Source organism: Physcomitrium patens, chromosome 8 (genome assembly GCF_059467195.1).
Source record: "Physcomitrium patens ecotype Gransden chromosome 8, ASM5946719v1, whole genome shotgun sequence".
In the NCBI taxonomy this organism is placed as follows: domain Eukaryota; kingdom Viridiplantae; phylum Streptophyta; class Bryopsida; order Funariales; family Funariaceae; genus Physcomitrium; species Physcomitrium patens.
The window spans coordinates 8,656,756-8,727,983 of record NC_143417.1 but is presented as its reverse complement, the minus strand read 5'-3'; the positions used below and the strand labels follow the sequence as shown (position 1 = coordinate 8,727,983).

The window sequence follows — 71,228 nt, the reverse complement described above, 5'->3', positions numbered from 1 at the left end:
ATATAAGATTGTACGCCAAGATGAAAAAGTGTATATTCTGTACTATTGAAGTTGACTTCTTAGGATACATCATTTCAAACAATAGTCTAATGATGGATTCTAAAAAAGTTCAAACAATCATGGACTAAAAGATTCCAAAAATAATAAGAAATATATAATACTTTTTAAAATTTGCCAATTACTATTAGATCTTTGTGAAGAACTTTTCTCAAGTTGCAGCACCACTTATATGCTTAACTTGTAAAGACAAGCTCGAGTAGAATAAAGAAGCAAAAACATCATTTGAAGTTTTGAAGAAAGTTTTTACTTTTACACCAATCCTACATCACATTGACTTCTCTAAAGCATTTTTTATGGAGATAGATGCATCTAACTTTGCCTTGGGTACAGTCTTATCACAAATAGGAGCAAATAACAAACTCCATCTAATAGCTTTTCATTCAAGAAAATTTTTAGTAGCCAAGATTAATTATATAAAATCAACGACAAGGAACTTCTTGCAATTGTGGATTCTTTTCAAGAATGATTTCATTATTTAGAAGGCACTTCAAGTCCAATCACCGTATATATGGATCATAAGAATCTCAAATATTTCATATCAGCTCATATTTTGAATCATCGTTATGCTTGTTGGAGTATGTTTTTGTCAAGATTTGAGATTTTTGGTGGCCTCAAATGTGGAAGGTTGTTAAAGAATTTTTATAGACATGTGATGTTTATTCAAGATCAAAAACTCCTCATCATCAATCTTATGGACTCCTCCAACTATTATCTATATTACAACAACCATGGTCTTCTGTCTCTATGGATTTTATCACGAATCTTCTAATTTCAAGTTCATATGATTCCATATTCATGATTGTAGATCATTTCACTAAGATGGCACATTTTATACCATGTACAAAATCTATCATAGTTGAAGGAACATCTAAATTCTTCCTTGACAATATCTATTGCTATCATGGATTACCAAGGGATATTATATCAGACAAAGGAATATAATTTTTATCAAGATTTTAGAGAATTCTTTTCATGATATTGAAGATGGATATAAAACCATCTTTAGCTTTCCACCCTCAAACTAGTAGACAAACAAAATGGATAAATCAAGTTTTAGAGCAATATTTGAGGTGTACCATCAACTATCAACAAGATGATTGGACAATTCTTTTGCCATTGGTAGAGTTTTCTTACAATAATTTGGTACATTCTTCTACTCAACAAATACCTTTCTTTCCCAATTACGATTATCATCTATGATTTAAAACTTTTGATTTTTCAAAAGTTGATAATTCTACTGCAGAAGATGTGGCAAATTAATTGTCAGAGCTACATGCAACAATGAAGGCACAATTAAAAGAAGCTCAAGAATGACAAAAAGCCAATGCAAATGTCTATTGCAAGGAACAACCTCAATTCCACATAGATCATAAGATATGGTTACTTTGTCATAATATTAAAACTATTTGTCCTTATGATGATATTACTAATATTTTGTTTGAAGGAAGTTATGAAGGCCTCAATAATGATCAAATATCAAGGTGGTCTTCTCGCCTTAGTATGAGACATTATCAATGGTTGAAGGAACCTATCAACTACCTTTGAAGGGAATAAAGATCAGAGTATGTGACAAATATAGTTTGGCACATCTTGAACTTCATCTACATGTAATCACCGCTCCTCATGGAACTCGTCTGTAGAAGGGGGAGTAATGTCACAGACATACATATTTATCCTAATAATTATCTAGATAATAAGAATAGGTAGAAGTAAGTCAAAGTAGATAAATATGATAATATCTTGTAGAAAGCTTCCTAAAAGCTTCTTAGATGTTGCTTTGCCTATATACATGTCTATAGGTGATTGGTGGATTGAAAACTTGGCCAACAAAGAAGCCATGTGTCGACATGTTGACCACTTGTAATACAAGTTGGACATATGGCGCATACCTAGGAAACTTGTTTTACAAATTAGACATATGTCTTGCAAGTTGGACGCATATTAGAGGTCATATAGCATGTCGCTACATATTTCTTAGTTAAGTAATATATATAGAGGTAAGAGTGAGGCCTTATTTACTCTTGTCAATTCTTTTCTTGGTTTTTAGTCTAGTTTCAAGAGACTTATGTTTTCTAATATTTGGCAATAGCCATTTCAGTTCTTCCTTGAATATACACACTTTCTTCTATTTTGTTACTTTTTTTTTGATACAAATTCCATGACTTTATACATCTTTTTCTAGTTTGTGTTCTTGATACATGGTTAAGGTTAGTTCTTTCTATGTTTATTTTGTTTTGTTTTGTTTTGTTTATTTTTTTTTCTTTTTATCCTTCACCTTCCAAATTTTGACTTAACTTTAATTTAATATTTAACTTCCAACTTTTAATTTTAATTTAATTTTAATTTATTCTTTACTTTTACTTTTATTTCTATTTTTATTTTTTACTTCACTCTTACTTCCATTTTTACTTTTATTTTGCTTCCACTTCTACTTTTATTTTATTTTATTTTTTCAATCTTCTATGTATATAATAACTTTTATACATTAAATAAATCAATAAATTATTGTTGTTATTATTTATATATATATAAATAAATATATAAATAAATTAATAAATTAAATTAAATTAAAATTGAGTTTATAAATTATAAATTATAAATAAAATAATAATAATAATAATAATAATAATAATATTTAACATTAATAATTATTATTTGAGAAGAAATAAGTTGAATTGAATTACAAAGACCTACATTTCTATTAATCAAGGTAATGTATAATTGTGAATTTTCCATTCTATCTTTCGAACTTGTTGTCTAGCACTAGTTTTTTAGAGTGGTAGAATTTGAGCTTATAGATCCATTCCATATGCTTATTAGTTTGAATGTAAAAAAAAAATAGTTTTTCTATGATTAATTTTAAATCATGTAATAAAATCTTCTATTACTTCATTCAAAAAATATTTTCTCCTATTACTAGTGAAGATTTTTAGATATCCAACATTAGTCATAATCTACTTGTACATGAATTTAGCAGCTTGCTTGGCATCATTGGTTTTAACTACCTTTTATCTAAGTCCACTTGGTCAAGTATTTGATTACTATTACAATTTATTTTAGCATACTAATAGAATTGGGATAAACCTCTCTAATATAACCAATTCTTTATTATTGAAAGAGGACTAAAGGTAGGAATACATAAAGAAATAAGCTCATCTTTACGTCATTCTTTGCATATCATTAACATGTATAACAAATTTTAGCATATTTATATGTGTCTTAAAATAATATAGATCAATAATAGCCAAATTTAAGGATTTTTTTTTTAGTAAAGGTTCTCAAAAAGTGATCCCCACATGCATTATTGTGATATGCTGATAGAATAATAAGAATTTCTTTGCCTATCATACATTTCCTTAACATCTCGTCAACTCCTTATCTATATAATTTTCTTCCAATTATGACAAAGTGTTTATTATTGATTTTTATTTTTCTATATTTTATTTTTAAAAAATAAAAAAGAAGATAATTATCATATTAAATAAGATTGGTTGAAACAACAAACAAGCTTTCATCTTTTAAGGTGTCATCAATTGGAATTTCACTAATTTATTTTGACAATCTAGATAAATGATGTGCTTGCTTGTATATTTTTCCAAGCTTCTATTCTACCATGTAATTAAATTCTTCTAGTAGAGGCATCTACCTTGGATGGTATCTACACATTGGATGATATAAGAGAGACTTAAGAGTAGATTTTAGTAAAATTCTTCATGAGCTTGTTAGCATTCCAAGAGTAAAAATCTCATGTAATTCCAACGTGAATCATGGAGATACTATTCCTACACTTATAAAAAAAAGTTCAAAATCTATGTTAAGAAATTATGCAATTAAAATTAAAAGAAGCAAATAGAACTTCAATTTACGGCTGTCACTTTGAGAGTGTTTATGCAGAAGATTGATACATTTGAAGCATTGGAAGAGTTGTCCCTCCAATGTTGATCCTCTTCAAGATTTTAAGTTTAGACACCACGATTTCCAACCTCACCTTGTATTTGTTCTTGATTTTGATCTCCTCCACATAACAACGTCGATAAATGGAATCTCGTCAAATGGTGTTGGAGCAGAAAACACATACACCGTCAATGTCGACAGACACCATTCGAACTGCCTAAATCTCCGTTTAGACCTTCTATGATAATTCAAGTCCTCTGAGTAACAATTTGCGGAACTCAACTTAATCCCGCACACATTAAGAACCACAAGAAATGCTCTACCATACAATCTTTTCTACAACATTCAATCAAATTTTATTTCAACTAAGACCATCGTGAGCACCCTTATGAGGGCAAGGTCTAGCCACACAACAATCTGCTAGTTTGTCTAGTCGCCAGAAAAACCGCCGCCGTAGTCCGCTCAATCTGCAACACCGCAACTGAACAAGATATTCCTTTGCTCTATTCCGAACCGCTCTTCATCACAGCCTCTTCTGAACAACGGGGCGTCCTCAAGCGACTATTGTGGTGGCACTACTTGCACAAAACTCAGCACAAAATTGTAACACGAGAAGAACAAGTAGCGTAGAACCAACAAAGTGCATAGATTGTCAACAACCGCTAGAGAAGGAACACGAGCAATAGACCATGAGTTAGAACAATTAAATAATATTGAGCTTGCTCAGGTCAGTCACTCGAGGGAGTTAAGATATAAATCGTCGCCAATAGTAATCTGCAACTGGTAAGATCCGTAGCAACTAGTACTGGAGTCTTTAGCCACGCTTACAATGTCGCCGCACGCTAACCACCGAGATCGATAATACTCACATTATCTACATAAGGAGAGGCTATCTAGCTGCCACTGTGACAACAACATGTCAATGGCAGTAGCGCACTACCGAATCATACAAAACAAAACCAATCCAACCAATTGTTCCAACACCCAAGTTGTCGTTGCAGCGCGATACACTCCAACATGTTGCCTCTACAATACCATCACAATCAGTGCGCCTATTGTGTCGATTGATGACGACCACAACGATACGCCTTGAATCACCATCGCCTTCGAGCCGCAGATGGAAAATTAAAAAAAAAATGGTAACGCTCGACGTAGCACCAAACCACCAGAACGACATAGTCGCATCGCACGAACCTGAGTAGAAGATGAAATGTAGCCAAACGTCAAACTAGACCCCAGCACCACTGTGGCTCTGGCTGCACACCGCTTCGCAATGGTGGATTTCCAGCAAAAACCAACCACCGCCAAGAAACAAGGGGAGCGCTTGGCAAGCCTGCTTCCGCTATTAAAAGCTCTACCCAATACAAAAACAACAGAAGAGGAGTTTGCTGGGCTTTTGCCATAATCCACAATCTAACCGTAGAAACAGAGAAACAAGACTAGCCACCTATCGTGAAGCCCTGTATGATCAGAAATAAAACCAACAAAACAGGAAGTATCAGGTCGCAACACCGCAGTGACGAGAGAAAAATGATTAAAAAAAAGACAAAACAAGAGAGAGGGGAGGATTTGGGGCGGCTCGGACCTCTATCAACAGGAAGGCTGTCGGAATTCGACGGCAACCTCTCTTCTTCTGGCATCTTTTCCCTTTTATTTTATTTTATTTTTTTATTTTCTTTCTTTTCTTTCTGTTTTTTTATTGTTGTTTTTATTCCTCTACTTTTCTTTCTAAAATTTTTTGTTTTTTATTTTTTTCTTTAAGTTGATCCCTTCAAATATACCTTTTGCTCCTAATCAATTTAATTTACAATGGAATAATTCTATTATAAAAGACATAGTAAATCTATATTGGCTCTATTAAGGAGCAATTTACTTATTTTAAAATTCTTCCTTCAAAAACCCTAATAGGGACCTAGCCTTGTATTAAAAATCCTATTGTTACTATTTATTTCCAAATTTCTATATTAACTCATTAAATTAGTAATTTTAAGCACCCTATGTGTAATTTTTGTACTAACAACAGAAGTAAGTCAATTGTGTGATTCACACATCGTGACCATATGGGACAACTTTTATAGGAGAAGAATCTAGAATTGACTATGTGAAATCTACTACCTATGAAGTGATATGGCTACAAAAGTTGTCAATTTTTTCAAGATTAGAATAAGTGAGACATTGCCACTTAATATTCCAATTAACTTGGATTATTTCAAAGCACTACTTTAAGAAGATAGAAGAATTTAAAATCTATCTTATGATTAAGATTTTAAAAACAAGAAGGTACTAAAAAATTAAAAGAATTTAATATTCTAGAATCTTTATAATATAAGAAGTGCATGACATCAAGTCTTACAAGGCTTACATATCCTTATACTATTTATTATTAGTCTTTCCTGCATTAATACTAACTCATGAGATAGCATGTTGTTTTCAATCAAGATTGGATTTTAATCAAGAACACTTCGTTAATAATTTCTCACTTGATCAACAATTCTACAACCTTTGGCTGCTTAAACAAGACTTAACCACCACTTCTTAACAATCATTTTTTTTTTTTTTTTTTTTTTTTTAAATTTTCTAAGAGTCTAATCAAGTACTCTTTTTATTTACTTAAAATCTTTGAGATTTTTGGTGAAGAACTTAATTGAAAAAAGACAAGATGAATGAATATATTTATTGCTAGTCTTAAATTTCAAAGTTTTAGTTTCTTAAATTCTACCTAGTTTTAATAATTCATCATTTAAAGAATTGAATAAAAGTAAATTTAAAGATGAATCATTTAACCTTGTATATGATAAAAATCACACTCTATATTCTTTACATCTATTTCTCAAAGTTTTATTAGGAAAATATTCTCTATTAAGAATTTGTAACCAAACTAAATTGTTTAAGAAGACTTCTTTGATCAAATAAGGTCTCAACCATACAACATCAATTTACCTCATAAATCTCATCTCCTAGCATCTTGTAAAATTACCAATATGTTAGACTTAAAGGTTCTAACCTTGTATCGTTTGTCAAAGGTAATTTTTCTTCTTCTTTGAATTACCACTATATGTTGATCACTTCATCTTCTTGCCTTATCAAGACTTTTTAACTAAATAATCTTTAATTGAGGGTAATAAGGAATAGTCTTCCTATGATCAATTTTAAATTGTGCGGTGAAGTCTTCTATCACCTTATTTTTTTAAAAAAATTCCTATCACTAACAAAGATTTTTGGACATTGAAATCTAGTAATAATGTGCTCATAAAGGAATTTGACGGCTTACCTGGCATTATTGGCTTTAATTACTTTTACAATATAATCAATTCTTTATTTTTCAAAGTGACCTCTACATACACTATTGTGACATGCCGATAGAATGGTAGGAATTTCTTTCCCTATCACACACTTCTTTATAAACTTATTAATTTCTTGTCTATATAATTTTTTTTCAATAATGGCAAAGTGTCTACTATTGATTTTTACCTTCTTATGTTCTATTTTAAAAAGATAAGAAAGAAGGGCCTAAATTTTCAAAAACTTAATAATTTATTCATACCAAATAAGAGTAGTCAAAACAACAAACAAGCTTTCATCTATAAAAGTGTTATTAATTGGAGCTTTTCCAATTTTCTCTGACAACTTAGATAAATGATTTGCTTGCTTGTGTATCTTTTTAAGCTTGTATTCTACCATGTATTCAAATTCCTCAAGTAGAAGAATCCATCTTATAAGTCTACCACTCAAATCTGCTTTGTTAATAAAGTATTTGATTGTCATGTGGTTTACAAAAAATACTACTAGATTTAGGAGAAGGTATTGCCTAAACTTCTTCATAAAAAAAACCATGGAAAATCATTTTCATATTTTGGTAGTGTAATTTTTTTTTGTGGGATTCAATTGTCTACTAGCAAAGGCTATGAAATAGTTCTTGCCTTTCTCTCCACTTGCTTGATAAAAGGTGCTTTCTACTACTACCAACAAAGCGTCACACAGTACATGAAAGAATAATGACCAATTCAATGGACTTAAGTTTAAAAAGGTACTAAGTTTTCTTTTAAGGATATTAAATACCTCTTGGTATTTTTTTCTACACTCAAACTTCATCTCTTTTTATATTAGTTAAATTATAGGCATAGAAAGTGAAGCATAGCTTTATATGACTTTTCAATACCATCCAATGTATCTTAAGGTTCTTTCTACTTCTTTTATTATTGAATGAAGATTTTATTCTATAATTAGCTTGACTTTCTCAAGTTCAAATTTTCTATCCTTTTTTGATACTATATATCTTAGTAGAACTATCTTTTTAACTCCTACAAATATTTTGTTAAGATTCAAAGGTATCCTAACTTTTCTATACCTTTAAAGATTAATTTTTATACAATCATGATATATTGTCTTAAATCATCAATGAACATGATCATTGATTTGACTAGTAGATTTGAGAAGGCATACAACATTGCTCTTTGAAATGTTGCAAGAAGATTGCAAAGTTTAAAAGGCATCACTATATAGATAAAGATGCCTCAAAATATAGTAATTTTTTTTATATTGGTCCTCTTGGATTATGGATATTTGATTATATTCCGAATATCCATCTATAAACATATAAAATTCATGACTTACCTCTTCTTTTAAAATGGTGTTAATAAATAGCAAAGAAAAATGATTCTTTTGAATTCACTTATTAAGTTTTATATAGTCTATTTACAATTGGAGTTTTTATTTTTTATTTTTTATTTTAATTTTTTATTAATACCATAAAATAAAATGCAATCCATGATCTCCATAAGTTGAATAAATTTGACTTGAAGGAGTTTTTCTAATTTTGCCTTGATAACTTATTGAAGATTGGAATTCACTTTTAATTATTTTTTGTTTGATAAGAATTGAATTAAGAAAGAGAGGGATTCTATGTTAGGTTACTTTCAAAGGTATATTCTTAAGATTTTTATAAGTCCATATAAATACATCTCTAAATAATAACTTATAATTTTTTAATTCATCCTTTGTCATTTGAATTCCTACTTTGATGAGTTTTGAATTATAATTTTTCAAAGACAAATCTATTAATTTGTAGTCAAGTTTATATACATGAGGTTATTTTGTGGGGCTTCTATATGAATTGTTTGAAATTTTTAGATAGATGGCTACATCATTTCCATTCATAAGACTATTAGAAGTTTGTTTAAATTTTAGGAGAGAATTTACATCAATCTTTTCAATTATGTCTTCTAATTCTTGACTTTGAGTACTATCAAACTTCACCCTATAAACATCTTCATAATTGATGTTGTCTATTAAGGTTTCAAGATCTACTTCAAATTCATCTTGTTGCCAAATAACAAAATCATTTGTGAAATTAATCTTCATAAGCTCGTTTGCACTTGAATGAGAATGATTCTTTAATCATTTAGTGATCTCCTTGTTATCTTTCCAATCATACAATCTAAGGCCCATACATCCTAATGGAATTGGTTGGAAAATTCTTGAGTGAATTACTACCTTAGTTCTCAAATCTACAAATATATATTATTTATTTATTTATTTATTTTAAATTCCTTCTTAGGTTGTAGGCTTGAACTCTCATCTTTTAAAGATTGGACCAAGATTTTGGCCAATGATAGCTCTTAAGGTTGAATAAATATTTTTGTGAGGTTTTTTGATGGACTGTAAATGATATGAGGCTTGTTACTACCATACTCAATTTTTGCATTAGTTGCCATTAATCAAAGTCTACCTAAGAGTAAGGGATAGGAACTTTTTCTTGGATACATATAAATAATATGGAATAAAAGGTAATACTCTTTACCATCCATCATCACTTTACAACTATTAATCAACTTCAAATGAATGTCTTAGCTTTAATTAATCATATTAATTACATAAGAAGAAGGTCTATTAATATTAATTTTTTTATTTTTCTATAGTTTTCACTAGCATAATATTTAATCTACTATCTTCATTCATCATAATGTAAGACATGATTTTATCTACTAATGCCAAAGGTATAAGATATTTTTCATTAAGAAAAATCATTAAGAAGGCCCATTTTAAAGTTTCTTATTATTATTAGAAAGACCTCTAATAATTGAGAAATTTTTATATTAGCCTTGATTTGTTTCAAGTCTTTCCACAAATCATAAGAATAATCTTGATTCTCTTTTTTTAAGGAAATTAAAATACCACATTTTGATTTTAAGACAATAGGATCTTTCTATTCTTTTGTAGAAGGGAATTCTTCTGCAAGGATTTTTTTCCTTTACTATCTTGGTTTTTGGAGTGGTAGTGGATTCTAATTCATGGAAAAATGGTCCTAATTTCCTTATATCATCCATTGCCTCTTTTGAAGCTTCGTTTAAATTAGAGAAGTAAAAAAAAATCTTTTGAACTATTTTCACTTTCTATTAAAGTTCAAAGGATAGAGCTAATATATCTAGACCTTGTCATAATTGCCAATCTACCATATTAGAAAGCTCTTTAATCTTTCTAGAAACTTCTTTGTAGAAGATGTAATATCTGTGATAAGACAACAATTGATCTTAAATGGATTGAAAACCTTGTTCCTTAGTTGGCATTTCCAAATACATTATATCTTGTGAATTTTGTCCCTTAATTTATTGGCCATATTGAAATTTATTAATAGTTAATGGAATAAATCTTCTTTGTGTATTCAAATTTGAAAGAAGATATTGGATCTAATGTTTATTATTATAATTATAAAATAAATTAAAACAACTTAAGATATTATTTGAATTTGGAATTCTTATGTCCTTCAAATAATCTTGGACTTATTGTTGATAAGTTCCTTATAATTTTTTAAAGAAAAATACTTAATTATGTTATCAATACACATTTATAGGATGGTTTTCCCCACAATTTCCATGTACTACTCTATTCTCTATATAACAATTATTCAATAGATGGTTTTTCTTGCAAAAGTTGTATACCTCTTGTTATTGTCATTGTTGGTTTCTAAAACCTTAGGTAGTATTTTTTTAAGGTTGAAATTGGAAATTGGAATCGATCATATTTTGATTTTCATAAAGTGGAATATATAATTGTAGCCTTCTTTAATTTTGTTGATAATTTTTTTAGTTTAAGCAAAATTAGCTTATATGCCCTAATTGACTGCAATGAATGCACCAAAGCCTTGAAGTATGCCTATCCAATTCTATGGAAGATGGAGCTTGATTTGGATTTTGACTCTTAATTAAAAGAGTCATCTGCTCTTGCATAGCCTTTATTTCCTAGGCAAGTTCATTTTGGAACCTACATTAGCTTTAAAAGACTTCATTTTTAAAGTCCTCCTTCTATCTATTTCTATCTTTTGGATATGTCAATTCAAAAAACATGGAAGGTAGTTTAACATTTAAAGGTATTAGATAGTGATTTATGGATTGAAATAGAATTTCGACACTTTTATACAAATGTCTTTGAGAATTTCTTATGTTTTGGGCATATATAAGGATAAAATTAGAGATTCTATGGTCTTCTTTCTTCTACATTTTCTCTTGCTACTTGTCAATGTTTTTGACTATCTAAGCTATTTTTTTAGCTTCTTCTAAATTATCTAGCCTTCTTTTAAGAATCTTTTAAATTATTCGTTTACTATTAAATCCTTAAATAAAAAAATGAGCAAAAGTATCATCTTTGAGAAGAGTTTCTATGAACTGAGTTATTATCAGCTCAAATTACTTAGTGTATTTGATAATTTCTTCTCTTTTTTTCTTATTTCAAAAAAAAAAAAAAGGCCATGAGAGCATTACTCTGTCCTATTTTTGATCTAAATTTTTAAAGAAATGCTCTCATGAGCATATTCTTGTTCTTAAAGGTTTAAAGGAGAAGGATGTGATTTATATATTATTCATAAGCCCATCTTTTAAGGTACTTGAAAACCACATAAGGTAATAACCTAGATTGGTTATTAAAAATGTCATGAGAAGTTCCATAAATCTCTCAATGTATGCCAATGAATCATCATCCCTAGTTCTTTTAAATATAGAAAAGTTGTATGACATAGGAACTGCTTATAAATCCTTAGGAATTACAATTGGTAAGTCCTTTAATTAAACCAAGGAGTTGATGGATATAAGAGTGGGTATTGATTCTCTCTCATATTCTATTAAAAAAGAAGGAAGTATTGACTCTTTTATCTCTTGATTTACCTCTATAAACAAACTGAGTGAATGAAGTTCTAATCTTTCTCCTCTTGCTCAATCGTTTAGATTTGCTTTAAGTGGATTTAAGACAAAAATGTCTTCTAACATTGGAGGTGAAGGTTATTTACTTAAGTATTGAATATTTATTTATTTGGTCTTTGGTTTATTTTTCTTGATAGCTGCTTCAAGATTTTTTATAGTTGATAATAGGTTGAATTACCTAGATCTAATAGAATGATGCATCTACACAAATATCAATCCACCATTCAACTTAATGCATTTTCATCTACCAAATTACAAGTAATTTTAGTTTTTGTTACCAATTAGAATACCTTCCAACAAGAAAGGAAAATGAAACAAAAATAATCAAAAAAGAATTTTTTGCTTGAGTACAATCTTAAGCAAGATTTATTTTTTGTGCTTAATTATTATACAAAACTACCATTGTATAGGAGTAATTCTAAACAATCTTAATCATAAAAAAGAATTCCATACCAAGACAACAAGGAGCCCAAGTTTTCCTTTTTTTCTTGCCTTCTCACAATAAGACAATTAAGAAATTACCTACTACTATAGTCAATGAATAAGATTATGTTACAAAAATAGTTCTTTGCAAAATGATTCATACCATATTACAAAGGGACTTACCTCGTTGCATCGCCACCCAACCTAATACTTGTTAAAAAAATCTAAAATATGCAACTTCTCCTTAGTCAATCCCAAATTATAAGATTGAAAAAATACTTCTAAATTGGAGAAAGAAAGGATCTTTAGGCTCTATTGATCCTAGAAAAAATCTGAAAAAAGGTGAAGAGATTATCTCTTCTTGCATCTTCTTCCTAGATTCTAACCTCAAATTTCTAGCTCCGGCTCCTCAAGTTCAAGTAATTTTCTAAAAATTCAAAAAAATAAAAAAATGAAAAAATAAAAAATGATAAGAGGTTAAAAACTTATGTGCTTGCTAGCTATTAATGCTACTCCCTTCTTCTTATACTCCTTCTCAACCGACAACTTGTCTTAGCAAAATTAATAAAAACTTTAATGTATTTGTTGAAAAGATATTTATCCTAAATTATGACTTGTAATTATAGATCTTCACTTTTCTTCTTTTCTCCCTTCATATTTTTTTCCAAAATTCTATTATCTACCTATGTTTTCTTCTTGAAATTCTTTATCTTCTCTTGTCGACCTATTTTTTCTTCTTAAAATTCTTTATCTTCTCTTGTTGACAAAAAATTCTTTCTAAGACCTTGTTAGCTCCTCCTTTATTATTCTTGTGAATAGAAGTGATATGAGGGGTAGAAGAGGTGATTAATTCTTCTTACCACTAGAAAAAGACCCTTCACAAGAATTTTACTAGGAAGAAGAGTGATGATCCTTGCAAATGAACTCTTCTTCTAAAAAATCAAATCCCTTAGCCACTTCAAGATTGCAATCCACTTGATAATTCTATATACAAATACCAACCAACAAAACAAAACTACTTGTCTTCTAAACAATTAGAACCACTTGACTCCTAGCAGATTCACCAAAATGTGAAGTGAAATAAACCCCCCTTAGTTGGAAGTCTATTCTAATTCACAATAAGTAAATTAATTATTTAATTCTTAGAAATTTTAGCTCTAACTGAATTGATAATTAATTCACTTATAATCCTTAAATCATCCAAGTGTGAGATAAATGAACCTCTACTATTTGGATAGTTATCCTAGTTCGCCACCATTGCTTTAACTATGCAAGTTCACAAATTTTGACTCTTATTTATATTCTAATTAAATCACTCTTTAATCTTTTAAACATTCAAGTAATTAAGCTCTACTCCTACTAGAAATTTACACTAATTATAATTCTTTCACAAAATGCAAGCTTAAAAATTCCTTTCCTTAATACTTAACTTAATTCAATCAATTAATTTAAATATTATTATTATTATTATATTTTTATTTTATTTCCTTATTTTCTTATTAATTTTTTATTTTATTTTTATTTTCATCAATTAACAAAAGGTCGTCCAAGTACAATTTATCATCCATGAATAACTTATCATCCATCTTAAATAAAAATCATCCACAATTATTCATCTATTTATAACCTAGCTTTATCCCTACCCTAACATCATCTATCCAGATGTCATCAACAGGATCTAATGCTTATATGAACAGATTCTTTTTATTTGATTCCACGTTGACGTTGATGTGTGCTTCAGATCCTCATTCTTTTCTGGTTTCAATAGGGCTTTTGAATGCAGAACTCCTCCAACCGAGTTGACTCCGGGAGTTGTGTAGTATTCAGTTCAAGGATGATAGCAAGCCTTCGTCTTAAGAGCTTCGATCACAAATTGACTAGACGTATAATGCCGAAGCTTCCATTCTATCGACAACATTCGCAACCTTCGACTATATCACCTTAGAACACCGACTGCCTTGTTCATTCACAATCCGAAAGGCTGATGAGGAAGAGAATGCTGGAGCTAAGATAGACACCCTTCTGTCTGCGTGAATTTTCCACGTTCGCCGCACCTTTGTATTATAAGGTACTTCAAAGACAAGGCCAAGAACCTTGTAGTACATCAAGGACACGGTTGAACGAAAAATGGTCTTCAGTTGCACCCGGTTACCGGCTTGATCAAAAGCATGCTTCTGTTTGAATTTTGGATCCTACAACAACAACATGGCTCCAACAAAGCCATGCTATCAACGACAGCGACGGTCAAATCCTCTTGTTGGAGGGAGTTTTCATTTGCGTCATAAAACTCTTCGCTTAGGGCACGAAATTTGTTGATTACAGAAAGGAGCGAGGGTGTTGTCCGCCGCACCTCGACGATTATGTTCAGGAGAAATGCTCAATTATCTACTTCTTTACGCATTCGACCTTTGCTATACCATTCACAATGTAACCGCCAATGTCAAAAAAAATCTAAAATTGGATTGTTAGCGCTTATCATAAACCCGACCACATCTAGATTGTTGATGTCAACCTAGATCTACTGCCAAGGCCATGAGCTCTGCGCAAATCCAGTAGCCAACAATTTTTCCACCAACCACACCACACACTCACGCGTTGTCGAGCAACTAATAGAACAGTAGTGCGATTTCAGATCACTACTCTTGAACATTGACTCGGAAGGAAAGAAAAGGACGTTGATACTCCTTCAAAGTCCAATAGCACAGCCACCGTAGAATTTGGCTGCTTGTCCATAACTCTGGAGTCCTTCCTTGGGTACGTAGAAAAAATGAAGAGAGAGAGAGATTTTCATGCTCCATCGCATGCTAGGCAATGATGACAAGCCAAGTCGAGCATTTGCTACTCCTTCCGCAATGAGGATACACATGCAAGGAGACGCAATTTGATGCTCCACAGCGACCAGCATTAGTAGCACCACGAGGAACATAAGGCACAGGACTCATATTCCTGCCGCACTAAGACCCTACTCCAGCCAGTACCACCAAGTTTAATAGCCGCCAAGCCCCACCGCCACAATACTCAAACCAAAACGATTCCAACGGCCGCCGCTCATCAACCACTGTCGATGAGAACAAAAGTACAAAAAAAAAACCACCGTAGTTGCTCCAAGCCAAAGCGCCGCACTTTCGCTCACAGCAACCAACGCCGCAGCAAGAGAAGGCCGCACCACAGCACCTCAAGTCGGAACAGAAAAAACCACAAAAGGAAGCTCCCCCTCAGAGTGTCTGCAACGCCGCTGAAAAAACCGAAAAAAAAATAAGAGAGAGAGGGATTCAACAAAGAGGCTGCCGCCGTTCAAGTGCAGCTTCTCGTCCTCTTGATCGCCTTTGTATTTTATCTTTCTTTTCTTTTCTTTTTTTTCTTCTTCTTTCCCTTCTCCTCTTCTTTCTTTCCCTACTCTCTCCTACTAGTTGTCTACCTTCTTTTTTTCTATTTTGCTTTATTTTTTGAAATTGACCACTTCAAATTTATACTCTGCTTCTAATCCAATTAATTTCTAATGGAATATATCTACATAAAAGACATTGTACATCTATATTGGTTCAATTAAAGATCAATTACTTATTTTAAAATTCTTTTTCAAAGAATTTTGCAAAAGACCTATTCTAGCTACTACATCTTGTTATTTACTATTTACATCTCATTTCTACATCAACTCCCTAATTAGTGAGTTTAGGCACTATAAGAGTTTCTTTTTTGTATTAAAACCCACAAGTGAGTCAATTATGTCATCCACTTCTATGACAAAGGCCACAAGGAAATAATAAGAAGGTTAGATTCTTCACAATGAAGAAGAGGAGAGTGATAAAGAAGTGAGGAACCTAGGTCACAAAAGCAAAGTGCTTCCAAAACATCCAAAATCTTAATGGAGAATTCAAAGGTAGAGAAATCAAATGCAATTTTCTTTAGCAAAGTTGAAAAAAATGATAATAAAGCTAGAGAAGAAAAGAACTTAGAGTTTGAGATAAAGTTGGAAGTAAATAAGCTTCTCATTGATTCTTTGATGAGAAAAAACATGAAGAAAGAAGCCTTATTAGAAAGCCAAAAAAACAAATCAAATTCCCATAGAGCTAATGTCACGGACATACATATAATTACCTATATGAATAGATAAAAGTATATAAAAGTAGATAAAAGTAGGTTAATTGTGTAATATCTTCTAGAGAAGCTTCTTAGAAGCTTCATAGACGCTGCTTTGACTTTATAGGAGTCTATAGTTGACTTTTAGGTTAGAAACTTGGTCAACAAGTTAGCCATGTGCCACACATGTTGGAAGCTTAAAGAACAAGCTAACTACGTGGTCCATCCATAGAAAACTTGCCTTGCAAGCAAAGGCATGTGGCCTAGAAAGTCAACATATATTGGAGGTCTTATAGAACATCGCCACGTGGCTTCTAGTTAGATAGTATATATAGAGGCAAGAGTGAAGCCCTCTTCACTCTTGTCAACTCCTTTCTTGCTTCTAGTCTAGTTTCAAGGGTCTCTAGTTTTCTTGTATTTTGGCAATAGCCATTCCAGTTTCTTTCTTAATATACATATTTCTATTTTGTCCTATTTCTTTTTGAGAAAAGTCTCACTTACTCTTTAGCTTTCATCGAGTTCTTGTCCTTGACAGATTGACAAGAGTACACTTACAATATCAGAGCTTTGTCTTTTCTTGATTAAGAGTGGATTACCCCTTTTTCTTGATAAGACATAAGCGCATTAGAAGTTGCGGATTACCCTCTTTTAAACTGATATTGTTCTTAGTATTTTCTTTGTTATCAATTCCTCTCTTCTATTTTGAGCGTTATTAGACATCTTCTCTTTTCTAAGTGCTACTATGGCAGAGCTTGTTGAAATGAAGAGTGCAATGGCACAAATGCAAGAACAATTGAGGGAGTTAATGCTTGCGATGCATCAACTCAATTTACCACCACAAGGAGCAACAAGAATGGTAGGAAGTGAAGATATAGAGATGATTGGGGCTGCTTCAACATCTGCACCAAACCATGTCCCTTCTCCCAGAATGGAACACCCTTCGAGTGTTAGAGAACCGAGAGTTGCCTTGCCCGAGAAGTTTGATGGTACCAGATCCAAGTTTCGAGGATTCATCAATCAGGTCCAACTAGTGATTGAACTTCAACCCCAGAGCTATCCAACTCCAGGGTCACAAGTTAGATTCATTGGTACACTTCTTTCAGGTTCAGCATTGTCATGGTTTTCATCTTTTCTTGAACGACGAGATCCAATATTGGATAATCTGGAGGCTTTTTTGGCGGAGTTTCGATCCATGTTTGGAGAACATGATGCAATTCGTGTTGCAACCAACAAGATCCGTATTTTGCGACAAGGCAATCGATCAGTAACATTATATGCTTCGCAATTTCGACAACTTGCAACTGATATCAAGTGGGATGATGCCGCACTTGTGAGTCAATTTCTCTACGGATTACAATATGAGGTAAAGAAATTGATGCTTAATTTACCTGATCCTCAAACATTGAGTCAAGCAATTGACTTTGCTGTGAAGTGCGACAATCGACTTTTTGAATTTCGATCTGAGAGTCGCACAAGTGGGCCTCAATGTTACTACAATTCAATGGCAATACCGACGTCTCCTCAACACATACCTTCAGAAGTAGAGGATATGCAAATTGATGCGGTACGTTTCAAACCTCTTACTGAGCAAGAAAAGTCTCGTCGTCGCCAAGAAGGATTGTGCTTATATTGTGGAGAACCTAAGCACACTGCTCAACATTGTCCAAAGAAGCGATGCAACTACAAAATGAGGAGTACGGCTATCAAAGAAGACAGTATGTCGGAAAACGAGTACGTCCAGCTACAATAGGGACCGTGCGGCTGGAATCTTGTACAACTTCTAATGAAGGTCCTATCCTCTCCTCAGAACCATCTCCTTGTTTTATAATAGATGTGCGTTTAGGACCTAATAATTACAAAGCCTCTGCCTTGGTAGATTCAGGAGCCTCATCTTGTTTTTTAGATGAAGAATTTGCTAGATGTCATAGAATATCATTAATACAAAAAACTAAACCTGTACACGTAGAAGTCATAGATGGTCGTCCGTTGTCTTCTGGAGATGTAACTCACGAAACACTTCCTGTAGATGTAGTAATAAATGGTCATAGTAGTTGCGTAATTTTTAATATAATTAGATCTCCCTCTAATCCAGTTATTTTAGGCTTATCATGGTTAGAAAAGTATAATCCTCGAATAGATTGGATTTCTCGTAAACTTGATTTTCCTCAGAGCATTAGTAACAGTTCTATTAATCAAGTAAAAAACCATGAGTCTAGTATAGTAAAACCCGCACTTATAGGTGCAAAAGCATTTATACACGCAGCAAAAGAAGGATCAACTTTTGCTATTTATGCTGCACCTATTTCTGAAAGCGTAAAGACTTCAAGTGGCATTCCAAGTCAATATCAGGATTATCAAGACGTTTTTGAGAAAAAGAATGCAGATATTCTTCCTGAGCATCGCCCATACGATTGTTCAATCGATCTCAAGGAATGAACTCTGCCACCATTTGGACCAATTTACAGTTTATCGTAAGATGAGTTGGCTGAACTCAAGACATATATTGACGAGAATTTAGCAAAGAATTTCATACGCCATTCAAAATCTCCAGCAGGAGCTCCAATTTTATTCGTAAAGAAAAAAGATGGATCTTTACGAATGTGTGTTGACTATCGAGGACTCAACAAGATCACAATCAAGAACAGGTATCCATTACCTTTGATATCAGGACTCCTTGACCAGTTAAATCAAGCTAAGATCTATACAAAAATAGATCTAAGAGGAGCATATAATCTAGTACGGATCAAAGAAGGAGATGAATGGAAGACTGCGTTTCGAACCAGGTACGGGCATTTTGAATATAATGTCATGCCTTTTGGACTCACGAATGCACCAGCTGCTTTTCAACATCTCATGAATGATGTATTTCGTGAATTCTTAGACAATTTTGTCGTCTGCTACCTAGACGATATCCTGATTTATTCTAAGAATGTTGAAGAACATGAAATACATGTTCGTCAAGTATTACAAAAACTCAGAGATGCAAGATTGTACGCCAAGATGGAAAAGTGTGTATTTCACACTACTCAAGTTGACTTTTTAGGATACATCATTTCAAATGATGGTCTTATGATGGATTCTAAGAAAGTCCAAACAATCATGGATTGGAAGATTCCAAAGACTGTAAGAGATGTCCAATGTTTCTTGGGATTTGCCAATTACTATCGGATCTTCATCAAAGATTTCTCACGAGTTGCAGCTCCACTTACACGCTTGACTAGTAAAGATAAATTCCAATGGAATCAAGAAGCGGAAGCAGCATTTGAAGCCTTGAAGACATCGTTTGTCTCTGCACCAGTCTTATATAGTGTTGACTTTTCCAAGGTATTTTTTATGGAAACAGACGCATCGGATTTTGCCTTGGGTGCAGTTTTATCACAAATGGGAACAGATGACAAACTTCATCCGATAGCTTTTCATTCAAAAAAATTCTCAGCAGCCGAGATCAATTATGAGATCCACGATAAAGAACTTCTTGCAATCGTGGATTCCTTTCAAGAATGGCGTCATTATTTAGAAGGTGCTTCTAGTCCAGTCACTGTGTATACAGATCACAAGAACCTCGAGTATTTCATGTCAGCACGCGTGTTGAATCGTCGTCAAGCTCGTTGGAGTATGTCTTTGTCAAGATTCGACTTCATTATCACTTATCGGCCAGGAAAACAACAAGGTTTGTCCGATGCCCTGTCTAGACGTTCTTATTTTGCACCAAAAGAAGGAGATGCAGCTTTTGAGCAACAAAGAACGGTCCTCTTGAAACCGGAGCAATTTCATCTCCGAGCAGTGAAATCAACATTGACTGTTGATTCAACTTTTCTCAAGCAAATCCAGTCCAGTATGTCCTCAGACCCTCTTGTTCATGATATCGAGAATAATTCTTCCAAGTCTCATGATTCTTCTAAGTTCGAGTTCAAGAATAATCTATTATATTTTGAAGGACGCCTATATGTTCCAGAAGGAAAAGCACGTTTGCGTGTTCTTCAAGCACGTCATGACTTTCCAGCAGCAGGGCACTTTGGATATAATAAGACTCTAGAACTCATATCAAGAGATTTTTGGTGGCCACAAATGTGGAAGTCAGTCAAAGACTTTGTACAATCATGTGATATTTGTTCAAGATCAAAAATTCCTCGACATCGACCTTACGGACTTCTTCAGCCATTACCTATACCAGAACAACCATGGTTTTCTGTTTCTATGGATTTCATCACAGATCTTCCAAATTCAAGATCTTATGATTCTATATTTGTGATAGTAGATCGTTTCACCAAGATGGCACATTTTATGCCATGTACAAAATCTATCACAGGTGAAGAAACAGCTAAGCTTTTCATTGATAATATCTATCGCTATCATGGATTACCTAAAGATATCATATCGGATAGGGGAACTCAATTTGTGTCGAGATTCTGGAGGACTCTTTTCAAGATTTTAAAAGTGGACATAAAGCTATCTTCAGCTTTCCATCCTCAAACTGATGGACAAACAGAGCGCGTAAACCAAGTCTTGGAACAGTATTTAAGGTGTACCATCAACTACCAACAAGATGATTGGACAAACCTTCTGCCATTGGCAGAGTTTGCTTATAATAATACGGTACATTCCTCCACGCAACAAACACCTTTCTTTGCCAATTATGGCTATCATCCACGACTTGATACTTTTGATTTTTCAAAAGTTGATAATCCTGCAGCAGAAGATATGGCAAATCGGTTGTCAGAGTTACATGCAATAATGAAGGCGCAGTTGAAGAAAGCTCAAGAACGACAAAAGATAAATGCAGATGTATATCGTAAAGAGCAACCACAACTCAACGTGGGTGATAAGGTATGGCTACTTTGTCGCAATATCAAGACCACTCGACCTTGTGACAAATTGGACTATCGTAGGCTTGGCCCCTTTTCTGTTTCTGAACAGATCAACCCAGTTGCATATCGGTTACATCTACCGGAGTCAATGAAGATCCATCCTGTATTCCACGTGTCTCTTCTTGAACCATATAAGGCAGTGGATATACAAGGAAGAAGACAAATGCCACCGCCTCCTATAGAAGTAGATAATAATGAAGAATTTGAGGTGGAAGAGATATTAGACTCAAGGCGGCGCCGAAATAAGCTGGAATATCTTGTTCATTGGTGCGGATATGATATTAGTGAGCGCACTTGGGAGCCATCCAGGAATCTAGCAAATGCATCAGCTAAAGTCAAAGTTTTTCATCAACGACATCCATCAAAACCAAGATGAAAACCTCTCTTATAAAAGAGACAAGATTGAGGCAAGATAACATTCAATTTCCTATCCTTGTTTGTAACTTCTTTGCATTTTGTGACGCTAATTAGATGGAGAGCCAACAACCAACGGATTCAACTCAAGAACCTTCGTTTGCTGACTTACCGGATGAGACATTGCGATTGTCACAACCTTCAAGACGACGCAACCGAGATGAAGACCCTCAAGAACGACATGTTCTTCCTCGAATAGATGGTGAGATACAACGTGTTTGGTATCACGACCTTGGAAGAGATTCTCGATGTTTGGTGATATTATTGGAGATAGGAACGACTCCTGATGGTGTTTCAAATATATTATTTGAAGGAAGTTATGAAGGCCTCAACAGTGATCAAATAACAGGGTGGTCTTCTCGCCCTGGAATGGGACACTATCGATGGCTAAGAGGACCCATCAACTATCTTCGAAGAGAACAAAGATCAGAGTATGTAGCAAATATAATTCGCCGCATATTAGATTTTCTCAATATATAATCACCGCTCCTCGTGGAACTCGTCCCTAGAAGGGGGGGTAATGTCACGGACATACATATAATTACCTATATGAATAGATAAAAGTATATAAAAGTAGATAAAAGTAGGTTAATTGTGTAATATCTTCTAGAGAAGCTTCTTAGAAGCTTCATAGACGCTGCTTTGACTTTATAGGAGTCTATAGTTGACTTTTAGGTTAGAAACTTGGTCAACAAGTTAGCCATGTGCCACACATGTTGGAAGCTTAAAGAACAAGCTAACTACGTGGTCCATCCATAGAAAACTTGCCTTGCAAGCAAAGGCATGTGGCCTAGAAAGTCAACATATATTGGAGGTCTTATAGAACATCGCCACGTGGCTTCTAGTTAGATAGTATATATAGAGGCAAGAGTGAAGCCCTCTTCACTCTTGTCAACTCCTTTCTTGCTTCTAGTCTAGTTTCAAGGGTCTCTAGTTTTCTTGTATTTTGGCAATAGCCATTCCAGTTTCTTTCTTAATATACATATTTCTATTTTGTCCTATTTCTTTTTGAGAAAAGTCTCACTTACTCTTTAGCTTTCATCGAGTTCTTGTCCTTGACAGCTAAAATTGACCAACCCAAGAAGTGGCAAGGTATGGAGCACAAGAGAACCACGAGAAGGTTTCTCAAAGAGATTGAGCATTGGCACTTGGCAAATGATATCGAAAGTGATATAGAAAGGATTAAAATTCTATTTGATCTACTTGAAAAAAGTGTATTAGATTGGTTTGATAGAAAAATCAATTCTAATTCTAACTTTGCCTAAAAAACCACTTAGAACAAAGTATGTGATAGATTTATTAGGAGATTTGAGAGCAAGTGGCAAAAACTTCATAGAAAGATTGTAGTTGCTCAAGGTTGTGCAAGAAGCAAGGAAAACCTTGTTCTTTAAGTATATTGGAAACTTCTAGAATCAAATAGCCTATACTCAATTGCATTATGAGAAGTGCTTGTTATTTTTTTTCTACTATATAGCAACTAGGAAGAAGTATTAGAAAAAGAGACTATTTCCACCAACATTAGCAATGCTTTTTTCTTAGCATCACAATTGAAAATCAAATACAAGGGATTAATTATGGCAAAGTAAGCACCTAGATTAGAACTTGGGAAGTTAAACCTAGTTTCTAGAAGAGAGCTAAATCCTTCTACAGCAACAAGCAACCTCTTTCATTTTTAAAAAGAAGGTTTGAAGACATAAGCCCTCAATTCTTCAAGCCTAAGGCAAAAGAAAGCCAAGGGAGTAGTCTGAAGAAGATAAAAGCAAGCGCATCTAGCATGACTTGCTTTAAGTGTCAACTAAAGGGACTGTTAGGGACATAGTGCTTAGAACCTTCTAGAGACAAGTTTTTAGAATCTTCTAGAAGCAAGTCTCTGGAACCTTCTAGAAGCTTCTTAGTTAGTAGAAGTTGCTTGAGAAGCTTCCTAAATAGGAGTACATATTGGAATCGAGGCTGAAGAGTTCTTCAGTCTCGACAACATATCTCTTGGAGTTCTAGCTCACCTCTCTAGTGTTGTTCTTATATTCATCTGATTAATCTAGTTCTTGCCAGTTCTTCTTGAACTTCTTGTTAGATCTCGAGCCTATATTTCTGTGTCTGTGACAGTTTGTCGAGACTTCACTCACCTCAGATATCAGAGCTAGTTTCTTCCTCGTTAGAATGTGGATTATCCCTTTGCAAGGAAGTGTATTAGCATTTTAGAGGTTGCGGATTACCCTCCTCTAAACTGATACTTCCTTTGTTACAATATTGAAGTCTTATTCTTCTTGGAGAGAGTGGATTACCCCTTTTCTTGAAGCTCTTAAGGCATTTTAGAGGTTGCGGAGTACCCTCCTCTAAATCGATATTGTCTTCTTGTAGAATCATTTCTGTCCTTCTCTTAGAATGGCCGGAGGCCAAGACATTAGTATGTTGGAAAGTTCAGAGTCTAAGTTGGATGCTATCATGAATGCCCTCGCTACGTTATCGCAAAGAACTGCAGAGATTGAAGGAGTCGTGGCAAGGCTTCATAATGATGGAGCATCTGGGATGGCATAATCTAGATTGCACCAGCTTCAAACTTCTGTACTGGGAGAAGCAACTTTGCCTCAAGTTCGACAAGCACCGCTGGTTCTACAACATAAAGAGCCCCAAGTTAGCCTTCCGGACAAGTTCGATGGTACGCATTCCAAGTTTCGAGGATTCGTCAATCAAATCAGGTTGATAACAGTTTTACAGCCCGAACGCTATCCAACGGAGGAGTCACGTGTTGGGCTTGTTGGAACCTTACTTATAGGGTAAGCTCTATCATGATTTGCTCTTTTGTTTCAGAAACGATCGTCCATACTAAAAAACTTTGAAACCTTTTTGGAGGCGTTTGCGGAAGCATTTGGTGAACACGACAAGGTTTGATGGGCTACAACAAGGATCCGGTCACTACAACAAGAGATGCGCTCTACATCAGTCTATGCATCGGACTTCAGGCAATTAGTATGCGACATCAATTGGGACGAAGAAGCGTTGATGAGTCAATTCTATTGGGGTTTAAGGGACGATGTGAAGGATTTACTATTAACTCTTCCTGATCCGCAAACGCTCAACAAAGCTATTAGTTAAGTTGTGAAGTGTAAGAAATCGCCTATTCCAACGTCGCCAAGACCAACGTTTAAGACAACATATGGTTCGCCATGCCCCAACTATGTCGGCAAGCAGCATGAATTCACATTCAGAGGTAGAAGACATACAAATTGATGCGGTACGTGTCAAATCCCTTATTCTAGAAGAAAAAAAGCGGTGCATGGAGGAAGGTCTATGCTTGTATTGCGGTGAAGATGACCTTTTCCACAATACCACTCAAGAACAAGCCTAGTAGAAAACCCCGAATAGAAAAATCTTTATTCATTGGAGCAAGAGCGTTTACAAGATCATCCAAGGAAGGCACACCGTTTGTCATTTATGCGGCTCCAACTACCGAGGAGAAGATCTCGATAGCAAGTATACCTGAGCAATATAAGGATTTTAAAGACGTGTTTCAAAAGAAGAATGTCGACATGCTACCGGAACACTGACCATATGATTGCACCATAGACTTGCGAGAAGGAGCACAACCGCCTTTTGGCCCAATCTACAATCTATCGCAGACGGAGTTGGTAGAATTACAAAGGTACATTGACGAGAATCTAGCCAAGAACTTCATCCATCATTTAAAATCATCAACTGGAGTACCTATCTTATTTGTGAAGAAGAAAGATGGCTCGTTGCAGATGTGCGTGGACTATCGAGGCCTCAACAAGGTAACAAAGAAGAATCGTTATCCGTTACTCTTGATTTTTGGTCTCTTAGAACAACTTGGACGTGCAAGGATCTTTACAAAAATTGATCTAAGGGGAGCTTACAACCTCGTACGAATTAAGGAAGGAAATGAGTGGAAGACAGCGTTCCGTACAAGGTATGGCCATTTTGAGTATAATGTCATGCCCTTTGGTCTTATCAATGCTCCAACGGTCTTTCAACATATGATGAATGACATTTTCCGAGAGCACCTTGACGATTTATTTCACCAAATAGAGATGGAGTTTCTGGGATTCTTTGTGACTACGGAAGGCTTGAAGATGGACCCCAAGAAGGTGGAAGCAATTGTGTCCTCGGAGGTTCTGAAGACGGTTAGAGACGTACAATGCTTTCTTGGTTTTGCCAACTTCTATCAGATCTTCATCAAGAATTACTCTCAAGTTGTTGCTCCTCTCACTCGATTGACATGCAAGGATAAGCTGGAATGGAGACCTCTAGCGGAGAAGGTATTTCAAGACCTGAAGACCGCATTTATTACGGCTCCAATCTTGGTACATCCAGACTTTACAAAGGCCTTTTATTTGGAAACTGATGCTTCGGATTTTGCTTTGGGAGCTGTACTTTCACAAATGGGAGAAGACAAGAAGCTCCATCCGGTTGCATTCTATTCACGAAAGTTCTCTGCTGCTGAAATCAATTATGAGATCCACGATAAGGAACTTCTTCCTATAGTGGATTCTTTCCAAGAATGGCGTTACTTTTTTGAAGGAGCTGCACACCCAGTGACCGTATACACAGATCATAAGAATTTGGAGTATTTCATGTTGGCTCGAGTTCTAAATCGACGTCAAGCTCGATGGAGTATATTGCTATCTAGGTTCGATTTTGTTATCACTTATCGACTTAGAAAGCAGCAAGAACTATCTGATGCCTTATCGAGGAGATCGTATCTTGTACCAAAGGCTGGAGAAGCAGCGTTTAATCAACAATATACAACATTGTTGTAGCCAGAGCAATTTCAGCTTTGTGCTACTATTATGCCAATTGATGCTGACTTCCTGAATCAAGTACGTGCCGTGACCATTGAAGATTCAGTAGCCATTGATATTAAGCATAGTACCAATGACGACAAGTTCAAGGTGGAGGGAGATCTTTTATACTTTGAGAAGCGATTGTATATCCCAAAAGGACCAGCACGACTCCAAGTTCTTCAATCTCACCACGATTTTTCAACTGTGGGACATTTTGGATTCAACAAGACCTTGGAGCTTATTTCTCGAGATTTTTGGTGGCCCCAAATGTGGAAGGATGTGAAAGATTTTGTCCTCTCCTGCGACATCTGTTCAAGATCCAAGAATCCTCGGCATCGCCCTTATGGACTCATACAGCCATTGCCGATTTTACGTCGACCATGGTCTTCAGTTTCCATGGACTTCATCACGGACCTGCCATCATCGAACTCATTTGACAGCATTTTTGTCGTGGTAGATTGGCTTACAAAGATGGCGCACTTTGTCCCTTGCAAGAAGACATCGTCTAGTGAAGTCACATCAAGGCTCTTTCTCAATAATGTGTATCGATATCATGGACTACCAGATGATATCGTATCAGATCGAGGAACCCAATTCGTATCAAAGTTTTGGAGATCTCTCTTTGAGATATTGAATGTGGATATCAAGCTTTCTTCGACTTTTCATCCTCAAATTGACGCCCAAATGGAACGGGAGAACCAAGTCTTGGAACAATACTTATGATGCAGCATCAACTATTAGCAAGATGATTGGACCACATATCTGTCGCTAGCCGAGTTTGCATATAACAACACCCTCTATGCGTCGACTCAATACACACCATTCTTTTCCAACTATAGGTATCATCCGAAGCTTGATTTATTGAGTCCATCAACAAACAACAATCCAGCAACTGAAGGATTTGTGAAACAACTATCAGAGCTTCAAAATATGTTGAAGCTTCAATTACAATCCGCTCAAGAATCCTACAAGGCGTCTACAGATAGATTTCAGAATCAAGCACCTACTTTCAAAATTGGAGATAAAGCATGGCTTCTTTGATGGAATATCAAGACCAAGCGACCATGTGATAAGTTGGACTATCGAAGATTTGGACCATTTATCATCTAGAAGCAAATCAATCCAGTGGCGTACTGTCTGGAATTATCGGCTTCTATGAAGATACATCCAGTCTTTCATGTTTCTCTGTTGGAGCCTTATCGAGAGTCGTCTTTTTCTGGAAGAGTGCAATGTCCACCACCTAGTATTGAGATCGAGAACCATGAAGAATACGAGGTTAAAAAGGTGCTAGATTCATGGCGAAGGTGGGGTAAGTTGGAGTATCTTATTCATTGGTGCGGCTAGGACATTAATGAGTGAACATGGGAGCCAGCTGAAAATCTTACCAATGCGTCGCAAACGGTATAAGAGTTTTATCAACAACATCCTCATAAACCTAAGCCAGTTCAACAATAGCTTTCTTCTAAAGCTTACTTAATGAGGACACGGAAGTTCATGCTTGGTCAAAAGTTGAAGGAGTGGGCCACTACCGTTGGCTTCAAGGGTCGATGAACCACTTGCCTCTTGAACAATAATTGGAGTTCATAGCAGACTTTATGTGACAGATCTTCATTTTCTTGTATTGGTATTGATTAACAACAATATTGCTTCTCAGAGACCTCGAAGCTAAAGGAGGGGGTGATGTTAGGGATATAGTCCTTAAAACCTTCTAGAGACAAGTTTCTAAAATCTTCTAGAAGTAAGTCTCTGGAACCTTTTAGAAGCTTCCTAGTTGGTAGAAGTTACTTCAAAAGCTTCCTAAATAGGAGTATATATTGGAATCGAGGCTGAAGAGTTCTTCAGTCTCGACAACATATCTCTTGGAGCTCTAGCTCACCTCTCTGGTGTTGTTCTTGTATTCATCTGATTAATCTAGTTCTTGCCAGTTCTTTTTGAACTTCTTGTTAGATCTCGAGCCTGTATTTTTGTGTTCGTGACAGGGAAACTATTCCAATGATTATAAAAATGAAAAAGTTAAGAAGAAGGTAAGTGCAGTTCCAAACACTTCTTTATTGTTTGAGACTCATAGAAGCAAAAGGCTATAGGTGATGAATCTTAGTAAGAGGGTCTTGGTAAAAGAGGGAGGTTTTGAAGGATATAGATCAAGCACTATACTACATACAATAAAGATACAAGTTAGTTGGTTATTAATTTACAAAGGATCTCGTCATCTAAATATAGGGTAGCTGGTTATAGACTTTGGGCATAGTAACCACTTCCGTTGTTGTCACGAGCTACTGCTATAGAGGTCTAGTTGGACCCTAAACTTTTTACTTTCTTTTTTTTACTTTTCTTTGTGGAGTTTTGGAGCTTCGAATTTGATGAAGCGGCTTCCTTCTGCTCATAGCTTCTTATTTGTCTGTGTTTTGAATTTGGAGTTTTTTAATGGAGTTGCATTGATGGAGAGCGGAAGTTTGAGCCAAGTGTGAGTCACCAAATCAAGTTACAAGTTGTGAAAGATTAGGTGAAAAAAACTAAATGTAAGCAAAATAGAGTTAGCAAAATAGTGGCCGGATGTGTCACTGCCATTGTTGAGGGGTCGACCGCAATAGGGGTCCGGCTGGACCCCGAGTTTTTTTTTATTTTTTATGTTCAGTTGCGAAGAGCGGAACTAGGAAAACCCGTGTCGTTTTTTCCTCCTTGATGCGATGCAGGAGGTGTGTAGTTTGTCCTCTCATCGCTGTCGTGCAATGATCTTGTATCGCTGTATTTCTTTTCTTCCTACGGTCATTATTGCGGTGGTCAAGGCTGAGCCGTGTTCTGTGTGTTGATCTCCTTGTCGACGACATTCGATCTCGTGGCGACTGGAGCTACGACGGCGTTGTTGTTCCCTCTTTTTGTTTCATATTCGCTTTGTGTGTCGGGCAGAGTGGCTCGGTAGCAAGCTCGTCTGTGTCTCTTCCTTGCTAATGTTGAGCAATCAGCCCCCAAGTGGAGTTGAGCTGATCTGAGGTGACCTGAGCTGTGCTTATAGCTGAAGGCTAAGTTGTGCCGAGGCAACCTGAGGATTATGTCTCTAGCGAGAACCAGGTCTGGTGGTGTGGACAGCAAAATTATTAAAATTTCTCCTTGAGCTAATATAGGTGTTGAGGATCCCATGTCGTCGACCCTCGCTATCTGGTCTTCTTTACGTTTACGTGGACTTCTGCCGACTTGTCCTCACTTTGCTGAAAGTATTACCTCGATCGTCTCCTTTATTGAATTCAGCACTTCGAGCAGCGTCACCTTCATCTCGTGTTACGGCAGCATTTTTCTCCGAACGACGACTGGATGTGGAAATTCACATAATAGAAAGGAAAATCGGTATGATGATCAGGAGCTAGTTCCCGTTGCAACCCTTGCCCCATCTTATCTCTATCAGAGTATCCATGCGATTTCGCTAGAATCTCAAATTATGGTAACCTGTAGTCTAGCAGCCGTGCAAGAAGTAGCACAAGCACCGCATCTTGCCACTTCACAGTCGAGATTAGCAATCGACATTAAGTCAGCAAAAGAGGAGAAGGGCAAAAAATCTCACGTCATCGAGCGCTGCAGCGGCCTACCCTTGGATCAGATTCTGCACCGACGTAGACTTTCCGTGTTGCAATTGTTCAGAATTAAGTTTAAGTATAATTTTGTGTAGAGATAGAAGTAGGTGGTGCATGGTGATTTAGGTATGAGGTGGTAGAGGGTTTAGCAGGACCCAAGCTGAATCAACAGTGTGATTAATTGGCATTGGAGACCTCACCCTTTTCGAACTTGCAAAACACAAGAACAGAAGCACAATCCAAGGAAACGCAGGAAGCCTCTTCCTTAGAGCTACGACCTACTGCGACTGTTGCTCGAAGAGGTGTCGGAGTCCGTGGTGGCACATCGTCGACCTGCATTCGAATAATTTTTGTACGAGCTCCAAAAAGTGAAGTTAATTTCGGGTCATGTTATAATTGGACAAACTATTTGGATGCAATTTGGTGAATGGAAATTGGTTTAAGTGGATGAATTCACATTTGCAGATGAGAAATTCATTTGTGGATGAGAATTTGTCTTGGATGATAATCTTAGATGAGTTTTTATTACTAGACAATTCAATAGAAATAAAAAATTATATTAAATCATAAAAATCATATAAAAATTCCTTTCAAAGAGGATGTGTTTTCGTAGTATTTTTTGTTGGTTGCTTTGTAGTGTTGTAATGTGAGACTACCATTTAATTATTTAAAAAGCTTAAATGTTTTAAGAAAAAAATTAAGCAATAGCATTTAGGTAATTAATTTAAAAGTTAATTAGCAATTGTGACTTTAAATAAATTTCTTGTTAGAATGATTTATTTTAGCTCACAATTAGAAGGTTATAGGATTTATTGGACAAAAATCAAATGCTAATAGAATATTATTAGAACATTTAATTAATTAGATTGTTATAAACTAGATTAGACTTCCAACTAGTAGGAGTTTATTTTAGTTTATATTGAGTTTATTACAACTAAGGATATCATGTATCTGGTAGTGGAAAGTCATAAGGATATATTAAAATTCTTATATCTAGTTGATATATCTAGTTCTTATGTCTAGTATCTTGTGTGTATGGGTACTATTTCAAAGTGACAATATTGACGATGATCTTGTCTTTTTGTAGTATCTCTTCTTTGTGTGGTTGCATCAATTCTCTTTGACCATGCCATTCTTTCCATTGTCGGATCACATTGTTCTATTAAAACTTGCTAGACTTATTTACTAATAATAGTTTCTACTTCTCTCTCTCTTTTATTTTTGCTTCTCTTTGCTTTTTGTAGACTTTTGCTATTAGTGCTCCACTGTGATTGATGGTACTTGTGAGCACCTAGTCATCGAGCCAAAGAATAGAACAATAGATCTAGTAAGTGTAGTAGTAATCAACATGGTTTAGTTATCTTTTTTTCCCCTTATTATTGTATTTTAAAGCTGTAGAAACATCAAAGTGATAGTAGAGCATAGTATAGAAGGCATATTATTTCATTGCCTTGGTTACAATATGAATCTTTAGTGGTGGTTGTTTGCCAAAGGTAGAACAATAATTGGATGCTAATATATATATATATATATATATATATATATATATTTTTTTTTTTCTTTCTTCGATTCTTTTGGTGTTGTAAAGACTTGTACCTACTAAAGCTGATGTTATTGAAGTGGAAGTAGCAAGGCTAGTTAGTAGACTCTAAATATCAGAATAAAACAATAGTACTGGTGCTTCTTCTTTGATTGGGTTTCTATTTGAAGATTGCACATTATGATTGTTAATTAATTAATTAATTTATTTATTTATTTATTTATTAAATAGAGCATCAACTTAATAAGAATTATGTGCCTTTGTCTACATTGCTTGGATACTACATTTGTAAGGTCAAGCGACCTTACTTCCAAGGACAAAATGGAACATTGAGTAGATCAATGGTTAATAGTTGGTCAAGAGCACTAAATTTAGTAGAGTGACAAATAATCAAGGATGATGCTTAGTAGTTACATATTTAGATGACTTGTATCCAAGAATGACAAGAGGGAGCATTTAGCTAATGGAGCATTTATTGATTTTTATATTTAATTAGTACAATAGTCATTGCTTCAACAATATTTTGTTCTAATTATCTTTTAAGTAACTAGTCAATATCATCCCATTTTGCTTTCTATTGAAGAATGTCATCAACCTGAGCTAAAGTTAGTGGCTATATGTAAAGTTAAAATTATTATGTATCTAAGAAAAGAAAAGAAAGGAATAGGAATTGTTACACTTATGTGGAATTTTTGTTAAAAGAACCTTCAAAAAATATATAGTGATTTCTAGATTATAGCCATTTCTCAGTGAATTAGGTAATGCACTTGTATTATAGGGACTACTTATTTTTACATTTATAGAAATAGAATACGAAAACTATTGTAGTTGTTCCAATCATTCATGTGCTATACTACCAAGTATAAGATTACCTCAAATTCTACTTAGGTGCTATATTCTTTGAGATAAAAATTAGACCTAGAGCCATAGCTGCTCTATATTCACTACCTCCATTTAAGCTTGTCATCAATAAATTTAGTAAAAATTTCTAGAGTGGATGAACGTATAGGCAGATGAGAGAATTAAATTTAGATGAATATTAATTTAAAATAATATATATATATATATATATATATTATAATTTTTTTTGAAGTATATAGGATTTTTGTGTTGTTAAGTGGATTGTATTATTGTTATAGATGTCTAAATGTGAAATTTAACTAGTTAGAAAATCAAGGATTTTAATAAAAAAAAATAGATGTATATTTTACGTAATCAATTTGTAAGTTAATTAATAGTTGTGAATTAAAATATATTACCTACTAGAAGAATTTATTTAATTCACAATTGAGAAGTTATAAGATTTATTGAATACTAGTTAAATAATAATTGGAAGTTATTAGAATTATTAGATAACTAAATCATTATGAATTGAGATAGACATCAAACTTGTAGAGATTAATTTTCGTTTACAATCATCAACACTAAATTACTTTCTTTTAGTTTACAATCATCAACACTAAATTACTTTCTTTTAGTTTAAAATCATCAACACTAAATCACATGAAGTAGCAACACTAAATTACTTTCTTTTTCACATTATAAAACTTAACTCTCATTCAATTTATTTATATATAAATATTTTTAAAATTATCTTTGTGAAATATATAACATGATGTAGCATTGAATAATATAGCATATTCCAAATCAAAAAAAAATTCAATAGATAGTAAATCTATTTTCATACAAGAAACATAAAGAAAATTTTGATTTCTTTTATTTTTTCAAAAAAAATTTCAATGGATACACTTCTTTGTCCAAATATAAAGAGAGTTTGCTCTCCAATTATTCTTATATTAGAAATATTTTATTCTTCAAATTTTATAATTAATTGTTTATTTTTAATTACATATAAGTTGGCTCCAAAATCTAAGAACCATGTATTGTTGGAATCAAATGCATTAAAATATGCATTCATAATAGCTTCAATTGATAGATCCATTGAGTGTTCTTCTTTATCATCTTCTATTGATATAACTGTTTATTTATTAATCTAAATAGTTATAGTTGTAGTTGTAGTTGTTCTATTTTACTTTTTAATATCTTCATATCTTATGCTTAAGCAAAATGACCAAGTTTATTATATTTGTGGCAAGTGATAGTGTATTTTGATCTACTTTCTAACTTGCTTATATTGTTATTTTTTATAGATGGATGAGGATTATATTCTCTTCTTTAAAGATGATGTTTAAGAAAATAATCTCTAAAATTTTGATTATAACTTTATTTTTTGGATATAGTGTTGTGAAAATTTCTTTTTGCATATAATATTTCTTCTTTATTATCTCTATTTTTTTCAACTTGATGACAAACTTCTTCTTATAAAAGTAATCCTTCTAATTTGAGAAAGGTCGATAATATAATTTTTTTTTTTTTTTTTTTTTTTTTTTTTTTGAATTTGCTTAAAAATCGACCAACTGCTTGATATATTGTTTAAGGTTAGAGCAACAATGTCTTTATTACAAACAATAATTCTTATTTTGTCTAATTGATTAAGCAATAAATTGATTTCTTGCAAATATTCATCTAAATCCTTCTTTTCTAGTAAGAAAATTGGGTATAGTTTTTTTCTCAAGGCAAGCTCTCTATTTGTAGCTATAGCATTTGAAGATGTTATAGACTCTTTAGAATTATCAGCAAAGAATGGGATTATTTCTATCAATCTCCACAAGTTTTCTTATATTAAAATCATTTGAACTTTGTAGCTCCATAGTCTGTAGTTCAAAGCTCCTTCTAACTTCATAGAATCTGTTATGTCTCTTACAAGTGGATCCATGTTTCTACACTCTAAACGTATAAATACAAGAAAGAATAAATAATAAAGAAGTAAGAACAACCTTTCTTTTCTCTCCTTGAATGACTTTGCCTATTCAAGTTGCCAAAGAAGAACTCTACAATATTCTCTCAATATCATAGCTTTGATATCATGTTAGAAATTAAACTTGGTGCACTTTGGCACTATATTTGCTTGTGTTAATAAAAAAAAATACATATGCTTTAAGTAATATGTGAACTGGATGACAAATAAACTAACATGTGCCATCCGTCGGGCATGGATGGAATCCTAACAGCGAGGATGGACTACGGTGCCACTTGCTGAAACCTAATCCTATGTGGATGAATGTTGGATGAATAATGCCAACAGTTTTAGAGCAAGAGTTTCCGGCGCCTTAGAATTGCACTTCTATCCTCAGGGCTACAACTTATGGGTACGTATTCGATGGTTTAGTCGGAGGTTAGGAATCGCTCTCACCTGCTGTTTGTGATCATGAAGGCGCTCTCTTGACACCGAGTGATGCCCCGAGTAGCGGGAAATTTGTCGAGGGCATTAGTGAGTGGGGGATGTTGGAAACATCCATCGCCTATACATAAAACAAATCAATAGTATCGAGACAAAGAAACTCGTAATCTTCGTGTATCCTCAGAGGTACAACGAGGTTGCATGCTGCCCTGCACTCAAAGCCGCACAGCTCACGGAGACGATCATCACTTTCACATTGGTCTTCTGCAGAGAGATTGGAGGGATCATGTTCCTTTAAATATGTTTAAAAACACACAAAGGGCATCTCAAAACTCGGCTGATAATTCACACATCCTCAAACAAATCAACCAAGAAAACGCTGATTCCACCACAACCTTGCAAGAAGACAAGATGCTGAAATCGGGAACGGTCTTGATTGCGCTCCTCGCGTAGAAGCGAGAGAATTTTACGTACAAGATTCTAATACAGACTGTAATGGCTTCGGAGATGGGGATACACAAATTGTCAATGGGTCAAGCAGCCAAAGTTATAGCAATTCACATGTGGCTGTTGAGGACGATGGATGAGAATAAAGCACTAATACGAGGAAACCCATTCTTCACGATTTTATTTGAATCAATGTAAGGAGTTTCCGTCGTCCGCTCCAGCTCCCGCGTCAGTATCCCGGCGGGCAGATATTTGAATTCAAATACAGCGCGGTGCTGTTTGTTGAGTTTGAAATTGGCTATTCAAATGATTTTATTCGTCCTTGATTCTTTTGAGCAGGAGAAGAGAACATCACCGGTGGTTTCTGAATCGCGTAGCTAGAGAGCGGATTTAGTTATGCGGAAGTTTATGATTGTGCGCGTCATTTGTGAGACCGGGGAGACGTGGAACAAGCACGAACTGGTGAAGTAGGATGAGAATTTTGGGACTCTGCGTTGTTTCAGAAACGAAGGGATATTGGTTTTTATTTGGAGAGAGTGGAGGACACGGAGGGGCGGGAGTTACAATTTTTGAGTGTAGTCATTGTATGATCGTGGTTAGTATCAATTTGGAAGTGTGAGAATAGAACTGTTTTATTGCGGTAGTTTTTGGCTAATGCTTAGACAATTAGTATCTTGCATTGAAAAAATGGTGTAATGCATGTTGAGAGGTGTGTCTTATTTCTACCGGCTCACCGTGTGTTTTGTAAACCAGATTCATTTGTAACTTGGTCTAATGTTTAATAGAGACAAAATAGAGACAATCGGAATCATGACTGCTTGGCTCTTTTGAGCAATTCATCACCATTGGACTTGTCTCGTGCAGTTACGATGGAAGCTAATTTTGTTGTAAAAACAGGTACAGCTAAAAAAGATCATGGAATCTAACTCGGGCTTCATTCCTGCTCAATTAGCCAATCATGCAGAAAGCATTAAAGTGAAGCGTGTAGGCAATGCGAAGCAGAAGCCACGTAAAAACACGGCCAAAGTTGCCACCATTTCTCTGGAGGAATACATCAATGTGTTTGACTATCTCACGCAAGGTCAAGGAGACGAAGTCAAACCGATTCATAATATGAAATCAATCGCTTGTAGCGGCGATCAGCTCAAATCTGTAGGCCATTGTTGAACGAAATTTCCTCTGGATAATATTTGTCAATTCCTAGAGAATTGTCTTGGTGTGAAGAGGCTCCATTTTCGTGCCTTTATACTTGGATGGCCATGATTCAAACATTCTGGTCGACTTTCTAAATACAATGCAACTTCCACTCAAGAGTTTGTTATCGTTGTGGCAGGTTTTGAAACTTCATAACATACCGCTTTCAAATCGAAAAACCAAGGTTTTGTCAAAAACATATCCTATTTATCATTTGGACTTTATTTTTTAGCTAAGATTCATCATAACATGTTAAAAAGGATATTTCTCTTCAGATCTTTTCTCATTGCTATTCATAATACACCCTGCGCGAGGTTTCGATGGCTTGTATACTTCGTTACAAGAATACTACTAAGTAAAACGGACTACAAACCTTGTTCAAATATTGAATAGATCATAGTAGGTGTAGGACGTAATTGATTTGTGAATTCTCAAAAAGATGAAGATCGTACATAAATCTGTGCGCAATATATGTCATTCGGTACAGGAAAAGATGTTCCAAGAATTGCTGGGAAAAGAGCTCTGGAACCCTTACGGACCTCCTCCAGACACAACTATGCCTGTAACCATTACGGAAGAAGAAATTCTGGAGGATCTGCGGGTTCTTGAATGCATATCCGACAGTGGACCTTCTTCCCTGGCCGTAGCTCTCAACAAAGCTCTTGTCCCCCAGTGAAGGACATTTGCATTAGGGCCACAACAACCATCAGTGGCCAACTCTACCATAGGTTGATTTTCTCTTTTTCTGTGTGCTAGGGTAACCAGACAACATGCTGTCCAATCAAGTTTTACATACATAAGTTACTGCTTGCTGCCGTGCTATGTGCACCATGTTGGCAGTTAGAGATTTGTATGGGCACAGCATGTGGTGGGGCTGTCGCAGGCAATAGCATGAAGCATAGACACGACGTCTCAGACAACTCTTTTTCGGAATAACTAGATACAAGACGATGTCACATACAACAACACAGTTCTAAATCCCTTTCCTCTTGGAAAGTTCTAGACTGTCACATAACACAAGCAGGGAGTTCCCTTGCAATGCAATGTATTAAAAAACAGTTAGCTCACAGTAATACCATCTTCCCTTTGCACTTCGGTTCTATAGAGTCGGGAATTCATAACAAATATAGTGTAACAAGGACCCCCCGTTAAAAAGAGTATTCGTTATCATCCGTCAACAGGAGACCGACAATCTTCCGCTCAACTGGGCGGCAACTTCACTATAGTAACGGGGCAAGGTACGTTGTTTACCACATAGTTGCTTACGCTTCCCATGAAGGCCCTGCCAATAGACATGGTAGTAAATCAACATGCCATTTTTCTTGCAACCCGAAACTAGAGAACATAGAATTGGTACACAGCACAAAATAAATTCGTTACTCGGAAAGAAGAGTTCCGGGCAATCACACCTTTTGATGCTGCTGAGACCTCGGCATCCCATGACAAGGTAATCCAGGGGCACGTCCACAACGGAACTGCAGAGCTTCTCCTTAGCGTCGCCCCAGTAGACCTTGAAGACCACGACAATCTGCACTCGCGCAACCTTATACATCTAAATGGGGGGGATTTAAGGGGAAAACAAGAACGAATAAGGTAATGAAGTGAGGAGTAGAAGTGGATCCAGATAAAGCTTACCTTCTTCGCTACAGCTTCATGTAGAACCGTCTTAAGTTCTTCGTCAATCGTCAATTGGTAATTCTGCTGGTAAATTATGTTTTCTGCTTCTTGCAAAGGAATCAAAGCTACACCCCAAAAGCGGATGTTTTCAAGCCCATACCGATACGATCAGTATCAATCATAAGCTAGATGAGCCGTTTTGCGGTGTGTGTTTCTCCAACCTCTAAAGCCCTAGATTTAATTTGGATTCCAAGAGGCACACGTCAATCGGTTGAGCAAGAGTCCCATGGCACAACTGACGAGAGGTCCGCGTAAAATATGTTTTTTTTACGAAGGAGTGGAAGGGAAACTTACGGGTGCCGGACGCCTCCCACAGAGCTGGTTGGCCACCTTCAAGGAGGTTGTCTTTGTTCACCACCACGATAATGAGGTGATCATTCTCGCGCAGGACATTCTTTATGCTCCATTTCAAAGCATATCTGCTGCTAGGCGAGTAATCCAGCGCCACTCCAATATACCTCTCGCCATCCATATTTGCAATCCCCCTAAACTCAGCCTAAGAGCTTGCCCTACAAAGCACGCAAAAAGCACTTTCGAGTAAAGATTTGCTTACCACACGTTCGATACGGACGAAGACGATACTTGTACAAAAACAAAAGTAAAAAACACAAAAAAACGAAACAAAATGAGAGAGACAATTAGGAAGTTCAAGCACTAATCGTGCTTTTCGCCAATAAGTGACTAATTTTCCCAATCGCGATCAACTAAAGAGTCCGAGGGACGAAGGCCACAAAACTCACAACGACGGGATCAAAATGGACAAAGAGTTCTGTAGATCTCATTAGAGAGAGAGATTCTACACTTGCATGATTTGCACTCACATGATCCTTACATTCAAGTCTAAGTAATCAACAACAAAAAGAATTCCCACGATGGGCCATATTCCTGACCTTTGAAAGCCCACTCTGAGTTAGAACCTCCTGCACAAAAACCTCTCCACTGACAGTTCCCCACTCTTCGAAGACAGCTGCGAGTTCCGAGACTGCGCGTATCTGGTCTTCTAAGAAATTGAGCAATTGCCCTCTCTCTCACGGAATCCAACGAATCCAAAGCATGTGCTGTTTACTCTCATTTTCGGAAAGCATGGGAGGGAGTACTTATCGCCCTGAACGCGGCGTCGCAACACACGTCACATGTCCGAAAACCTCGGTTATGACTTCCTTCCGTTCCTGAGTCAGAGTGGGCGCCTCCATATGTGCATCATCGTTTTGAGGCGATAGGATTATTCGCCTTCTTCATCTTTGTGCGTATCTCCGATTCCCTCCCCATCCGACGTCGTTTCCTGTCTTTCTTTCGTCATACCCCTCATGGTTTATGGCTCTCTATATAAGTCGACTTCATAGTTTTTTACTTATAAGCAGAGTAGGATTTCGACACCGGCACCGACTGACAAGCACTTAGCAGATTGCCAGTTTAATGTTTCTCCGCTCTATCACATCTGCACACAATCAGTGCTCACACCGGCGATTAGTGTTGGTGGGTGTTGTTAAAAAATTGTGGGACGAATTTTCACTATATGGAAGAATATGATCAGGCTCCATGTTGTAGTCCTCCACTATACATATATAGATAGAGAGAGAATTGTTAAATTGAAGCAATCATTTACTAAATCCACCCATCCTGACCATTATCAAAAAATTATCCATTTTTAGATTAGCATTGGTTGAAAACTAATGAAAAAATGGTTGGATCCACAACCAATAATGATAGGTGGATTGATTTAGTAAATGCGTTTTGGTTGATTTAACAATTCCTCAAATATATATATATAGATATAGCTTTTTGAAGAAAGGGAGAAAGGAATATCTTCTTTTTGATTTTTGATTCACTAAGAGGTGTTTTGTTGTACCTATTGGAGTATTCGATCTTCATCTCGGGAAAAAGAATCTGCATTCTAATTGAATATATTAAAAGTTGGTCCATCTAAACTACCTATCCATTTGGCAAGTTAGATGGGATCTATTAATATTTTTATTATTTATTATTTACTATTTCTAAATTCTGAAAAAAATCTTATCCAAATTAATATGTTATTGTTTGTGTGTTTCTTTTGGAATTATGATACCAATGGTAAGTTACAAGATTATCCTAATAACCTATGAAAATACTTTAATTAAAAATTAGTCTTTCAATTTTATATTTAACATGCATAAATAGAAAGTCATTGAGAAATAAAAAAAAAAAAAAAAAAAATTACAAACAACAATTGATAAGACAATAATGTCATACAAGGAAGATGTGTGATACTTGGCTAAAATTTATGGGTCATTCTTTTACAAATCCATTAACACATTTTTGTATTTGGAGAAGGTTGATAAGAGTTTTATTTATAATAAATGATAGTAAAGAAATCTAAATGGATATTCTAAATCATATTCACTTAATCTTTGCTTCATTTTAATGTACATGATTAAAATGTTAATAAATAATTTTCATATTTTGTACTATTTTGATACCAACAAAATCTACCAATTATTATGATATTTGCATATAATACACAATGACTACTCATAATAGTAATAATGTAAATTGCTCTAGTGTTTTAAGTATAAAAAGTAATACATTGAAATTATTAGATTAATATGATATATGAATGATGTACAATTTGACACCAAAAACTGCAAATGTTAGATAATAAGAAAATGGTTGTGTCTTTCTAATTTTTTTCTTTTCTTTTGTTTTGTTTTTTTTTTTTTTTGGTATATTGAAATATATAAAATTTATAATTATAATCTTTTGATTTATACATTGATATATCATTGAGTGAATCAGATATTGTTGCATAAGTAACAATCTTATATATGTAAGATGTAATAGTAATAAATATTGTTATATAAAATAAAAATATATTAAATGTAAAAATAATATAATTATTTATAATATTTTAATTTTATTTTTTAAAATTATCTATGAAAATAAGAAATATTTTGATGCTACTAGCTCTAAATATAAATATATTTGATAATACCATATATAATATATCAAATTTTAACATAAAATATCATAATTTATCAATAAATATTCTTTTATATATAAAAATAGAATATTCATAAAAATATAAAAATATTTTAAGAATATTTTTTATTATATTATATATAATTTTTTTTTATGTTTGGAGATTGAATTATAAAAAGAAATTTAAAATTTTTAATTACTTTGTAAAATTGCTAAACACATTACTAAAATTTTAAATTTTAAATACTTACTAAAACAACATTAATATATAAAATTTAAATATGGTTGTTTTGATGAATATATATTTATATAAGAATTTTTAGTGACTTTAATTATACAGGGATATCTAAAAAAATAAAAGAAAAAGTAAAAAGATAACATAGTTATCAACAAATTTAAAAAATATATATAATATTTTGTGGTCAAAATATCTTATTATGTACTTGGTGTTGGAATAGAAATAAAAACTAAAACTTTATTTTAACTTAAAGCATGTGTATATTGTTTATAATTGTATTCTTATAAATATTGTTAAAAGATAGAGATGAATAGTATTAACTCCTTATTTGTCTTTATTTTCTATCTTAACTATTAGTAATATTTTTTTGTTTCATGATTTTTCTTGCACACATTGTTGTTGTTTCTTTTTGCAATGCAATGTATATTTGCATGTTAAGCTTCATAATATCTTATAACTTTTTGACTTCTACTTTGGCTACTTCCACTAAGCATGCTTCTTTCTACTAATTTACTTCTTTTTACAATTCCATTCTTTATTTTATTTATTTTATATTCTCTTTTCTTCCTCTAATATTTTATTTCTTACTTGCCTTGCATGCTACTTTATTTCATCATATATGTCAAACTTTAACAAAAATAAAATTACTGATTTGATAAGAATATTGCACAATTCATTCCATATTGGTTAGAAAAAAGCTAAAAACAAGAAACTTCATCTATATTGCCTAATTTTAAAATGCTAAGTTCAAGAATAATATATATATTTAAAAAATCATAATTATAACTCTCTTTGTAAGTATATTTATTGATTTTAATTTCTATAAGTATTCTTGATTTGCTTTATTTATATTTTCAATGTGTGATTTGTATAATACTTATTGTAATTGGTTGAATTTTATTTTAATTCCATCGTTATATTGTGACCTTACAAAATCATTGTAGGCCTCATCTAATTTTATTCAATCTCTATAATATTATTTTTTCATTGTTTGAGAAGATAATATTTGGTCATACATGGCTTATTTTCTTAAGAAGAAAAATCTAAAATTTTATAAATTCTTTTTCAATATGATTCTTGTATAACATTAATATAAAAAATTATCATTAATAGATGTAGTTATGTTATTTTTTAAAAAAATTATTATTATTATTATTTTGATTTTGTGACTATCAACTTTAGATAGTGTTTCATCTACTAATGCATTTTTTTTTATAATTATTCTTTATAAAATAAATATATTTTTTTCTTATAATTTAATTATTTAAATTATATCAAGGACATGAATCTAAAAAATATTCAAAAGACAATACATTCATGTGTCATTGATAAAACAAGAAAGTAAGAAAAGCAACTATAGATATAAGATAGGAAAAAACTAGAATAACTATTACCAAATATAAAGATATTAGAGACTCTTGATCTAAGATAAGAATACAAGAAAGAAATTGATAAGACTGATGATGGCCTTATTCTTGCTTCCATATATACTAGCTACCAATAAGATCTTATGAAAGCTTTCTAAAGACTACAAGATTTGTGCCCTAAGTATCAAGTAGTAGATTGCTTCCAATAGATCTTTCTAAAAGTAAGAAACTTTTAGGACAAGTTTCAATAGTCATGTGACAATCTATAAAAATCTAAATATCTAATTTGTGTCTAAAAAACTTTCTCAAATTTTTGTAAGGCAGATTTCATCTATCCAATATGTACAACCTATTTTGACTTATTTATATTTATTTTTACTTACATAAGTAACATGGACATTAGTTACAAATTATTAGATTTTTTTTTTTTTTTTTTTTTTTTTTAAATCTATATCTTTTTAGTAATTTTAATAAGTTAATAAATAATCTAGTTGTCTTCTTTAGGAATAAAGATTCTTTTTGGTAATTTACTACTATAGTTATACTTTACATAGTTATACTTTAAAATATGTAATTAATATGGTACTACATATTCAAAAAAGAGTAATATAAAGATATTTTTGGTAATTTACTACTATATAAATTTTGATTTTAAAATACATCACAAATACGCAATGTTTTAGGTTGGAACATTGGCTAGACTTAATTGCCTTTGTGCTTTAGTCTATGTCATTTAAAGAATAACTTCTCACTTGGATGCTCTTGGTAATTATTGATTATATATATTTTTTTGTTTAATTGCTAAATTGCTACTAAAGATTTAAATGCACCAAATATGACATCACTTCAAGAACTTCATCCAAGAATAGCTACTACCCATACCTGTGCTCTGTAGCCTAATTTTTGAAACTTCATGGAGTAAGTCCAAACAACCATTAATGAGTCCCCTCTCAACAATTGTTCGGGTGATATACACCTTGATTCAGGGGCATTGGTTGAGATGACTATCTTAATAGTGAAGTAACTTATTCACCCGAGAATAACAAGACCTGCACCTGGGTAATAACAAAATCCTGTGGCCAGTTTGCATCTTAAAACACTACCAGCAATGTGACCTCTGGTAAGAAAAAACTGCACGGTCAGAAACCTCTCAACCAACCCTACACCCTCAATTAATCCAGATAATTACATGCCACTTTACAAAGGCCATCCCAATTGTTGAGAGATTCCACAAAAACCCCAGTAAAAACAATCACCAAAGCTTCATCAAGCCTTGAAGCTGGAGTGGAGATCCACTTTGTGATGAAAGCGTAGCAGTTTAACAAGTGCTCCAGAGTCGGCAATGAAAACGTCCATTTACAAAACAAGCTGTCAAAGAGAATGTAGTCGCTACATGAAACAATACCAGGGAGTTGGATTAAGATAGGCAAATACATGTTCCTGAGGCTGACAGACTCAAAAGGCTATGGAATCAACTGCCAGGTAACAAGCCACGCATGAATAAAACATTCAGGAAACATTTCGAGGACTTGATCCTAAATACAACACTGAGAAAACGCCAAAGCACGGTGACGACGACCCTAGCATATTCCTGAGACAAATATATTAAGACATGTGTGGTATTAGAAAGAAAAACATGAACAGGAAGATAAAAAATATAAGTCACATTAATGTACAGAAACCAGTGGCGGACATTATTGTTGCCTGGTCTGTCGTCGCCAGAGAGAAACCTCACGAGCGGCACCAAAGCCCCGAGCTTTAATGCTGCCTCGCATTCGTCAAAGTTCATGGCCCGAAGGCTCCAAGGCAGGGGGCACTGGGGGCATCATCTACATGATAGTGGGTTTGGATTCTGGATGTTGTGACGTCACACCAAGGGCAGGACCGAGAGAATGAGTCTTCGATCTAACTTGACTTGCAGCTTCTGTGACCTCTCTAGTCCGTCGAACTCCTCCATCCTCCTACATAAAAAGGAGAAACATGAGTAAGTTCGTTAAGGATCTACCAACGATGGCCAAAAGAACTCTAGGATCATCGAATGCTCACAAAGGAACGTCAATTTCATATTCGGAATAACAAGTACACATACCGGAGCAAGTCCTGTGGGGGAATGGGAGTTATTTTGAGCCCTGTCTAGCCGACGTTTTTGCTGAGCCCAGTTGCGAAACAACTGCTGGATCTGCACAGCATCTGGGTCCCCACTGAATCGGGCAGCTAGAGCGACAGTCTCGTTCAGAGTGACCTACCTACATCCCCACTCCTCGAACACTAGCCTCAAAGCCTCTCGAGCGGACCTTTGTACCCACCGTCTCACGCCCCTCTGATCATAGCGGTGCTATGTAACAGGTTAGACTAAATCCAAGTAAAATCTGCTGCACTTTGCAAAAGTTCCATGCGAGGTAGCTTACCCCCTTAGGAACGTTTTCCTGTGAAGGATATTCAACCCATCCATGATTAGCATTCTGCTGTAAAACATCAGACTTCGCCTGGTTGGCTTCCATCGGTGAAACGTCAAGCTTTCTCCAATTAGAATTCTGCTGCGAAGCAAGAAAGCGCCCCAAGTAAATGTTCTGCTGTAAAATATCAGACCGCCTCCGCTTGACCTTCTGCTTTGAAATATTAGGCAACCTCGGACTGCCATTCTGTTGCGAAACACTAGACCGCGGCTCATACAGCATTGTCGTGAAACGAGCCAATGGTTGCACATTGTGGACGGCATACTGCTGAAGTGCACTGGGTTGCTGCTCGTATGGCGGTATAATGGAGGTAGCCAACGGTAAGGCATTCTCCAACGACGCACCTGAAGATGAACCATCGATCCGCTGCCACTCTTGTCTATTCTGAATTATTTTGCTGAAAAAAGTCTGATAAATCAATGTAAGTATGCATGTCACAGGAAATTTCACTATAAAATTAACTCTTAAGGAACACACGAAAATGTGTCAATAATAATAAAAAGATAATATCATCAAACTTACCTTTAAGTAGTTGCAGATATCTCCACTAGTCACATGCTGGAAGAACTCCAACTTATCAATATACTTGATAGCATTCAGGGCCTTATAAGTGAGGCGTGTGTCTATCATCAGATGAAATAGAAGATCTGGGGTGAGCAACGAACAAATTACATGAATTAGAATACCAGTGACCATTTCTATTGATGAAGAAATTCCTGACCACCACTCCCATCTCCTGCGGGCCAAGTCTCCTCTATAACTACTCAAATAAGTGAGATGCAATTTATAACGCCAATTTAGCGGTAGGGCCACACACTCCCTTAAACTGCCTCTACATTGAAGTCCGTGTAGCTTCAAGTGGGCCTCATCGTTATGCAGTCCCCTTGACAATGGGCTCTGCGACAATGACACATCCTGGCCATTGGCTGGTGATGAATGTACAACTCCCTTCACAGTCCTAGAGGGAGCTGAACCGTTATACTGCTCAGGTGCAACACAAGGATGAACAGGCTTGTTATGCGGTATGGCTAGAGAATTATCAGCAGGGGATAGGACTAAATCACTTTGAAAGACGGGAGTTATATCAACAGGAGATAGGACTAAATCGACTCTCTGGAATGGCCCTCTTCTTCTCCTCCTCCTGTACAAAGAAGACATCTGTATTAAAGTCATGTTCTCAGCAGCCACAACACAATGCAGCTACGACGACTTCAGTCTTACAAATTATATAGAAGAAATTACCACATATTATGACTTAGTTGGTACATATAAGTCTGCATGCTACTGCTAGTGGTCCTATCCTAAGTCACTTGCTGAATAATTTCATCCTTCCTCGGGACAATTGGAGAACCTGCTGAAGTGACGTAAGACTCCTGACACACCAAAACCGTCGAATATGGTGCTATCTTGTTAATGGTATACGTGCAGAATTTAACACGCAATTCTTTGACAAACAAATGGAAGAAAAACCCCACTAAGTCTTGATGTCAAGTTCTAAATTTACAGAACCAAAATTGAATATGACACGTGAATGAATATTTCAAATTAAATCGACCTCCGGATTGACAAGCCAAATAACAATATAACATTAACCTGAAAGTCGTCCCGAACATTGTTCACAAAACATACAATTGAACCATCTCTTGATCTGCAATTGCCGATTTGTTTATATAAAAAAATCATGGTAATAGTGGTAACAATAGTACTAATGGTAGTAATGATAGTAATCATAATAACAAAGATGTCGCAACATTTGAAACACCATCACAAGGTAAATACCAGAAGGCTTTCCACATACCCAAATATTCACAACCTTCTGTTAATAAACCTTTGTGTGCGCATAATTCCAATATTCTTGGCGTTAAGGTAGTAAAATTATTACTATTGTTATTGTTGTTGTTGTTAACCAATAACAAATAAAAATTAAATTAAATGAAAATTCCACCCTGTTTCTTTTCTTGTATCCCATACTAAGTTACGAGTAGAGGCCTGTAAGATGTTTGCAGGTTAACGGGGCTATAGTAATAGACCAGGTATTGCTTCCAAACATAAGTTGAAACCTTGCCAGGGTCATCGTCTTTTACTCACATTCCATGATGCCAACCAACTGCATTACTCACCTCACAAGCGAAGCGTGATTTCCAAGTGTCAGTAAGAACTCCTCCACTCCGCTAAAAGGAAAGTACAAGGGTGGTAGTGAAAGACCTGCACAGTGGACTCAATGTCATCAATGCTTAGACAACAACGTACGACCCCTGCGAAATCAGCAGCAGTTATGCTAAAACCAAAGTTGTCAATAACGCACATTACTACAACTAAGTTTGCACGACTGGTCACACGGGTGGAACATAGCAACACGCCAAGACACACAAATCATGCACATGTCTAAGTGATTATCGACATTGTAAAGCCACTCACCCCGTGTACTTGCACCACCAGTTACAACTAGTAATTCAACATCAGAAATAAGAAGTGAATACCTGAGGTGAGAACGATTATAATATGCTGCAACCCTGCAGGTGGAGAATGACGACGTATCGACCACATCTCTGACAGCAAAACTGCAAGAATGGTGTACAAATTCCCACAGGCTCGGAAGTACCCAAGCAAACCCATTCAAATATTTTCCCTATTTTAAGTCAAAATTATTTTCATGTGTCAATCTAGATGCAACAAAGACCCCACTTTCTAGAATCCGAGAGAATACGCGGCATGCTGAATCACAGTATAACCAAAGATTATTCTCTTCAGACCCTATGCACACCTTTCTCTGCTGATTTCACAACTGAGGATCCATGTCCCCCGAAAACTTCGATGGCATATGGAATCCATGTCTACAAAATACAGGGTATTATTTAGAGCGAACCCAAACAGACATGCAAGGAACCGAGTTCAAAATTGCCACATGAAAATAATGCAATTGATTTCAAATACAATAGTCAAGTCCCAAGATGTACAGAGATCACGTAGAACTTCTTCCACTACCATGAAGACTGTAGTCCCCTGCTTTATGAGTCGCAGACGACCGCTAACGCGTTCATTAGCGCACTCAGCTGGATGCACTGACACGTTATCTTTCACAAATACAACCTGAAACGAATCTGGAACTCCACTTCGAATAGTCGACTTCTTTGCATTTCCTGACAGCCAAGAGCCTTGACCCTGTGAAAGTCTTTAGAGACGTTTGACAACCTGAGTCCTAGACTTTCTCGGTGCCAGTGATATATATATATATATATATATATACATATATATATGTAATTCTGAATTAGAGTCTATCTGACACATTTCCATGTTTCTAGTAGTCTGGACGAAAGCAATTGAGTATGTTGATCAAGCTGAATAACTCTGAACGGGACTCAGTGCGAGACCATAAAATTCACAAAAAAATTCAAGAAACACGTAAAAATAATTGATTTAATCAGTTGCATGGAGTAAGAGCTCCGCCAAACATTACGTATAATCAAACACAAAAGTAGGTCCTTAAAGCGTGGAATTATCTTTAAAATAAGATCAAAGTGTAATAGACAATTATCTAGATTCGAGCTATGTAAATGTTTTTGACGAACTGTAACTTGCTCCAAATAAGAAAAACCACCAGCCTTGCGCTTCACAACAAATAAGGAAACCAGTGATTAGTCTACAGAAAGTTGACAACTGGGGTGCTGGTAAGGTTACTGCGGAATCGATCCACATTAAACTCCAAGAAAATTTCGAGCAGAATCGTCGAGGAAAAGTCGTTTCCTTCAAATGAAATAGCATTTGTTCTACACATAGAATCAACTTCCCCCGAATCGGAATTGCACTAACTACAGCGAAAAGACCGTTGTTCACTCGTTTCGCACGATTGAAGTGATTAGAGCTCAGATGAGGAAGGAGAAACAATGAGTGGTTATAGAGATCAGATCCATAGAAAAGAATCCTCTGCAGCAGCGTAATTGCATTACTCCCTCTGTTGGATCTTAATTCAGGTTGAGAGATTGCATACCAACCTGGAAGGTGCAAAACAAAAAAAACACATGCAGTCGTCACCAATGTTACATAATTATCACGCTAAAATCAGTAAAATTGAATTCCTAACGTACAATTCGCTAAATAAGTGCGTTCAATTCTCCACCAGAGCTCTACGCTCCGTACCGGAAGGCAATGCAGCCCCACTATCGACACCCAAGTTATACAAAGACTATCCTGGAGCACAACATTCAGTCCTAACTTCAACAGTTACAAAGCGTATCAAGCAAACTCTGCGAATGATTTGTCAAATACTGTGAAGTCTGGATGAACCTGGACGTTCTTCAATGGAGTAATTGACTGCAAAGACAGAGTATTTCCGGACTTGCCCGCATCCACCACGCCACTGACATTCATAGCTGGACCAGGTTGTCCCCCCATCCAATCACTTCTAATTCCCGTCCAGAGGGTAAACGGAACAGAACAAATTTCGATCGCAACGAACAAAGCCCAACTAGAGCGTCAACAAATCATCGTTGATCCACATCCTGTATGTCAGATGTCAGCGTTGCAAAACCTTCTTCATTGCTCCAACACATTGATGACAACTACTCGTAATTACTGCAAAACCCTGCTTCTTTCTCAAACGCATTGTAAGACAGCAACCTACCGTACGTCATCTCAATTCAAACAAACTTCTCTTAAGATATACCCCTATGCCGCTCGCAATTACATCATAAAACTTCCTCATGATACTTCACGCGGCAGCTTCAAACTCGAAACTACGTCATCATGATATGGTCACCAGGACCTTCAGATATTGTCCGAAATTAACCACAATTGAAAACAGAGCTTGAAATTCTCTATTAACTTCTATCGAGTCCAATCACCAGCATTCCGAACCATCAAGGTAGCGCAATGGCATGAAACTACCTGAACGAGAGCGAGGACCAAGGGTTTCAGATCTCGGGGAGGCGCCAAAGCCATCGTTACACCGAGACTATTACCTTTGAGATCCAGATGCGAGGGAGATGGATAAGTAACACCCATGCGGAAGTGCAATTGGTAGATTTGAAGATGCACTCACAGTGTTCGCGCCTATTTGCGGAAGACAAAGTTTCCAAATCTGTCGAACTGAGGTGTCGATGAGCGATGGGATGGACCCAGTAACCCTGCTGTTAGAAACGAAGAAGGACCAAGTAATCATAAACTGGAAACACACCATCTGGGACATTGGACACTTGGGTACAAACAATGCCTAATCCCGACTGTGGGTGATCACACCCATGCATCAAGATAGGAATGGTCTAAATTGTTACGAATGCACAACTTGACACGCAGGGCCGGGAGAGGACGGCGAGGAACTATCCGTAGTCCTCCTCGTTGCCCACGTCTCCAGTGGTAGCCGGAGTTGGACGTCAGCGATGGGAATGGACAGCGTAAGCTTAACGTTAGACATCAAGATCCTGAGTGACAAGTATCGTCGCAGCCATTTCATGCGTGGTGACATGAACAGAGATCCGTGACGTTGCTTGATTCATTGCGCTGCTGGCGATGTAGGAATCGCTAAAAAATAGAGTCCTGCTGCAGGGCGATGAGTTCGGCGAGGCTTTGTGAGGACCTGGAGTGACAGCGCGGAACTGTCACAACAATTAGCCATGCTTGCCCCGCTGCAACCCAGTTTGGGCATCATCACGAGAGTGAAAGGGGAGAGAAGGCGTCATCTGGGGCATCTTGTCTATTGTGGTTGTGCTGCTCCTGCAAGGACTGAGTCGCTACGGATCGAAGTTGTCACTGTGCCCACACCTTCGGTGGGGGCGTTGTTGGAGAACATGTAACACCTGCTTGACGGGCTCTCCTCTGATAGTGCATCTTTGCGAAGGGCGAAGCCTCTTTCATGCGGCCTAGACCAACATGCACGATGGCAATCTCACACTTCACGAAGTTGGAGTATGATTATTAGATGCTGCATCTCTACCAACCGTATCTAATTACTTCTCACAAATGCGTCGCAGCTGCAAGGTCTGCAGGTGGTGGGCAGATTGGACGACAGTGCAACAACCAGAAGAATCAGCCTGAGTGGCCTCCGCTTTCTACGCAGTCAGGCTAAGGGATAGTCCAGACCAAGACCAGTAGGGCCCCATGAGGGAAAGATGTAACATGAAGTGGATTTGTGGGGCTATGAATGTCCCATTTATGGATGCCGATAGATTATTTGCGGGAACCTCATGCTCCCTTTTGAAGACAAACGCTAGCTGTATCATTAAAAAAAATACCGGCAGCCGTCAGATTTCCGCTTCTGGGAGCAGCTGCGACTCTAGTGCTGTAATTGAGGAAGACGGACCAACGTTGTTAGAAATATCTTTGAGCCATTTCTCACACTCTCTGCACTGTATGGTACATAGTATCATGGACATCTCCGACGATATATTTGTCAGGTTTAGATAGCATTGACATACAATACACCTCCCGATAGACTTTCGTGCAAACCAGTTCCGGTCCCTCTCTAGTGCCTAAGTCGCTATCTTCACTGCATCACCCGCAAGTCTCATGTCCATCACTGTCAACCATGATTACTCCTACATTTAGGTGATAAAGCCTTCACTACCCAGTATCAAGAGCTGCAGAATCTCAGTAGAATCACCCTGCTGCTGCTCCAAGAGAGAATGCATGTGATGAAAATTTCACTGAGGCCCCGCACCAGCACGAGCCTCCAGGATCACCGAACTGTAAGGATGCAGGTCGTAAACATAACTGCTGACAACCGTTAAACGCACTTTAGATCACTCACGCAATCTGATTCACTAATCTAAAAGTTTTAGTCTTTACAGTGCCCACTTAGCGGTGTTCTAAAACAAGTCAAATCACCGCTACTTAATTTCAGCATGCTGGTTCATCTGTCTTTGGGATAACTTTAGACAGTCAGGTGATTATAAATAAACACAGGCAGTTCAAAGAGACTTGCGAGATGTGTGGCGGCAATTGCATGTAGAAAATGATCACTGCTATCGAACGACTATCATCGGGATAGAGGGAAAGGACCTGGAGGCATCCACTTCGATCTGGAGGGGCTGGCCTTCGACGAGGAAGTTGTCGGGAAAGGGAAGGCTCGTGTCTGCAATCCGAAGCCTGCACACACCACCACCACCACCACCATTACCATCACCAAGTCGCCGAGAAATGCTATCACCATTTGAGTTTCCGTTGAAGGAGGAAGTGGCAGACGTGAGACCAGGGTGCATCAACACATACCAAATCATGTCTGCTGGTGCATCTGGAACCGTCACCATCATGGACACTGGGTGAGGATTGTACGCAATGTACAGGTCGCCAAGAGATTTGTTGGCGTTTGGTTGCATTATATCTGACTGCAGACTGACCGCTAGAATATTGCTGCCAAGGCCACACCACACAATGTTAAGATCCTAGTCACAACGTCTTTCAGCATATGACCACATATACTAGGTCATCATTAAGACATTTGATCACACCTCGTGATGCATTCAAGTCACAGATAGATACACAGAATGTACTGGTTTCGTTGAGCCATCCATCGATGTAGAATCATAGAAACAATCCTACCTCTCTGTACACTCCCAAAGAGGTTGCTCTGGCTTTAAGCCATGCCATGTGAGTCTTTTCAAGTCTAGAAATCCCCTCACCTGTAAAATTCCACAAATAAGCCCTGTTTTGAGAACCATATACATGGTACCATGCTCAAGTAATATGATCTAGGAAAATCTATTAACATGGTGGTGAACCCAGCCATCACACCAAAACTTCTGGTAGTGCGATGTCCGTAGCACCACAACATTAAGTTTCGCAAATGATATGAGCCCTAAATGATCTTCCCATTGCTGCCCAATATACTACGATGGGCAATCAAGATCAAATAAGCCGATGCTAACCTGTAGCAAATCGCTTCGGCGTATGCGCAATGCCAACAGAGATCTAATCAAATGTGTAATTTGCTTCCCAAATTCCGAGTCCATTGCCTCCCATTGAAAACATGTACTGCACCCGCAAACACACATACTTGACATGCTGTCCGTCTTTCCAAGCATAAAGCCAAGTATCTCGTAATTGCAGAATTCAAACAAATATTCGTGGTCAGCGTCGGTTTTAGTACTAGGTTAAGAATTATGTTTTACTCAATCTAGGACTTGAATAGACCAGACAACGCCATTAATTATCCGCAACACACGCTAAGATGTATGAGGGAAAATTTATTATAGGCTCCCTCTTGAACCCACTTGAGAATGCCGACTTGGTGCAAACATCGAAAAACCAAAGGACATTCTGCATGACGCCATCATAAATTAAACTGCGTACCTGTTGTCAACATCCAAGACACCTTCCTTGGTGTTTCCATACTCATCACCCATATTGAGAACAGGAACTCCTTGAGACAAAAACAGCGTTGTGAGGAAGTTGCGAACCTGGTCACAACACATATGATCTGCTTAGAATAAGTGCTTGACCTTCTAATACTGAACGTTCAAATGTTTCGCTGCAACACAACTCTTTTCCTGGAAGAAAATAACCATACAGTGACATGTTTCACAACCACACATGCTTGAGAAAATCATGTACAAAGGGAATTAAAGAGTTTCCACAATAAATCATGAGAGAATTCATAACCATGATACAGGTAATTTCTATGAGTTGGAGATGACATTCACCTGTTTCACTCGTATTTCGATAACCAAGGGATCATCTGTAGGGCCTTCATGCCCACAATTCCAACTGCACCCATCAAACCCACATACTCATTCAACAGGTAAAAGTGTATTACTAGAACAAGAAAGATACATCAGGTTCCTTAACTCCAGTCTTTTGTTGAGGCTTCAGCAACAGCTGCTACACCCCCCTAAAAGCAATATCTATGTATCCTCCCAAAACTTTTCGCGCATTTGCTTTCACCTGCACTAGTGTAACCTAAGAGAGCTGCATGGTGTTAAAATCATAGGGCATGTACACATACCTATACTCGCTGATATCCCCCTCCTCATCGCTGTCACAGGACATAAAAAATAAACAAATCAATGTTGCAAATCAAAAATTTGACGACGAACACATTGAAATCAAAATTTCAACATTCGCATTCTGATTTATCAGGAGGATAACCAGACATGTACCTGTAGCTCACCAAATCAGTGAGTGTGAAGCCATATGGGGATGTTATGTGGTTAAGTGAATACTGGGTCCCTCGACCATCTGCAAATAAATCACCACTGCCAGATGTAGCAGCATACCAAATTCAGTTTCGGCAATAGCAAAGCATGTCTCAGCATTTTGTTTCAAGCGGTTGTAGAGATTAGATGGACCTGTAGTATACTATAAAACCAAAGAGGACTACAGAGGGGACACGGCATGTCTCCACACTACTCATCCACAGTTGGCCTACGTTACTCGCATCTCTAAAAAAAAATGTTGCTTAAGCCTCGATTACATCAATTCCATAGCACATCCATATCCATATCCTGATTCATCAAAGCATGATGTTGCACATTTCCCTACACTAGTTTATACAGCTTCTTCCCTTAAACATTGCGTCTACAGAAATCGAACGACGATTCACCTGCCACAAAGACGCGTCGCAAAACTACTCAGCTGATCAGGCTCTCCCCGCAGAAAACGACGCACATCAATCTTGTATTGCGTGTTCCACTCACACCACCTTTTCCAGTGTGGAAATGTCACATCCTGTCACAGTTACACCCCGGATGTTATGAATCTAAACGTTGTGTACAGTACTCAAGTTCTGGATATGCTTGACGCAAGCCTTTACGCTTGCATGCCTTATCGGGATCGGTTAAAATCCTGCAAAAGCTCCCTCTTAACATTTATATCAATAGTCCTCTGCATGTCAGTGCTAGCCCTTTCTGTATGAAGGAACATGTTCATTTGCGTTCACTACTCGATGTTCAAGTAGCATAGTCTTGAACATCGAGTAGTGAACACAAATGAACACGTCCTCTATACTGAAAGGATATGATCACCTCTTTCAACTCTGTACAGCTCTAGCAATTTCTAGCGTTATGCTTAATCATTCAATTCACCATGGAAAACCGCCAAATTCGATTTCTCTCAATTGAAAAATAATAAAATCCCATTTAGGGGCAGTGAAGATAATGGTGAAGCATTATAGAAACGACTACCACCTGTAAGCTCTTATCTTTGCTGATCCTAAAGATAACCATCAGCACAAAATCCGAAACAAGAGCGAGGTGTGTACCTTCCAAACCCCATTAATTGGTGAACACAGATCAGCGATGAGCTTCACGTTGGCAAGCACAGAGTCAAATGAAATAGACTCTACCAACATAGGTCTGCTGAGGCCTTGACCATGAGGTCCTGTAATGAGGCATGCAGCGTTTTTGAAGCAGAAGCCATCTATGTGAAATTCATCCACAATATACTGGAGACTGTCCATGATCTGCATCCATATGTATCCAATGTATCCAATGTATCCCTTCACAATTATACACTCCTCATACGCTATTCCACAAAATACTTAGTAGCTACTTCATGGTAACTGTTGGTACTCTACTCTATACAAAGACAAAACCAAAATATTGACATCTGCTGGATCCAGGTACAGAAAATTCACAACAAGCTAGTGATGAAAGCAACTTACAAGCTTTTGAACGGTTGGATGGTTGCAATTAAAGGAATTTTCTGTCCCATAATCAGATTTGGCAACTCTGCATCAGCCAAGTTTATAATGAAACAATTAAATAAATAACAGAGATTACTCTCACGCAACGAGAATCTTCAAATGGAATTAAAATAATGCTACTGAAACTAAAGAAAGACTGCAAGGTTCAAATAAACCTACACGCCAAATTTATCGCAAATGTAGTAGGTCGCGTTGTCAATGCCACGGAACGATGTTGGTTTAGGCCCATCATCCCCATTCTCTGCTGTGTGACTGTACACTACATCCAGTATCACCTAAACACAGCCATCAAAAGGCCACATCTCAAACATCAAAAACCGGATACTAAAGTTGAAGTAAATCATATGTAAGTTCCTACAAAAAATGGAATAAGTTGCACAATGATCTTTACTAAACTTTAAACATCTCTTAAGATTCTTACATTCTACATGAGACAATCGGCCAAGTTCCTGCATAATAGTTGGTTAACATGGCAACATTCGCTTGCTAACGTATCTGCCTAGCGTTAATAACTAATACCTCTATGCCATTTCGGTGAAGTTCTTTCACCAATTTCTTCAGAGCAAAGCTTGCCGATCGACTGTCGCCGGAAGAGCCATAGCAACTCATCACTGAAAAGAAGCTGAGGAATTCGCCACAGCAACACACCTTCTGTATTATTGATCTTTCAACGTATAGAAAACTAGACGGTACAGAAGCTGTAACAAAAACTTTGCATGCTAACCACAACCAACAAATAGGGCACAGTTGGCATCCAACAACAAGCGATGATCAGTGTCGTAAATCACAAAACAGCTCGCATCCTCATCTCGCAAAAACCATCATTGTGGATAAGAAAATACCTAATTGGATAGTAGCATCCCTTGGATTCATCCCATGCAAAAATCGGTTGCAAAATTACAGCGTTGACTCCTGCAAATTACGGTGGTAAGGAATTCCAGGAAAAACCGAAGTCCAAACCCCAGGCAGGTAACAATATGGAACTAGACTCATAGAATTATACGAGTTTCAATAATTCTAGTTTTCTTCCAGAACATTGAAGAAGACTGATCTAAAAGCATACTGCACTTTCAAAATACAAGAGATTAGATACCGTTCATGGATGCAAAGGGACGCACCCAGGCTTCGCAAGTAAGGAATCTTCTCTAGTACTCCCAGAAAAGTACCACGGGAGGTTTCATCAACATTTTCTGCTTCACCTGTAAAGGTTCCCACATGCAGTCGATATGCCACCAAAGTCTCCAAAGGAATTCTGCTACAAAAGTTCATGGTCAATAATAACAACCACAACCGCATGGTCAACACAAATAACTAACAAACTTGGTCTTGAAAATGAAGGTGGTGGAGTAGTCAGAAAAGATGAACAAAAGGAGTGTCTAAGAAGGAATCACCGAGGAGGTGCGTCACCCTCCCAATCGAATGGTACACCACCTTTGAGAAGCCAACCAAGCACGGGAGCAGGCGATGGAAGCTCTTCTGTTAACATGAAAAGAGAAGGTTCTAAGATCCATCAGAATGGATTAAATGACTAAGTTAACAACCACCAGACCAAGGTCTCCCAAGAAGGTTAACAATAACACATGGAATTCAAAAGAGGAGCAACACAATTTGACCTTGCCCTGGAACGTGGGGAGCAATGAACTTCGCATATGGATCGAGAAGAACATTTCGAGCATGAAAACGACCACCGCTTTCCCACCCCACTTGCCCCTGCACCAGATGACTCTTAATTTCAGCATGCAAGGCAATAATACTATGAGGCTGGTATGTGTGCACTAACTTCCCACATACAGAGAGGTTCTCCAAATAGAAATGATTGGAAAAGGTTGCAATGAATGAAATGCTATCGAACTGTTGGCAACCTCACAACATATTCATCATATCATGCGAGGTTACTAAACTTCTACTTCCGTGAAACATGTGAAAAGAGTGGAGTCGAATGTCCACGTACCTTACAGCGATAGCCATACCGTATGTAGGATCCCACGCTCTCAAGCTCAATATGCCACACATAACCAGTCCGATGTACAGACGGATACAAATCTATTTCGAGCTGTGGAGTACAAGAAGGAAAGACGTTATCCTTCGCCCTACATTACATGCTAGATTGTTTTCAGCATCGAGCTGCAAAGAGGAATTTGACTGATCTCTCAAAAAAGGTAACGAGAAGGAAGCGCTACTTACACTAGGTTCAATGGCGTCTGCTTCGTACAGGCACAGAACAACATTCTCCGCATGCAAGGAGTAAAGTGCAAAATTAACAGATCCGTCTTTCCCCCACGTCACCCCAAGAGGATCAGGCCGACCCCTCCTCATTCCGACAGGAATACAGAAATTGGAACCCTGATTTCCTCTGCTCACAAACACACATAGAGTACCCTTGAGGAAGTTGAGCCACTACAAGTCGCATCTGATCTCAAGGCCTGCAGACCCTCATTCATGTCAAGGGCTTCAGCAGTATGAAAACAATTACTAACTAAAAGCAGATGCCTCTAAGTTATGAAGATCCAACAAAGGGCAACCTTGATTCACCTGATCCACAAATTTTCCTCTTCTTCTGTGGTTGGCGGTTGAAGAAGTACAAAATTCACAAAAAATGGAGCCATTGCCGCATCCAAAGTCAAGCTCAGTGTCTGGTTGCCCTGAGAGCCTACCACAAATGGCGTTTGCATAGCTTCAATCCTGTCCATCACGGGCGTAAATTTAAGATAGGGTGCAGCACAAACATCTACAAAGATGCGCCTTTACTTTATAGGCACCCATGACGCCAAACTGAGGCTTTCCGGCCCCGCTTCTCTGTGACAGTACGTAGTAAAGAATGAACTTAGAACTTGGTAACGGTCATAATCTCGCTCTTGAACTCAAGCCTGATTAGAAACTTCACAATGGGACCGATCGACCAACAGACATTGCCTCTACACAATCGTTGCTTGCCACGCCGCTGACTTCTTTCCACGACATCCGCCGACCAGTGATTCAAGAGTGACGAAAGAATCGTAGAAAATAACAAATGGTGGAGGGTTGGGGCAATTTATATCATAATAGCTCGCACGGCAAAACGATCAAAATAACGAGATGGACAGGTTAGATATGTACACCCCATCCATGATGACAGTCGTACCGCCGGGAGCTTCATCTGGCTCCAGTAGAACCCACTCCGTTGAGTCTGATCGGAAGAGCCCCTGCCATCCATCGAAGAATACACAGTGTTCCCAGATAACTCAGTCAGAGCAACGTTCGGAATCAAAGAGGATGAGAGAGGAAGCGAAGGTCGTCAGACAGGACATGCTTACCCAATGCAATTTGAGAGGCTCATTCGATTTGGGAAACATATCGCCAGTGTTGACGACAATGTCTATAACGAAATGGTCGGCGCCCTCTTTGCTCACGGCAACCTCCACCTGCACACGTATACAAACATGTGCAATAATTTTATCCAACTGCACAATTCATGGCCCAATTCACACTCTCTGAGATCATCCGAAAATCCCCAATAGCACAGGAGTGACGTGAGCTAGTTGAAGCACCTTGCAATGAGGCTGAGCGTGGAACAAAAACTTCTGCAATTGAGGTTGGCGAGCCTGAGGGGGAAGCGGAGGTGGCGCGGCAAGCATGATGTCGTCGTCATCGTGGCGAAATCGAAATTCCTGGGAGTGGGCTTGCACGAAGGAATCCCAAAGGTGGGTGTCGGAATCCGAGCGGGGAGCGGATGGGGCAGCAGAAGTGGGAGTGGGCAGAGTGGAGTCATCGGGGAGAGCGCAGCAACGGAGGAGATCATAGGAAAAGGGATGACAGAGAGGGATGCGGGTAGGGAATGCGAACGAGGACGAGGACGAGAGCAATGGAGCTGGCTTGAAGAGAGGAAGAGGCAGGGAGTGGGCGGATGGGGAGGCAGAGACTGAAGCGAGGGAGAGAGAAAAAGCAGGGGGCCGTAGGAGAGTCCCCATAGCTATGTCTTTCATTTCCTGCGGCGACAAAAATGTCGACGACGAAGACAACAGCAACGACGACGACAACAACAACAACAACAAATGCAATCACCCACGACAACAACGCATCACCGAATACCCACCGCCTTCACCTCGCAAGGCAAGGTCGGATTTGTTCTTCGCCTGAGCTTGGGGCCCTCCCGTAGAACCTCTCTCTCATCGCTGTCTACGAACTCATTCTGTGTTAGAACCGCTCTTGTTTCTTCAGTGCTGTGAACCCTGACAAGAGTTATTCAACGAGTTCTTAATTAGTCTAAGGGATTAGGAGTAAGTTTCGAAGTAGTTCGAAAGCTTTTTGGGCTGGGATAAAATTAAAAGTTCGTATTCGAAAAATGTGTGAAAGTAGAAGTGTGTGTGGATGCAAATTGAAAAGTAAATTTTGAAATAATTGTGGAGGGGTATTCATACTGCCAAATCCACTCGTCTAAAATGTTTTCAATTGTTGGTGATAACAAGTGCTCCAAATTTAAATGTCTCCCCTGCTGCAAAATCCCTAAATCACATAATTATTGCATTGATACTAATTATGGATTCTTCAATACCATGAAAACCATTACGTTGTCTGGAAGCATGAGGAGTTCAGACCAAATATTGCTCATAGATGATTTAATGATGTTGATAACTCTTCCATTTCAGTATTGATTCACACTCAACCCCACGTCCTCCCATTCTCGTTAGAGTACTCTGTTGAATTTTCCACCAGGTAAGAGGGCCATGAATTATAAGTAGGACAGGGACCCAATTCATCTCTTCTTTGTTCAATTTATGTTGCTCCTTTCATCTTCGTCGATGTCACTAGAAAACAGCATCCATGAATAGGAATTGTTATGAAACAATGACAATAGGGAGTGATTAAAAAGAAATAGATGTGGAGCAAGAGAGATGATAAACTGAGGGAGAAATCGCACCTCGAAAAACAAAAGGAAACAGCACAGGGCATCAGAGGGGTGTTGGTGGAGGTTATTGTAGGATATGCAGAGGAAGGACGAGAAAGTTGACATCAAGAACCAAAAACAATACTTCTACATTATCATTTTCGACTTTGAATATCACATGTTATCACAATTATACTTGTGTTTTTGGGATTTGTTCAATACTAAGGCTGCAGCAACACTTACGCCAGTATTAGCCACATCGGTTAATATTGTTGAATTCAAACATTTCACCACTAATGAACCTGCACAAAGTCATTAATTTACATTTTGCTACAGCTTACATGAACATCTATTCTTTCACTTCATTTTGAAGTTGAGCTGCCCCTACTCATCACCTAGCGACCTTCCTGTCAGGTGCAACATGCACACACTTCAGATAGAAAGATTAAATGGCACTTGTAACTGGATGTTCATACAAAATCGTCCAAGGGGGTAAGTTGTGATAATTCGTTTTATGCACAGTATGTCCACTACCCTATGTTTCGCAAACAACTGCCAAAGGCATGGGAAATGCAGGAGTACTATGAGATAGATCATCAAGGAAACCGTGCCATAAGAGTACAAAGGTACCTACATTCAACCCAAACCATTGCTAACGTCGTCTCCAATTGCTAGAGTGTTCTCCCAACAAACGTTGCTCTCGAGTCTTAACACTCAAAACAAAAGCACCTGCAAAAATCAATGCAATGCTTTAACTAAAACATGATTTATACCTCTAAATCTCATTGTATCTCAGAAAGTGAAACAGAGACAACTCCTCGGGTTGAGGGATACATCCCAGTCATGTTCAGGCTGAAAGTAAAATTGTGCATGAGGAAGGTGCTGAAGTATGACACAAATCACGAGCATATATCGTATAACGCTTAAATAATAAGTTCTGTTCCATAAGAGACGGTAAAAGAACAAAACTGACGGAGTACCTGAATGGCCATAGACCCTTAGTCAACTCTTCCCTCTTGTTGTGGAGCCTGCTGTTCTTGTAACTGCTGCAGCAAAGCTTGCTTTGCATCCTCTGGCAATGCATTGAACATGAAAACAGACTTGTCTCCAATGTCGTCCTTGATGGGTTGAGTGAACTTGCGAGATGCGAAGACTGCGAAGAGAGCCATCCATGCCGCTAGAAGACCCAGCTGTACCTCGTCATCCATCAATCCTGACTGCAGGGTGTGTTCCATCAGCACTTGCTAGGAAATAAAACATCATTGCGGCACTTGACCGACTAAACTTTCTACAGAGCACGAGTGCTCAGCACTCTGAGGACAACCCACTAGGCCAGAAAATGAATTGTTAGCGGAGACTAGCATTTTAAAACCGGGTGAGCGCGTGAATCAACGCAAGCTTGAAAAAGCACGAACATGCTTTGCCTTCAGAACTAGTACCAAACAGCCACCCTTCAGATATGAAACTCAGACCACCCGCTCTCTTACAAAGAGAGCCGTAGTTTTAAGAAGCATGTATTAAAGACGCGAAGAAGTTTAAGTTCTCAAATGATTTCATCTCAGAGCCCATGCTTCTGTGACTCAACAAGAAAATTAGTTACAAGCAATACCTCCTCTGAATCCAAAAGGCACAAAACTGCACTAAACCTAGCATATGATACCCTAACTAAACTCCATCCAGGATCCGAAAATCAAAGACTCTGCTCATTAATGACATACACATTTGACCAGCCCGACATTGAATGTTCAAAGGCATTTAAGCATGACACGCCTATTGCGCCCACATTTAAGAGTATGTGAAAGACGCGCAGGAAACTTACAAGGCGACCGAGCAGCACCGAAGGGATGACAAAGAACAGAGCAGCCGCCTCTAACTTGCCATAACAAAGCCCTGCATTTTGCGTCAAAGGTATAAGATCCTGGTGAATGGTGCACTAGCATCAAGAGAGCGTTACAACCAACGAGCGCAGCGTCACATCTCTGAACGCTCGTTGGTCGTAACAAACAAACAAACAAATAAAACCTAAAGAAAAAGTTTCCTTTACACCATGACTTGAGCAGAGGCAGCATGCTCTACCTGCGCTAGAACAGATAACGAAGTTATGCTGTAACCACAACTGTCACCCCAATTCGATAAGGAAGTTTTTTTTCAAGAAGGATAGGTAACTTGCCTTCCTTAAAAACAAGTCCAGTCAAGGATGCAAAGAGTGGCCCAACAGCCCATATCGCTGGAGGATTATTCAGCACAAATTCCACTAATCCTTGATTCACAGGTGCAGCAAAGTTGACTGCAATACCCAGAGAGCCCAACACTCCAACTGCCCATAACGCTTGAAGTGTTCGCTTGATAGGGGTAACATAGATATGAATCAGGAAGAGCGACGCACCAAGCCCCCCCGCCCCAATTACGAACAATGGATCGTACAAGCTTTGTATCAAACTTTTCACAGCGTTGTCGTCGGGAAGTAGTGCAGTAGACGCAGCTACAAATTCACATCACTCATAGTTAAAAAAGGAAAAAGGAAAAAGATGACACCTAGTCATGAATGAAATGAACCATATGGCACGTTGACAGCTGATTTTCGTGGATAACAATGCTCGCAGAACGAATAGAGTATAGTTCTGTTCTACATCAAAAGACAGGTAGTAGAAATCTAAGCTACCTGCTACGAATGTTGTGGCCGCTGTCACTAAGCCTGCTCTGTACAGCACCACCTGCAAATTCACGACAGATTATAATTATCACTTAACACAGCACCAAAAGAATCTGCCATTGCATCTGAATGCAAAAGACCGGTGCTCCTCCAATTCATTCCTTCAATACATGTGAACATCTCACGCAGCAACTCAATACAATCCATTAGCATCTCAAGACAGCCACCCTTGGAGCACCCAGGGGAGTGCGGGTAAAGAAAATTGAGCACAACCAAGGCAAGTGGCATCCAGACACTACACGAAGAGGCCAGCACGAGAAAGGATGGACCAAGGAGAGAGAGCGCACCTCGCGAACGTCGGCAGAATCCACAGACCAGGGCCCATAAACGCCGCGGTAAACCTCCGGGGAGGAAGGAGGAGAGGAGGATGAAGAATTGGAGGCACGAATCCCCGTGAAGGAACGGTGAGCATGGCGAGAAGGGGACACAGAAGAAGAAGGTTTGAAGCGAGAGAGAGACAGCGAGAAGCTGAGGCGATGCGACGACGCCACCATCACCACAGGGGACAAAGCGCAGCACGAGAGTGCCATCGCCATAGCCATCGCGGTATCTAGCAACCCGAGCTCTTCAACCCTGCTTGCTTGCTTGCTTCCCCTTGCACCTTGCAGAGAGAGTGGAATTGGCTTTGGATTCTTCTACTACTGCTACTTTCTTCTTGGTCGGTGAGTAGCTCGCTCTCGTCGACGCAGCTGCGGCACACAAAAGCAATTCCACAACCTCGCCAAAGCAATCGCCATCGTAGTCCCGTAAAAAGTAAAAGTAAAAGTAAAAGCAGCGCTAGGAGAAGGGCTCTAGGGTCGCATTCACACAGGGAAGTGTGTGAACTCCCCTTGTGCTGGAAATAGTCTCATTGGATATTACAAGTAAATTCTGTCGAAAAGTTTTGTTTTAAAATGGGCGTCATATACTACCATCTATGTCAGTGATGTTTATTCATGAAAACCTAAAATAAGTAAATGGATTCCCATGCATAGAAGTTAAAGTTTATGTTATGTTTTCCCCATTGTATAAATGAATCTACATATATTAAGGTTTATGTTTATTTTTTATGATTTCTTTTTTTCTTTCTTCTTTTGTGTGTGAAATTGAGTGTTGAATGCGGCTCCTGTTCATCATGAGTAAATGAAATTATGATTTATTTTTAAATTTTATTTTCAAGAATAAATTTTATTTGTAATTTTATTTAAATTTATTTAGATTCACAAACTTAGTTTGGTTTTGATTGTAGTGCTCATCACAAATGATCAACTCTGAGTAAAATATCTGTTTTAATGCCTAATTCGGATGTCTTTTTTGTGTGAAATTATTGTATGTTACATTTGAAAATGAAATTCTTCATGTAGGTGAAAATGTTTTTTTAATTTATATTAGGTTATTAATTAATCTTTTGAAAAAATGGACATACAATTATTATCACACTTATGAGCATATACACAACCAGTACATGAGTAAATAATTTTCCACTTAGAAGCTCACTTTTAAATGCTATGGTTTGAAAGCCTGATTAAGGTCTCCCTGTTGGTGAAGAAAAGCTCTTCTTTGGAAGCCTTGGTTTGTGGATACAATGTAAAGTAATATGTCAACCCATATCTTGATTATATATATATATATATATATATATACATACAAAAAATCTTGATTTTTATTTTTTGTAGTTATTTTAAGCATTTCGAACATGACTTCTTAAATTTTTCTATAAACTACTTCTTCTTCTATTTTTTCTTTTTTGAAAAAAATGATGTTCATTAATAATTAAAAAAAATAAAAAAACTAAAGTCTTTATTGGTTACTTGGTAGAGAATATAAAGAATGACAATCTCTACTAGAAAAAACTCAATCTACTTATACAAAAATCATTGCTCTTGCTATATATTAGTAAAATCATCTACTATTATTTGATTTTTTTTGCACCATACTTAACAAAGTAGTTAAGGATATGGTTCTTCCTAGCCATCCCAGTATATATTATATTAGACCATGCTAAATTTTAGACTCGGCTAAAATTATAGAGAATATTATTGAAAATAATCTTACACTTAGTGCACCAAATTTCCCAAAAGATTGTACTTTGTAAAATATCCTTAACAAGACTAGAAAATTGTTTGTGGGAGAATATAATTTGGCTATGCAAGAACCAGGTGGTATTCTTGATAGGATCTCTTTTCACAATATCGTGGATGGCATATCCTTGGTCTTTCAAATAAGTTCAAAAAATTGCCAAATAAGTCATGCCAATCTACACTTACAAAGGTAGTACTCTATGATTTCTGTAATTTTTTGATGGTAGCTCTTACATTTGCTAGAATGGCTCACGATTACACTTTGTTTTTTAATAGGTAGGCCTCGAAAATTAATTTGCTATAGAAAATGTTGAAGTTTGCTTAATTTTTAAGAATCCTAGATGAATTTTAATGATGTGTTGGTTTCTTTGTTAAATAGTTTAAGATACTTCTACTTAAATTAGAGATGAGTGTTGGCAAATTAATCCATTTTCAAGATGTGATAGTCTAATTTGGTGGAGTAATTAAGAAACTTAATACAAAAGAGAGATGGTAAATTTTTCTATTTATATTCTTATAGATCAAATGATAAATAGTAAATACGATCTATTATCCAAACAACTTTTTTATATTTTGATTCCTTGTTGACCATGGTGGCATAGAGATTACCACATGATATAATAACTTAGATTTGTATGAGATCCAAGCCAAAAGTGTGTATTAGTAGTATTGTCATATTACTTGAAGCATTGTTTGAGATTGCATCAAGCACCTAATTGTAGAAGGTAGAATAGAAATTGTAATAACAAAATCATAATTCTAATAGAATATTAAATAAAATCTAATTAAATCTTAATAATAATAAAAAAACTTTAATCAAATTTTTAAAAAATATTAAAGAAATTACAAAAGAAATAATAAAAAATCTTAAAAGAGTTGAAAGATAATCCACAATAAATCTTAAGAGAATCCTTAAGAAGCCTTAAAAAATATTAAAATAATCAAAATATATCTTAAATAAATCTCAAATAAGTTCTAATTTAACTTCAGTTAAAATTCTAAATCTTAAACCTTAAATCAAACCCTAATCAAATCCTAAACCAAATTATACTCAAATCCTAACTAAATCCTAAACCCTAAACCAAATCCTAATCAAATCTTAAATCCTAAGATAATTTAAAACCTTGATATCTTTTGATTAAATAGTTGATCTTATTTAAAAAATTACACACCTCTCAATATCTTAGTTATGAATAATTACAACAAATTTGAAGACAATCACATTTACCAAATAGAAGAAAGAATCCTAAAATTTGCTCGGATGTTGGCCAATCTCTTTCTTTAATCTTGATATTGATCTTTTAGTGCTAACATCTCTCTTTTGCACCATTAAATTGATTTCAAATTTTTCATATACACAGAAAAACAAGTCTACTATCCACACACACACTTATCTTTTACTCCAATCCAACTAGTAGATTGCAAGAAATCTTAGAAATCCTCACTGGACCTAAAATTCTACTTTATGAGACCTTAACACACTTAAACTTCAATAACCTTCAATTCAACCTTTAGATCAAGCTAAAATTTTTAACACATATTAAGCACAACTATAACCATTGATCTACAAAATTCATCCATAGATCTACTACAAAACTCTTGAAATTATCCAAAATATTAATCCTCTTTTATTTCATAAAAATTTGAGACATTTGAAAAAATCTTAACTTTCTAAAACTCTTACAAAGTCATTACAAATCCAAAATTATACAAAACTAGTGCTCATAGAAATTCTATCAAGTTTACCATCAAATTCTACTCTTTGATCTCCAAAAAAACCATGGAGTCACCATAGGTGTGTAATTTTATGCCTTGATATCTAATTTTGACCTAGGTTGACAATTGGTCCTCTTTGGATATCATTTCTTGGCTTCTTGAGGCAAATTTTGCTAAAATGTATTCTTAATTCTTTCCTACATATGAATATATGATTTAATTTTCTAATTTATTTTATTTAATCTTATTTATGGCCCTACAAAATAAATAGAAGTCCATTTTGTAAAAAACAATATTAATACTTTTTAGTTTTACTACCCTTTTGACTATTATCTATATTTTTAAGATAATTTGCTATAATATTTTGAACTAAGATCTTCTATAATATAATAATTTCTACACTCTTTCACCTATTAGTTATATTACACTATGACATTGGAGGGCTATAATAAAAGTAATATAGATTGTCAAAGAAAAATTAGACTTTAGAATAGAAACTTTGTATTTAGAATAGCTAATCAATATTTCTATTTTTTGTAACTGTGACTACTTATTTGAAGACCACAAAAACTTGGTGTTGTATTATATTTTAATTTTTAACAAGAGAGCATATGATTTTACTTATTTTTATCTTGTGTCTTTAGTTCTTATAATTTTGGTGATATCTTCTAGCTTTTTTCAATTCCTTTTGTACTTGTTCTAAAGATCTTAAACTGAAAAGAAGCCTTTTTGCATCCATATACTTCTATATAAGTAAGGAGTATTATCAAGGATTCTTTTTTTTTGGCCAATGTAAACAAATTTGGTGTTATATAAATAACCTCTATGGCTCTTACCTTAACATCAAATTGTAGATGAATAGTTTGATCAAGAATACTTGAATTTGTATTTTGGAATCAAAGAGCTATAGTCCTCTCAATTTGCATGGTTATATAATCATGTCTCAAGCTACTTTGGAATGGAAATTTTTTTTATTATCTTTTCTTACTAGATATAATTATAGATTAGTTTCTTTACCATATTAATTATTTATAACAATAGTAACCCATATGAGGCTATATACCTCACTAAGATCAAAAGTATTTGGTTTATAATTAGCACCCATCGAAGTAGAAAGAAGTGGATAGTATTCTAATTAGAAAGCTTTTTTTATAGGATTAAAAGTACCACTTTGAAATGTTCCTCTGCAAGCACTTTATAACTAATCATAAAACCAAATAAGTTGATCATTTTTATTTGGTACTAAAAATTGGATATTATTTTTAATTTTTATATCAATAGCAATGGAATAAGAGCCATCAAGATGGCTGTTGATTTGTGTCAATTTATTTGTGTACTAATCACATGGACAAAAATGATGAGAATTTGCTTTGTTTTTTTTAGTCTTCCCAATTACGAGATAGGTACAAAAAAAAAATCATCTACAATTTCTTGGTTGAATATTTTGGAATGAATTTCTAGTAGCTTAAGTTTTATTACACCTTTGTTACTTTCTAATAAATAACTTAAATAATTACCAATAAATAAATAAAAAAATAAAGCAAGTACGCAATCCTAAAAAATTGATCTTATAAATTTGAATGGTTCACTATTAAATTTGTTTAGACCTATTGAGTGCCAAGAGTTGATATATAATATCTTAACCTAATTTAATGGTTGATAGTTGAATTCTATTGTTTCTATTATGCCTCTATTATAATCATATATTTTTTCAAAATTAAGCCAAATCATCACTAGTAGTTGTTTAGATTCTTTTATTCAATCTATCATTTTGAATATAAAGAAGATATTTTCAATTATATTGTGACCTTTAATAAACCTTATTTTATTAGGCCAAATAATATTATTGAGCTAAGACAAATTCTTCTTGACAATATCTTAGCTAATAGCTTCTAAATTTTGTCCAAAAGAATCATTAATCTCTAGCTTTAAAGCAACATTTTACACCCATCTTTAGATAGGAGAGATAATAAGCTTATGTTTAAATTCTTGATGAGAGTACCTTATTCTAGAATCTCTTTGTAAGTTTTGAATAAGTCATCTTTAATAGTATCTCAAGATTTAAGATAGAACTTTATCAAGATATTGTTTGTTCTTAAAGCCCTACTCAAACAAAGAGCTTTTAGAGCCTCATAAATTTCTTTCTTTATTATTAGTTGAAAAAGGTTGTAGTTTATTTTACTTATGACTTTAATTGGTACCTTATTCAAGTAAGTTTTACAAATAACAAGGTTGACTAGTATCTTGATGTACTTAATTTAAGTGCATCAAAGCTATTTAAAAGATAATTAATTTTACTTTTAAAAAGAGAAGAATATAATAATAAAATATTTATAAATTTGAATAGAATTTAAAGTAGAAGACTATTGCCTTTAATATATTTTTCAAGCTTTGAAAGTATTATCTTTTAAGATATATATTTGATTTTATAATAGTTCAAAGTAAATATTGAAGGAAGGTTAGAATGGATATTTTGGCATCAAATGGATTTCTTTAGGCTAGTGTAACAAAGAGAAGGAAATTTTTGAAAATTTTAAGCGATGAGATTCAAGACTCCTTCAAGTTTTTTTATGCTATTTATTTTTATTTTTATTTTTATTTTATTTTATTTTGAGATTTAAAAAATATATATCTTATTGTTAGCTTTCTAATGAGCCTTTGGAAGTAAAAAAAGGGAGATATGATAAGGAAGATCCATACAAATTTATAAAAAGGGAGTCATTGGAATTTTTGGACAATGAAATTCAAGACTAATTTGGATTTTATTTTGCTATTTTTTGCATTTTCATCTTTTTTTCTTAAGATTTTGAAAAAAACTAGATCTTTTTATTAGCTTTCCAATAAGTCTTTTTGTATAATAAAGTAAGCTCAAATAAAAGAAATCTAAGATAATTTATAGATGGAGATTTTGAAGGTTGTAGCTACTGTAAGCAGCTAAATTTTTCTTTCATTTTTCTCTCAGTTTCTTTAAAATTTGTTTATTGGCTTTGATATTTTAAAATTTTTATGATGAATTAAGCTCAATAAATTAAACTTTTTCTAAATTAAATTAGTAACAAATGAATTATAGATATTTAAATGAGAAGAAATTAAGATTTGAGATTAGAACTTGAAATTAGATGCATCTTGGTACAAAAAAGGAATTAAGCTAAAAATTATATATAATTTTTAGACTGCCATTTTATGTTTGAGTTTATTTATAATAATATTATGCTTTCTTGCAATTCACTTGTAATCTAGAATCCAATATTCTCTTAAGAAGACTCATCTTCTTGACATAAATTTGATGCTTGTATTGAGAGCATGAAGAAGAGAATAAGTGTAAAAAAGATGGAGATACATCAAGACTCTAAGTTTCATTATATTCTTAATTTTGAATTGGCATATATTTCTAAAATTAAGATGACAGTGAAGAATTTATATGGAGATACTTTAGAGGCTTAAAATGACTTTAAAGAGAAGTTGAGAGATGAATTTTATAATGAGGATTTTGATAGAGTTATCAAAAGATTATTTTTGGAGTGGATTGATTAATAATTGAGGGAATTTATGGCCTCCGAGAAGTTGCTTTGGAAGTTTTATAGAAAATTCTTTCAACTTTCATCTTTAAAATGACTTTTATTAGATTCAAAAAAGATTTATTTCTTCTTGCAAGCAGAAAATGAAACATTAGAAGATATGTTTTTTGTACTCTTGGTTGAAAAGTCCATAGAGAGAGGTTTTATTAATGATTGGAAGAGAGTGGAGGATGCTATATTATTGGTGATCAAATAATGGCAAATAAAGCCAAAAGAAAGAACTTTGTGTTATAGATATATATCTACTATAATT

At 36.0% G+C, this 71,228-nt stretch overlaps 5 protein-coding genes and 1 long non-coding RNA gene across 16 annotated transcripts; 1 reads left to right on the top strand and 5 right to left on the bottom strand.

Annotated features, from left to right (window-relative positions):
- The first annotated feature begins 35,020 nt into the window (after positions 1-35,020).
- LOC112285382 (uncharacterized) lies at positions 35,021-37,809 on the top strand. 5 transcript variants are annotated; one of them, XM_073536027.2, is made up of 4 exons: positions 35,021-35,718; positions 36,422-36,676; positions 36,858-36,902; positions 37,206-37,809. In XM_073536027.2, the coding sequence occupies exons 2-4, from the start codon at positions 36,440-36,442 to the stop codon at positions 37,392-37,394; spliced, it is 471 nt and encodes a 156-aa protein (XP_073392128.1). In that variant the 5' UTR covers positions 35,021-35,718; positions 36,422-36,439; the 3' UTR covers positions 37,395-37,809. The 5 variants fall into 5 exon arrangements, with proteins under 5 accessions (XP_073392128.1, XP_024381919.1, XP_090108594.1 ...); XM_024526151.2 differs by lacking the exon at positions 35,021-35,718 and adding an exon at positions 35,725-36,119; XM_090252468.1 differs by lacking the exon at positions 35,021-35,718 and adding an exon at positions 35,726-35,986.
- On the bottom strand, positions 37,731-39,452 carry LOC112285383 (universal stress protein PHOS34). Of its 4 annotated transcripts, none has more exons than XM_024526155.3 (5): positions 39,217-39,452; positions 38,690-38,904; positions 38,354-38,460; positions 38,128-38,246; positions 37,731-38,000 (listed from the first exon to the last, which is right to left on the bottom strand). In XM_024526155.3, exons 2-5 carry the CDS (start codon positions 38,865-38,867, stop codon positions 37,919-37,921), a joined length of 486 nt encoding a protein of 161 aa, XP_024381923.1. In that variant the 5' UTR covers positions 38,868-38,904; positions 39,217-39,452; the 3' UTR covers positions 37,731-37,918. The 4 variants fall into 4 exon arrangements, with proteins under 4 accessions (XP_024381923.1, XP_024381924.1, XP_024381921.1 ...); XM_024526156.3 differs by having other exon boundaries at positions 39,228-39,452; XM_024526153.3 differs by having other exon boundaries at positions 39,286-39,452.
- Positions 39,453-44,547: 5,095 nt separating this feature from the next.
- LOC112285647 (uncharacterized) lies at positions 44,548-48,705 on the bottom strand. Its single transcript, XM_090252778.1, has 9 exons — positions 48,698-48,705; positions 48,397-48,583; positions 48,176-48,245; positions 47,892-47,972; positions 47,532-47,616; positions 45,934-46,552; positions 45,364-45,819; positions 45,045-45,134; positions 44,548-44,916 (listed from the first exon to the last, which is right to left on the bottom strand). The coding sequence occupies exons 1-9, from the start codon at positions 48,703-48,705 to the stop codon at positions 44,785-44,787; spliced, it is 1,728 nt and encodes a 575-aa protein (XP_090108904.1). The 3' UTR covers positions 44,548-44,784.
- Positions 48,706-48,889: 184 nt separating this feature from the next.
- Positions 48,890-49,910, bottom strand: LOC149988452 (uncharacterized). The gene is made up of 2 exons (XR_016504460.1): positions 49,696-49,910; positions 48,890-49,403 (listed from the first exon to the last, which is right to left on the bottom strand). It is a non-coding gene; the product is annotated as an uncharacterized LOC149988452 (long non-coding RNA).
- A 1,850-nt stretch (positions 49,911-51,760) lies between these two features.
- LOC112285646 (isoamylase 2, chloroplastic) lies at positions 51,761-60,245 on the bottom strand. 2 transcript variants are annotated; one of them, XR_002970759.2, is made up of 24 exons: positions 59,572-60,157; positions 59,338-59,445; positions 59,141-59,226; positions 58,577-58,726; positions 58,229-58,397; positions 57,996-58,097; positions 57,658-57,754; positions 57,436-57,520; positions 57,163-57,296; positions 56,887-56,956; positions 56,564-56,666; positions 56,204-56,319; positions 56,003-56,069; positions 55,601-55,801; positions 54,944-55,068; positions 54,501-54,596; positions 54,347-54,376; positions 54,045-54,108; positions 53,695-53,821; positions 53,271-53,376; positions 52,945-53,024; positions 52,615-52,755; positions 52,405-52,491; positions 51,761-52,116 (listed from the first exon to the last, which is right to left on the bottom strand). XR_002970759.2 is itself a non-coding variant. In XM_024526615.3 (24 exons), exons 1-24 carry the CDS (start codon positions 60,004-60,006, stop codon positions 52,047-52,049), a joined length of 2,829 nt encoding a protein of 942 aa, XP_024382383.1. In that variant the 5' UTR covers positions 60,007-60,245; the 3' UTR covers positions 51,761-52,046. The 2 variants fall into 2 exon arrangements, 1 of the variants encoding a protein (XP_024382383.1); XM_024526615.3 differs by having other exon boundaries at positions 53,695-53,801; positions 59,572-60,245.
- Positions 60,246-61,027: 782 nt separating this feature from the next.
- On the bottom strand, positions 61,028-64,232 carry LOC112285648 (uncharacterized). Of its 3 annotated transcripts, none has more exons than XR_002970761.3 (7): positions 63,909-64,232; positions 63,571-63,622; positions 63,079-63,390; positions 62,728-62,798; positions 61,889-62,125; positions 61,543-61,637; positions 61,028-61,315 (listed from the first exon to the last, which is right to left on the bottom strand). XR_002970761.3 is itself a non-coding variant. In XM_024526623.3 (6 exons), exons 1-5 carry the CDS (start codon positions 64,161-64,163, stop codon positions 61,907-61,909), a joined length of 909 nt encoding a protein of 302 aa, XP_024382391.1. In that variant the 5' UTR covers positions 64,164-64,232; the 3' UTR covers positions 61,473-61,637; positions 61,889-61,906. The 3 variants fall into 3 exon arrangements, 1 of the variants encoding a protein (XP_024382391.1); XR_002970762.3 differs by having other exon boundaries at positions 61,028-61,311; XM_024526623.3 differs by lacking the exon at positions 61,028-61,315 and having other exon boundaries at positions 61,473-61,637.
- Positions 64,233-71,228: the final 6,996 nt, after the last annotated feature.

Bases quoted from the DNA above. Each gene is read 5' to 3' on its own strand.
- LOC112285648 (XM_024526623.3), bottom strand. From the start codon at position 64,163: ATGGCTATGGCGATGGCACTCTCGTGCTGCGCTTTGTCCCCTGTGGTG. The intron at 63,623-63,908 runs GTGCGCTCTCTC...GTGAATTTGCAG, and splicing joins ATTCTGCCGACGTTCGCGAG to GTGGTGCTGTACAGAGCAGG. The intron at 63,391-63,570 runs GTAGCTTAGATT...GTGAATTTGTAG, and splicing joins GGCCACAACATTCGTAGCAG to CTGCGTCTACTGCACTACTT.
- LOC112285647 (XM_090252778.1), bottom strand. The intron at 48,246-48,396 runs GTAGTGGAAGAA...TGTATTTTGTAG, and splicing joins AGGGGACTACAGTCTTCATG to ACATGGATTCCATATGCCAT. The intron at 47,973-48,175 runs GTGTGCATAGGG...CCATTCTTGCAG, and splicing joins TGTGAAATCAGCAGAGAAAG to TTTTGCTGTCAGAGATGTGG.
- LOC112285382 (XM_024526151.2), top strand. From the start codon at position 35,997: ATGAGAATTTTGGGACTCTGCGTTGTTTCAGAAACGAAGGGATATTGG. The intron at 36,677-36,857 runs GTAGGCCATTGT...TCGTTGTGGCAG, and splicing joins GCGGCGATCAGCTCAAATCT to GTTTTGAAACTTCATAACAT. The intron at 36,903-37,205 runs GTTTTGTCAAAA...CATTCGGTACAG, and splicing joins TTTCAAATCGAAAAACCAAG to GAAAAGATGTTCCAAGAATT.
- LOC112285646 (XM_024526615.3), bottom strand. From the start codon at position 60,006: ATGAAAGACATAGCTATGGGGACTCTCCTACGGCCCCCTGCTTTTTCT. The intron at 58,398-58,576 runs GTGAATCAAGGT...GTTTGTGAGCAG, and splicing joins GAGGAAAATTTGTGGATCAG to AGGAAATCAGGGTTCCAATT. The intron at 56,070-56,203 runs GTAGGTTTATTT...TGGCTGATGCAG, and splicing joins ATTTGCGATAAATTTGGCGT to AGTTGCCAAATCTGATTATG.
- LOC112285383 (XM_024526155.3), bottom strand. From the start codon at position 38,867: ATGGATGGCGAGAGGTATATTGGAGTGGCGCTGGATTACTCGCCTAGC. The intron at 38,461-38,689 runs GTAAGTTTCCCT...TTTGGGGTGTAG, and splicing joins GTGGGAGGCGTCCGGCACCC to CTTTGATTCCTTTGCAAGAA. The intron at 38,247-38,353 runs GTAAGCTTTATC...GCGCGAGTGCAG, and splicing joins ATGAAGCTGTAGCGAAGAAG to ATTGTCGTGGTCTTCAAGGT.